General features: G+C 44.4%; 3 protein-coding genes and 1 long non-coding RNA gene across 4 annotated transcripts; 1 reads left to right on the top strand and 3 right to left on the bottom strand.

Moving 5' to 3' along the window:
* Nucleotides 1-5,603: 5,603 nt before the first annotated feature.
* fech (ferrochelatase) lies at nucleotides 5,604-30,774 on the bottom strand. Its single transcript, XM_065017189.1, has 11 exons — nucleotides 30,540-30,774; nucleotides 29,507-29,633; nucleotides 28,694-28,813; nucleotides 27,588-27,736; nucleotides 25,161-25,295; nucleotides 20,240-20,346; nucleotides 15,650-15,748; nucleotides 15,079-15,186; nucleotides 11,183-11,347; nucleotides 10,013-10,072; nucleotides 5,604-6,894 (listed from the first exon to the last, which is right to left on the bottom strand). The coding sequence occupies exons 1-11, from the start codon at nucleotides 30,577-30,579 to the stop codon at nucleotides 6,763-6,765; spliced, it is 1,242 nt and encodes a 413-aa protein (XP_064873261.1). The 5' UTR covers nucleotides 30,580-30,774; the 3' UTR covers nucleotides 5,604-6,762.
* A 358-nt stretch (nucleotides 30,775-31,132) lies between these two features.
* Nucleotides 31,133-41,369, bottom strand: nars1 (asparaginyl-tRNA synthetase 1). The gene is made up of 15 exons (XM_065017188.1): nucleotides 41,205-41,369; nucleotides 40,750-40,832; nucleotides 40,551-40,616; nucleotides 40,348-40,440; nucleotides 39,979-40,068; nucleotides 39,721-39,799; nucleotides 39,351-39,421; nucleotides 39,140-39,226; nucleotides 38,718-38,939; nucleotides 36,385-36,584; nucleotides 35,422-35,557; nucleotides 34,959-35,072; nucleotides 34,439-34,570; nucleotides 34,062-34,193; nucleotides 31,133-31,653 (listed from the first exon to the last, which is right to left on the bottom strand). The coding sequence occupies exons 1-15, from the start codon at nucleotides 41,245-41,247 to the stop codon at nucleotides 31,522-31,524; spliced, it is 1,680 nt and encodes a 559-aa protein (XP_064873260.1). The 5' UTR covers nucleotides 41,248-41,369; the 3' UTR covers nucleotides 31,133-31,521.
* Nucleotides 41,370-41,582: 213 nt separating this feature from the next.
* LOC115128834 (uncharacterized) lies at nucleotides 41,583-47,677 on the bottom strand. Its single transcript, XR_003863551.1, has 5 exons — nucleotides 47,316-47,677; nucleotides 47,037-47,072; nucleotides 46,485-46,603; nucleotides 42,059-42,178; nucleotides 41,583-41,874 (listed from the first exon to the last, which is right to left on the bottom strand). It is a non-coding gene; the product is annotated as an uncharacterized LOC115128834 (long non-coding RNA).
* Nucleotides 47,678-47,830: 153 nt separating this feature from the next.
* On the top strand, nucleotides 47,831-60,847 carry LOC115117679 (thioredoxin-like protein 1). The gene is made up of 8 exons (XM_029646170.2): nucleotides 47,831-48,054; nucleotides 49,039-49,135; nucleotides 49,391-49,564; nucleotides 55,509-55,631; nucleotides 56,209-56,278; nucleotides 56,633-56,805; nucleotides 57,729-57,833; nucleotides 60,213-60,847. The coding sequence occupies exons 1-8, from the start codon at nucleotides 47,957-47,959 to the stop codon at nucleotides 60,240-60,242; spliced, it is 870 nt and encodes a 289-aa protein (XP_029502030.1). The 5' UTR covers nucleotides 47,831-47,956; the 3' UTR covers nucleotides 60,243-60,847.
* The last annotated feature ends 4,369 nt before the right edge of the window (nucleotides 60,848-65,216 follow it).

Below are 65,216 nucleotides of genomic sequence, written 5' to 3'. Positions count from 1 at the left end.
GGGTTTCTCTCCAGGATCAGGGTTGGAGTTAAAACCTACAGGAGGGTCTCTCTCCAGGAACAGGGTTGGAGTTAAAACCTACAGGAGGGTATCTCTCCAGGAACAGGGTTGGAGTTAAAACCTACAGGAGGGTTTCTCTCCAGGAACAGGGTTGGCGTTAAAAGCGACTTACAGTCGTGTGCATAGATTTTATATATGGGTAGTCCTGCGAATCAAACCTTCTCCCTATCTCTCTCTCCCCCCTCTCTTACCGCACCTGCTTTCTAGACCTCTGAATGCTCGGCTATGAAAAGCCAACTGACATTTACTCCTGAGGTACTGACCTGTTGCACCCTCTACAACCACTGATTATTATATGACCATGTTGGTCATCTATGAACATTTTAACATCTTGAAGAACGATCTGGCCTTAAATGGCCATGTAATTCTTATAATCTCCACCCGGCACAGCCAGAAAAGGACTGGCCACCCCCCAGAGCCTGGTTCCTCTCTAGGTTTATAATCTCCACCTGGCACAGCCAGAAGAGGACTGGCCACCCCCCAGAGCCTGGTTCCTCTCTAGGTTCCTTCCTTGGTTCTTGCCTTTCTAGGGAGTATTTTCCTAGCCACCGTGCTTCTACACCTGCATTGCTTGCTGTTTGGGGTTTTAGGCTGGGTTACTGTATAAGCACTTGGTGTTCAGGATTTGGCCAGGGTTGTTCCGGTTTTGGCCACTAGATGCCCCCATTGTGCTTTTTGACCCTTTTTGTTTTCCCTTGTTCCCAGTTATTATTTGCACCTCGTGCCTCGTTTCCCTTGATTTTATTTAAACCCTTAGTTTTCCTCAGTTCTTTGCTCTGTGTTTGAATGTTGGCATCCAGTGATGCTGTGAACAGTTGTTGCTCCAGTTGGACTCTCTTGTGGTCCTCTGTTTTTGTTCTTGTTTATTTATTTTTGATGATCTTTTGAGGCTTTTTCCCTGCTGTACCAACCACCTTGTGGATTTACCTTTTTCCCTGCTGTACCAACCACCTTGTGGATTTACCTTTTTCCCTGCTGTACCAACCACCTTGTGGATTTACCTTTTTCCCTGCTGTACCAACCACCTTGTGGATTTACCTTTTTGACTTGGAGGATTACCTTTGTTCTCTTGGAATTACTTTTGACGTTGTGGATTTATATTTTTGCCTGAAGAACTTTCCTTTTTACTTTATTAAAACACTGTTTCCAGTACTGCTGTGTCTGCCTCATCTTCTGGGTTCTGCCGACTATTAGTGGCTCAGTTTGCTAAGGGACTGTTTCTCACACCGGAGACCCGGGTTCGTAACCGGGTCCCGACAGGTGTCATCTGTTGTTAATATAATATATTCTATTTAGCAGACACTTATGAGCATAGATTTTATGTAGGGGTCGTCTCTGGGAATCAAACCCACTGTCATGGTGTTGCAAAGCGATGCTCTACCAACAGAAGACTACGTAAAAATGGATTTATAAATACATTTGACTGATTGATCTGCATTGAACCGTGCTATTTTATTTGTCTCTAGGCACACTCACAACATGCACACACCCACACAGTCATACTGACTCTACACCCACAGTCAGTAGACAGTACTGACTCTACACCCACAGTCAGTAGACAGTACTGACTCTACACCCACAGTCAGTACACAGTACTGACTCCACACCCACAGTCAGTAGACAGTACTGACTCCACACCCACTTACATACGATCATCATACTGCTACTGTTTATCATATATCCTGACGTCTAGTCACCTTACCCCTATACAAACCGACTCAGAACTAGTTAAGACCAACTTGTTGCTGTCCTAGGTTATCTGTTATACCATCTGGTATTGCTAGAAGCTAGCTAGCTAAAGTAGCAAGATAATTGAGGCTATTTTTTGTTGTTGCTGTACTTGTCCACAACAAGTCCGTTCATATGGAACGGTCGATCACTGTGGTCTACTCTTTCTCATTTAAACAACTCCGTTCATATGGAACGGTCGATCACTGTGGTCTACTCTTTCTCATTTAAACAACTCCGTTCATATGGAACGGTCGATCACTGTGGTCTACTCTTTCTCATTTAAACAACTCCGTTCTTCCATCACTCCAGTATCCCTGCACATTGTTAATATGGTACTGGAACTGACCCCGTATATAGCTTACCTACTTTCTCGTTGTTCTTCTGAATTCAATTCATTGATGTTGTTCTACTTGACCTTGTTATTAAATACTGCATTGGAAAGAGCAATCAAGAAAGGCATCACGTGACAAAAACTAGAAACATTTGACAAATGCATCCAACATTTATTTTTCAAATAACATATTCAATGAATGTCTACATACGGACCGATATATCCATCACAGTAACTGAACAAAATGTTAGCCCTGCCTGCTTCCTTCACGTTGGCGCAGTCTGTACACAGAGAAGGATTCAACAGTCTCCGATCTGGCAACGTCCCTCCTCCCGCTATTTCACCGTCTAAAAAAACAACAAACTCCCAAGAGAAGGTTCGAACAATTAGAGAAGCAGTTCTCTGTTAACGATGGAACTACCTCCCAAAAACGATGAAGTCTTTATATGGACCACTCCCTTACGGTTTTCCAAGGATACACCAGCTCCTAAATCTGGACAGGTCAACAGCGATACTAGCATCTGTTGAAGACTATGGAAGTTCCTACTGAATACTGGTACAATATACATACACCGCTTGGACGCTTGTGTCTCAGCGTCAAGAGGGATGGTGAGTTCAGTGGTGACGAACCACTTCAAATTGTACAGAGGACAGCGTCATCTTTTAACTCTGGTCCAGGTGGTTGATGTGCAGCTCAGCATCAGAAAGACACAACTAACAGGGGGGGTTGAAATGTTCATCTCAGCATCAGGAAGCCGTGGACCAGAGCTAGACCCTTGTTGCATAAAAGATCAGGAAGCCCTGGACCAGAGCTAGACCCTTGTTGCATAAAAGATCAGGAAGCCCTGGACCAGAGCTAGACCCTTGTTGCATAAAAGATGAGAAAGCCCTGGACCAGAGCTAGACCCTTGTTACATAAAAGATCAGAAAGCCCTGGACCAGAGCTAGACCCTTGTTGCATAAAAGATCAGGAAGCCCTGGACCAGAGCTAGACCCTTGTTGCATAAAAGATCAGGAAGCCCTGGACCAGAGCTATACCCTTGTTGCATAAAAGATCAGGAAGCCCTGGACCAGAGCTATACCCTTGTTGCATAAAAGATCAGGAAGCCCTGGACCAGAGCTAGACCCTTGTTGCATAAAAGATCAGGAAGCCCTGGACCAGAGCTAGACCCTTGTTGCATAAAAGATCAGGAAGCCCTGGACCAGAGCTAGACCCTTGTTGCATAAAAGGTGTCTGATGTTATTACATACATTCAATCTGTCACGAAGAATCAAAAATCACATATTAATGGGTGAAACGGAGAACCATGAAATGCATGTCTGGCACATCTTCTCCCTGTTTTAACTCTTTAAATCTCCCTCTCCTACTCGGCCCGGGCCCACCAACCCGTTTTCTACAATCTCACCTTCAGTCAATTCACTCTGGCCTGGACACACTCATTCTCTCATTTCATTCCTCCTCACCTCTCAGTACCCTGCTTCTGAACACACTTCCCCCTCATCCACCTGTCCCCCCGCCAGCCAAACTGTACACCCTTCTCTCTTCATCCCCCTCCTTCAAGAAATCAATGGGGAAAAGCTCCAGCTTTTCAATTACCAGGAGGTTCCTGCTGCTGTGCCAACCCCCCCTCCCTCTCCTAATAGCCCCTCCCTCTCCTCTGATAGCCCCTCCCTCTCCTCAGATAGCCCCTCCCTCTCCTCGGATAGCCCCTCCCTCGCCACTAATAGCTCCTCCCTCTCCTCGGATAGCTCCTCCCTCTCCTCTAATAGCTCCTCCCTCTCCTCTAATAGCTCCTCCCTCTCCTCTAATAGCCCCTCCCTCGCCACTAATAGCCCCTCCCTCGCCACTAATAGCCCCAGATATAGGACTGGGTTGTTGAAGATCTGATGAAATGATGCAAAATGTTTTTAATGTTGTCCATTTTTATTAGATGCAGTGGAAGACTTGTTGTTAATGTTGTATTCCAGTAAACATTATATAACCCATTTTGAACAGCAGAGCAGGTGGTGTTTTATGAGACAGAAATAAATATACCTATTAAAAAAAAATGACAACGATGTAACATGAAGCCGCAACTCTTCACTACACACACACACACACATCATATATGAGGGCTGTGTGTTCTATGGAAAATAATTAACGACGTGAAAAAAAGTGTGTTCCCACGACGTGCTAGCAGAGTGGACTTAATGCAATTCGGCGGGAGGTTATTTGCCAGAGAACGCATATAGCCTCCCCCCCTTCGATACCATGGCTGTAATTGAACACATTTGCCGGTAGGAATTGTGTTCAACGTCCACTGAAGAAGCTAGCAAGTTGACCGGATAGCTACAGTGGTTGCTGTGGTAACCAAAACAGACAGACTTGCTAGTTTAGCGAACCAAACTATCAGTCCTAGTTTGCTATGATGAAAATTGAATTCAACACTGCCAATACTGTTCTCAATTTGACTTTCGATTTCAAAAGCATCTTAAACAAAACATGTAAGAGTGAACGAAAGTCATTGAATTCAACCGTGCTGATATACCATCCGTTATAGGGAAGTAATGCACGCTCTAGAATTCTCTTCAAACCCAATCAGAAACGACTATTCAACAATGAGATGGTATGTCCTATTAAACTATAGTATCCACACATCCAAGATTCTTCAACATGATTTACAGACGACTTCTTAAATACATTTGAAAATGGGGATTGTGTTCAGCAGGCACGTAACAGAAGAAAACGGCTGAAAACAGAGAGTCTCCAACTTGTCCAATAAGAAACGCTCATTTACTTTTTTTTTTTGGGGGGTTACGAAATGATTTAAAACGTTTAGTTACGGTGTGCCCTGATGAACACGACCCTGGTAAATGATCACATTTGAGTATATTATATATATATATTATATTATATTTTTAAAAAGCACAGAGTTGAATCAATGTTCAAAGAGCAAGTGTAAAAAGGCACGTTATGTCATGTTACTCCGACCGACGACAACGGGAGAAGCATGTTACGCTGTCTGTCTGTCTAAACACAACACAGCTCAGGTTAGATGGATGAGGCCATGGAGCCCATAGTTAGACCGGTAACAGGTTCAGAGCTGAGGGAGGTGAGAGGCCAGCCGGGGAGAGAGACAGGGATGGGGGACACTGAAGCAGGGAGGTGAGAGGTCAGCCGGGAGAGACGGGGAGGTGAGAGGTCAACCGGGGAGAGAGACAGGGATGGGGGACACTGAAGCATGGAGGTGAGAGGGCAGCCGGGAGAGACAGGGATGGGGAGGTGAGAGGCCAGCCAGGGGGAGAGACAGGGATGGGGAGGTGAGAGGCCAGCCGGGAGAGACAGGGATGGGGGAGGTGAGAGGTCAGCCGGGGAGAGACAGGGATGGGGGAGGTGAGAGGTCAGCCGGGAGAGACAGGGATGGGGGAGGTGAGAGGTCAGCCGGGGAGAGACAGGGATGGGGGGGAGGTGAGAGGTCAGACAGGGATGGGGAGGTGAGAGGTCAGCCGGGGAGAGACAGGGATGGGGGAGGTGAGAGGTCAGCCGGGGAGAGACAGGGATGGGGGAGGTGAGAGGTCAGCCGGGGAGAGACAGGGATGGGGGAGGTGAGAGGTCAGCCGGGGAGAGATAGGGACTCATGCAGGGGCAAGAGGTGCATCAGCACTTTGTGGAAGTTTAACCAGGGATTATGGTTCCCTATAAGAGATTAGAGGTCAGCGGAGAGGTGAGAGGTCAGACGAGGCTGCTGGGTGGGAAAGGTAAGAGCATCGACTCTGGATGAGCAGTGCCTCTACAAAGATGGAAGCATGGGATTCTCTAGAGGCCGAGAGGAGATAGAGGGTCTCAAAGCAGGGGACAGTCCACCAGGCTTCAGAGAGGGTCTCAAAGCAGGGGACAGTCCACCAGGCTTCAGAGAGGTTCTCAAAGCAGGGGACAGTCCACCAGGCTTCAGAGAGGGTCTCAAAGCAGGGGACAGTCCACCTGGCTTCAGAGAGGGTCTCAAAGCAGGGGACAGTCCACCAGGCTTCAGAGAGGGTCTCAAAGCAGGGGACAGTCCACCTGGCTTCAGAGAGGGTCTCAAAGCAGGGGACAGTCCACCAGGCTTCAGAGAGGGTTTCAAAGCAGGGGACAGTCCACCTGGCATCAGAGAGGTTCTCAAAGAGACATTGTGGATGACATACCAGAATGGGGTGGGGGGGACACACACGCTTCGCCACTGTCCCTGAGCATGACGTACAAACCAACTGGACAAGCACCAGGTGAGAAAGGATACAGTCCAGTTTATCTTCCTGGAAAGGGGATGGAGGGATGAATGGACATAGTTTTCCAGGAATTCAACGGATGGAATGTGAGTGGCGGGGGGACGAGGGAGGGGACGGGACAAAATAAGTGCAACTCTACTTGTCTTATAGCTTTAATGCGATGCGTACTGACAGCTTCTTTCCTAGTTTGTCTGCTTCTTCTTCTTCTGGTAGTTACTTAGAAACGTGTCCCGTAGTAACAGATGGGTAGAAGGTAGGTGACTCAGAATTCCCAGCTGTTCTAGAAATCCCGATTGGAAGTATCCAGGAATCAGGAAGAAATAAGTAGGATGTCCGTAGGGGGGGGTAGTTATCTGCAGTTTGCAACACTAGAAAACGGTTGAGGAGGAAGAGGAGGGTCATTTTTGATTAGCGAAGAAGGCCTTGGTTTCTCCGCAGGTGGGGTTGGTACACAGTGGGCAGCGCAGGGTGAGCTGACGGGAGCAGGACTCGTCTGACCTCAGGTGGGTTTGGACCAGGTCTGCCAGAGCCTGAGAGAGGAGGGTCAAGGGTCAAAGTTCAGTTCATTTGTCATATATATACACATATATATAAAAATAAATGCTTACCCATAAGCGACCTCGCCATAAACAAAATGAACACCTCCAAAAATAAATACATAGTACGCAGAGGAGCCCGAGTGAAGGTGAGGGGGTCGAGTGAGGGGGCCGAGTGAAGGTGAGAGGGTCGAGTGAAGGTGGGGTCGAGTGAAGGGGGGTCGAGTGAAGGTGGGGGTCGAGTGAAGGTGAGAGGGTCGAGTGAGGGGCCGAGTGAAGGTGAGAGGGTCGAGTGAAGGGGAGAGGGTGAAGGTGAGGGGTCGAGTGAAGGTGAGGGTCGAGTGAAGGGGGCCGAGTGAAGGTGAGGGGGCCGAGTGAGTGAAGGTGAGGGGGCCGAGTGAGGGGGCGAGTGAAGGTGAGAGGGCCGAGTGAAGGTGAGAGGGTCGAGTGGGGGCCGAGTGAAGGTGAGAGGGCAGTGAAGGTGAGAGGGTCGAGTGAGGGGGCCGAGTGAAGGTGAGAGGGTCGAGTGAAGGTGAGAGGGTCGAGTGAGGGGGCCGAGTGAAGGTGAGAGGGTCGAGTGAAGGTGAGGGGCCGAGTGAAGGTGAGAGGGTCGAGTGAAGGTGAGAGGCCGAGTGAAGGTGAGAGGGTCGAGTGAGGGGGTAGTGAGCCAGAAAGAGAGAGAGACGGCCTTTTAGGAGGGCTGAGCGCGGCCGGAGGGAGGGAGAAGAGGGATAGGCCAACCCCTTTGTTGACCAGCTGTTCCCCAGGGCTTTCTTCCCAGCTCAGCTAGCTGGGGTCTGCTCGGTCTGAGTAGCACTACCCACGGTGCCCCTCTCCCTCCCTCTCCAAACAAACCCCTCACAGATAGAAGTAAGAGGTCATGGAGGGGCTGCTGTTTCATAACATCTTTGATTCCAGCACTACTGTTTATAGTCTCGCCGTCTCTCGGAGTCAGAGCGAGAAGCCGCACGTGCCCAGTATTTGCTTGGTACTCACACTGGGGATATTGCATGATCAACATTGACGGGGTGCTTTATCCAACGCTCTACACATCCATGTAACACACATGGCTTTATCCAACGCTCTAAACATCCATGTAACACACATGGCTTTATCCAACGCTCTAAACATCCATGTAACACACATGGCTTTATCCAACGCTCTAAACATCCATGTAACACACATGGCTTTATCCAACGCTCTAAACATCCATGTAACACACATGGCTTTATCCAACGCTCTAAACATCCATGTAACACACATGGCTTTATCCAACGCTCTAAACATCCATGTAACACACATGGCTTTATCCAATGGTCAGAAAGAAAACGTATGGACATTTTGGCTGATTTACGAGACGCATAGAAAATATGATTATTATTGTAGAGGAATGTATGTAAACTTCATATGTATGTAAACTTCATTATGTTAAATATGTAAATGAGTAGCCTTTTATTGATGCTATTGTGACACCTGGTGTTTTCTTTATAGCCATGTGAGAGACACAAACCTCCATCTTTATGGAATGGTCTGGCTAGCCATGTGAGAGACACAAACCTCCATCTTTATGGAATGGTCTGCCTAGCCATGTGAGAGGCCTAGCCATGTGAGAGACACAAACCTCCATCTTTATGGAATGGTCTGCCTAGCCATGTGAGAGACACAAACCTCCATCTTTATGGAATGGTCTGGCTAGCCATGTGAGAGACACAAACCTCCATCTTTATGGAATGGTCTGGCTAGCCATGTGAGAGGCCTAGCCATGTGAGAGACACAAACCTCCATCTTTATGGAATGGTCTGCCTAGCCATGTGAGAGGCCTAGCCATGTGAGAGACACAAACCTCCATCTTTATGGAATGGTCTGCCTAGCCATGTGAGAGGCCTAGCCATGTGAGAGACACAAACCTCCATCTTTATGGAATGGTCTGCCTAGCCATGTGAGAGGCCTAGCCATGTGAGAGACACAAACCTCCATCTTTATGGAATGGTCTGCCTAGCCATGTGAGAGGCCTAGCCATGTGAGAGACACAAACCTCCATCTTTATGGAATGGTCTGCCTAGCCATGTGAGAGGCCTAGCCATGTGAGAGACACAAACCTCCATCTTTATGGAATGGTCTGCCTAGCCATGTGAGAGACACAAACCTCCATCTTTATGGAATGGTCTGGCTAGCCAATGGTCCACGCCGTCCCTAGGAAGGGTGCGTCACTTGAATGAGTCACAGACGTGATCTTCCTGTCCGGTTTTATTATTTGACCCAGCTGGTCATCTATGAACATTTGAACATCTTGGCCATGTTCCGTTATAATCTCCACCCGGCACAGCCAGAAGAGGACTGGCCCACCCCTCATAACCTGGTTCCTCTCTAGGTTTCTTCCTAGGTTTTGGCCTTTCTAGGGAGTTTTTCCTAGCCACCGTGCTTCTACACCGGCATTGCTTGCTGTTTGGGGTTTTAGGCTGGGTTTCTGTACAGCACTTTGAGATATCAGCTGATGTAAGACGGGCTATATAAATACATTTGATTTGATTGATTGGAAACCTACGGTTTCCCTGTAAGAACAGAGAATGAAGGGTTATGGGTAAAGATGACGTCATTAACTAACAGCTGGATTGAGCTGATGGAAGACACCTATAAGTAGAGAGAGAGTGTTCCATCCTTTCTTTTGGATTTCATTAGCACGTTGCCACTCATCATTATGTACTTTGGGATGTGACCATTTGTTTTGTTGCCATTCATAACACCTGGAACATGTTTAGCCTCATCTGGAATTACAATGCCATCTTTTAACCACTTGAATCTGTGGGACACACAATTTAGGCTTTACAGAAGAGAAACTAACACACGTTAGCTAACGATGCTACAAAACACTTCCAACAGTTTCTAATCTGAAGGCAGCAGCGTTTAAAATGAATAAATAATCTGAGAAGGACCAGGACTTTAAAACACCTGGAATCGTTTCCACGGAACAAGATTTACCTGTAAAACAAGGCAGGGCAAGTTCACAAAATGTAAGTTGGCGCTAAGTTTAACTAAGGACGACATATGACCCCGTACGTATAAAGTGAAGAAAACAGTTCAAATATATATATATGTCAGTTGCCTCTCGTACCTGGAAAAATATGGGGTTTCCATTCAGAGATTCAGCCCTTCTGATGTTTTCTACGCCACACTGTGAGAGAACATAGGACTTGGTTAACTCTGCACCACAACAAGCAGTAAAACAACAGTAAGATTCTCCTGTACGGTCAGTAGTATTCTGGAGACGATAGACTGGTGGACGGGACAGTGTACTTTAAAACTTCAATAGTGACTAGACTGAGGATCCACAGACAAACACAACATCAACCTACAGAAACCATGTCCTCCTTTAAGAGAGCGAGAGAGAGAAGGGGGGAGAGAGAGAGAGAGAGAGACTGGGAGAGAGAGAGAGAGACTGGGGGAGAGAGAGAGAGAGACTGGGGAGAGAGAGAGAGAGAGAGAGAGGGGGGAGAGAGAGAGAGAGAGAGACTGGGGGAGAGAGAGAGAGAGAGACTGGGGGAGAGAGAGAGAGAGAGAGACTGGGGAGAGAGAGAGAGAGAGACTGGGGGGGGAGAGACTGGGGGAGAGAGAGAGACTGGGGAGAGAGACTGGGGGAGAGAGGGAGAGAGACTGGGGAGAGAGAGAGACTGGGGGAGAGAGAGAGAGAGAGACTGGGGGAGAGAGAGAGAGAGAGAGGGGAGAGACTGGGGAGAGAGAGAGAGAGACTGGGGGAGAGAGAGAGACTGGGAGAGAGAGAGAGACTGGGGGAGAGAGAGAGAGAGACTGGGGGAGAGAGAGAGAGGAGAGAGAGAGAGAGACTGGGGGAGAGAGAGAGAGACTGGGGGGGAGAGAGAGAGAGAGACTGGGGGGGAGAGAGAGAGACTGGGGGAGAGAGAGAGAGAGACTGGGGAGAGAGAGAGAGACTGGGGGAGAGAGAGAGAGACTGGGGGGGAGAGAGAGAGAGACTGGGGGAGAGAGAGAGAGAGACTGGGGGGAGAGAGAGAGACTGGGGAGACTGGGGAGAGAGAGAGACTGGGGGGGAGAGAGAGAGAGAGAGACTGGGGGGGAGAGAGAGAGAGAGACTGGGGGGAGAGAGAGAGAGACTGGGGGGAGAGAGAGAGAGAGACTGGGGGAGAGAGAGAGAGACGGGGGGAGAGAGAGAGGGACGGGGAGAGAGAGAGAGACGGGGGAGAGAGAGAGAGAGACGGGGGGAGAGAGAGAGAGAGACGGGGGGAGAGAGAGAGCTCACACAAACACGTACCTCCTCTCCCAGCACCTGAGAGTACTCGATGTCCAGCTCATGCAGCGTTTCGATGTGGTCGCTGGTGAAGGCGATGGGGACCAGCAGCAGATTTTTCTTCCCTCGTTCACACAGACCTTTGATGACATCATCTGTCTGAGGGCCCAGCCACGGCATAGGACCGACCTAGAGGACAGAGAGACAATCATCTGTCTGAGGGCCCAGCCACGGTATAGGAACGACCTAGAGAGGACAGACACAATCATCTGTCTGAGAGGACAATGAAGTCAGATTTATTTTGAAAAGCTGCCGCACCAAGAATCTCTCTGAATTTCATATGTGGAAACGAGGTGACAAAATCTGCCCCAGATCCCATTCCTCCGCCACTCGGGCTCCGGGGCAGCGGTCTAAGGGCACTGCATCTCAGTGCTAAGTGGCGTCACTACAGACCGGCCGTGATTGGCCGGTGTAGGCCGTTCTTAACTGACTTGCCTAGTTTAAATAAAAAGGTTAAAAAAGGGTTGAAAAAAAGGTTAAATAAAAGTTGAACAAAATAAAATAAACATGTAAACATGGGAGAGTGGTGTTTTAGCCTTTGACTTCTGGTTTTGGCCCACCAGCTGGAAAAAAATAAAATAAATAGTTATCGAAAAGATATTTCACAGCGATTTAGATGGTACAATGAATCCCCCTTATACTATTCCGTGTCTGTTTTCTCACATAAACAAACATTGAGAGAAGTAAAAACAAATTTCAACAAACTAGGAAATGACAGAGCGATTTCTACATTGGCCACTTGACTCGATTTCTACTAGACAAAAACACAGCCACAAAGCTGAACCAGCTTTGAGAAACAGATTCCGCTCCTGCAGGAGAAATCAATAGGCGAATATCACAGCCAATCACAGCACTGGCAGGTTTGTAAATACTGCGAAACAGCATCATTCCACGTATTAATGCAGATATACCATGGACATTTTCTGAAATGGCAAGTGAAAAAAAATAAAATAACTTTAAGTTAATTTCACATGAGTCATAATAGACTCTACATCATTAAAAAGTGATTCAGGCTTTTCAAATTAAGACAGAGCATTAACTATGTGAATACATTAAGAGTTCTAACCAAATTGATACGACAATATTGTATTGAGAAGATCCATGGGTGTTAAACTACAGTCCCTGGTTCGAATCCAGGCTGTATCACATCCGGCCGTGATTGGGAGTACCGCAGGGCGGCGCAGCGTCGTTCGAGGTTTGGCCGGTGTAGGCCGTCATTGTAAATGAACTGACTTGCCTAGTTAAATAAAAAGGTTAAATAAAATATGCTGTGGCTGAACTAATTATTATGTGATGTGTCAGTCAAGGGTCACCACATATAGACTGGCATTACATACTGATCACCACAGGGTGTATCATATCAGATGCTTTCTGTCTACTCAGTCTCAGCCCTATGTTTCTACCTCAATAAGATCAATGACCTCAGCCCTGAGTTTCTACCTCAATAAGACCAATGACCTCAGCCCTGAGTTTCTACCTCAATAAGACCAATGAGCTCAGCCCTGAGTTTCTACCTCAATAAGACCAATGAGCTCAGCCCTGAGTTTCTACCTCAATAAGACCAATGAGCTCAGCCCTGAGTTTCTACCTCAATAAGACCAATGACCTCAGCCCTGAGTTTCTACCTCAGCCCTGTGTTTCTACCTCAATAAGACCAATGAGCTCAGCCCTGTGACCACAGTGTGCAGTGTTCATGCATATTTTGACCAATGGGTAAAATGTTAATATTGTGCAGATAATTAATCCTCTAACAAAACCAATCGTCCGAACCGCATGTCTCTACCATGAGCCGTTCAAAAGGTTATTTAACATTTACACCCTCGTAGGGTGGCCCAGTTTACACCCTCGTAGGGTGGCCCAGTTTACACCCTCGTAGGGTGGCCCAGTTTACACCCTCGTAGGGTGGCCCAGTTTACACCCTCGTAGGGTGGCCCAGGTTACACCCTCGAAGGGTGGCCCAGTTTACACCCTCGAAGGGTGGCCCAGTTTACACCCCCGTAGGGTGGCCCAGTTTACACCCCCGTAGGGTGGCCCAGTTTACACCCCCGTAGAGTGGCCTAGTTTACACCCTCGTAGAGTGGCCCAGTTTACACCCTCGTAGGGTGGCCCAGTTTACACCCTCGCAGGGTGGCCCCAGTTTACACCCTCGTAGGGTGGCCCCAGTTACACCCTCGTAGGGTGGCCCAGTTTACACCCTCGTAGGGTGGCCCAGTTTACACCCTCGTAGGGTGGCCCAGTTTACACCCTCGTAGGGTGCCCAGTTTACACCCGTAGGGTGGCCCAGTTTACACCCTCGTAGGGTGGCCCAGTTTACACCCTCGTAGGGTGGCCCAGTTTACACCCTCGTAGGGTGGCCCAGTTTACACCCTCGCAGAATGGCCCCAGTTTACACCCTCGTAGGGTGGCCCCAGTTTACACCCTCGTAGTGGCCCAGTTTACACCCTCGTAGTGGCCCAGTTTACACCCTCGTAGGGTGGCCCAGTTTACACCTCGAGAGTGGCCCAGTTTACACCCTCGAGAGTGGCCCAGTTTACACCCTCGAGAGTGGCCCAGTTTACACCCTCGAGAGTGGCCCAGTTTACACCCTCGAGAGTGGCCCAGTTTACACCCTCGAGAGTGGCCCAGTTTACACCCTCGAGAGTGGCCCAGTTTACACCCTCGAGAGTGGCCCAGTTTACACCCTCGAGAGTGGCCCAGTTTACACCCTCGAGAGTGGCCCAGTTTACACCCTCGAGAGTGGCCCAGTTTACACCCTTGTAGGGTGGCCAGAACTAAGGTGAATAATTCAAATGGAGGCCAGAGGAATAAAGCGGTCAATCTAGATTTTATTCTTGTGTCAGAGGAAACACCGTACAGCTGGCGACCGAAGTCAGCGTGCAGGCGCCCGGCCCGCCACAAGGAGTCGCTAGAGCGCAATGGGACAAGGCAATCCCGGCCGGCCAAACCCTCCCCGTAACCCGGACGCCGCCGGGCGAAACCCTCCCCGTAACCCGGACGACGCCGGGCCAAACCCTCCCCGTAACCCGGACGACGCCGGGCCAAACCCTCCCCGTAACCCGGACGACGCCGGGCCAAACCCTCCCCGTAACCCGGACGACGCCGGGCCAAACCCTCCCCGTAACCCGGACGACGCCGGGCCAAACCCTCCCCGTAACCCGGACGACGCCGGGCCAAACCCTCCCCGTAACCCGGACGACGCCGGGCCAAACCCTCCCAGTCACCCGGACGACGCTGGGCCAATTGCGCGCCGCCTCTCCCGATCACGGCCGGCTGTGACAGCCCTGGGAACGAACCCGGGGCTGTAATGATGCCTCAAGCACTGCAGAGTCTGAGGGATACTTGATTTTGAGACATTTTTTGTTTGTTTTTTTTGTAGACGATTTTCATACGAATGAAAAACTCCTGATCTCTGTGAAAATGTCAACGGAGCACTGAAACGTACACTAATCTTTTATTTTCAAAGCCTTTTACATTTAATTCAGCTTGTGGCTAATTTAGCTTCGGAAAACAACTTTGAAGACTACAACCACAAAATCTAACATTTGTCTTGGGAAAAAAAAAAGGTATTTTATAACAAAAGGAAGTGCGATTTCATCACCAAAGCGCGTTCACACTCATTCTGGGGTAGAGTGGACCGCCTTCACTGTATTGCATCAGCTCTGATGGAGAAACCCTTTCACCACAAGAACAACACAGTCCTGAAAAATACTATTTAACCAGCGGCTCTGGGCGTTGACCCTGAACTAGAAACATGGAGAGGTAACCATGAGTGTAGAAGTCATCTAAGTTGAGGCTGTAATTCTCTCTGCACCACAGATGAAAGACAACATAGCATGTGTGTGTGTGTGTGTGGTCCTTACCCTGGACTGCCAGACCAGGCGGTAAGGATTACAGTGCCCTAGTCTCTCCATGACTCTCTGCACAGTGGCCCCAACCTCCTGAGGGTACGGATCTCCCCTGTTCACCACCTGCAGAGAGACAACAATGAGACAACACTGGAAACTCGCCTGGTTACCCATCTTGACAGACAACACTCACCCCTTCTTTCTCATTAAACTTTTTTCAAAGCAAAATGTAATAAAAATCAATCAAATAAGATTTATATAGCCCTTTTCACGAAAACATAAAAGTGCTTTAGTTACCAACGTTTATTTTTGGTAAAACATGTATCATGAGTCTTCATAGAATACATATCCCTCTAAGACGTTATCAGGACGTTACTAATTGAGGATTTCATTGAATACTATACTCACAGATCCATAGTGTACAACACTGAACCGTCACACATCCCTACTAGAAAAAGTAGCCATGTTTGATTTCCACTGATAATGTCTGGCGTGTAAGTAGCTCCTCCCCCCTCCACTGTAGGTCAACACATGCCGATGTCATGACGATTAGAATGCGTGTCCTTAGCAACAGTCCTGTACTCACAGACAAGGGTAGTGAGTGAGCTGAGAACAGGATAACCACATCGTCCCTCTTCTCCGAGGGAAACTTCTGCAGCTCGTTGAGGACATGCTGGGCGAAACACTACAGAGAAAATACAGATATATTATTAGGACACATGTCATAATCAATAAAAACAAAAAGTGCAGCGTGTTCCATTTGGCTGCTGGGGGGCAAGGAGACCCCCAGCTCCGCTAAACCATTGAGAACTACAGCTGAAGTCGCAAGTTTACATACACTTTAGCCAAATACATTTAAAAACTCTGTTTTTCACACAATTCCTGACATTTAATCCTAGTAAAAATTCCCTGTCTCAGGTCAGTTAGGATCAACCACTTTATTTTAAGAATGTGAAATGTCAGAATAATAGTAGAGAGAAGGATTTATTTCAGCTTTGATTTATTTCATCACATTCCCAGTGGGTCAGAAGTTTACATAAACTCGATTAGTATTTGGTAGCGTTGCCTTTAAATTGATTAACTTGGGTCAAACGTTTCAGGTAGCCTTCCACAAGCTCCCTACAATAAGTTGGGTGACTTTTGTCCCATTCCTCCTGACAGAGCTGGTGTAACTGAGTCAGGTTTGTAGGCCTCCTTGCTTGCACATGCTTTTTCAGTTCTGCCAACAAATGGTCTATAGGATTGGAGGTCAGGACTTTGTTGTTCTTAAGTCATTTTGCCACAACTTTGGAAGTATGCTTGGGGTCATTGTCCATTTGGAAGACCCATTTGAGACCAAGCTTTAACTTAAACTGTCTTGAGATGTTGCTTCAATATATCCACATAATTTTCCTTCCTCTTGATGTTATCTATTTTGTGAAGTGCACCAGTCCCTCGTGCAGCAAAGCACCCCCACAATATTATGCTGCCACCCGTGCTTCACGGTTGGGATGGTGTTCTTTGGCTTGCAAGACTCCCCCTTTATCCTCCAAACATAACAATGATCATTATGGCAAAACAGTTCTATTTTTGTTTCATCAGACCAGAGGACATTTCTCCAAAAAGTACGATCTTTGCCCCCATGTGCAGTTGCAAACCGTAGTCTGGCTTTTTTTATGGCTGTTTTGGAGCAGTGGCTTCTTCCTTGCTGAGCGGCCATTCAGGTTATGTCGATATAGGACTCGTTTTACTGTGGATATAGATACTTTTGTACCTGTTTCCTCCAGCATCTTCACAAGGTCCTTTGCTGTTGTTCTGGGATTGATTTGCACTTTTCACACCAAAGTACTTTCATCTCTAGGAGACAGAACGGGTCTCCTTCCTGAGCGGTATGACAGCTGCGTGGTCCCATGGGGTTTATACTTGCGTACAATTGTTTGTACAAAAGAAAGTGGGATCTTCAAGCATTTGGAAATTTCTCCCAAGGATGAACCAGACTTGTGGAGGTCTACAATTTTTTTTCTGAAGTCTTGGCTGATATCATTTGATTTTCCCATGATGTCAAGCAAAGAGGCACTGAGTTTGAAGGTAGGCCTTGAAATAGATCCACAGGTATACCTCCATTTGACTCAAAAAATGCCAATTAGCCTATCAGAAGCTTCTAAAGCCATGACATAATTTTCTGGAATTTTCCAAGCTGTTTAAAGCACAGTCAACTTAATGTATGTACATTTCTGACCCACTGGAATTGTGATACTGTGAATTATAAGTGAAATAATCTGTCTGTTAACAATTGTTGGAACAATTACTTGTGTCTTGCACAAAGTACATGTCCTAACCGACTTGCCAAAACTATAGTTTGTTAACAAGAAATGTGTGGAGTGGTATGAAAAACGAGTTTTAATGACTCCAACCTAAGTGTATGTAAACTTCGACTTAGTTGTGACTCTGCTCTTGAAGAGGTGATGATATAACAACCAAATAGTTATAACATTTATTTAACAATCCAAGTCAATGATTATAGAGGAGCTGCGGGTCTCCTTGCCCCCCCCCCACCCCAAATCGAACACTCTTCACCGTGACGTTTCATTGATAGTGACCTATACCATGACTCACTGCAGAGACAACACAGATATTATTAGGCAGACATTTACACCATGACTCACCGATCAGTCTGCTCTTTGCGCGGTGGGATTGTCTGTGTCGGTTTTTATTAGTGCACACCGTACCAAAACTTTTTGCAAAAGGGAGAATCAACAACAACAAAAAGAGCTTTTTCCTCCTTGTTTTGGTGTATTTTCTTCCATTTGGTGCCCTAATGAACACACCACGTAGGACGACATGTCCTAGAGATGTTCTCTTCCATTTGGTGCCCTAATGAACACACCACGTAGGACGACCATGTCCTAGAGATGTTTCTTCCATTTGGTGCCCTAATGAACACACCACGTAGGACGACCATGTCCTAGAGATGTTTCTTCCATTTGGTGCCCTAATGAACACACCACGTAGGACGACCATGTCCTAGAGATGTTTCTTCCATTTGGTGCCCTAATGAACACACCACGTAGGACGACCATGTCCTAGAGATGTTTCTTCCATTTGGTGCCCTAATGAACACACCACGTAGGACGACCATGTCCTAGAGATGTTCTCTTCCATTTGGTGCCCTAATGAACACACCACGTAGGACGACCATGTCCGAGAGATGTTTCTTCCATTTGGTGCCCTAATGAACACACCACGTAGGACGACCATGTCCTAGAGATGTTTCTTCCATTTGGTGCCCTAATGAACACACCACGTAGGACGACCATGTCCTAGAGATGTTTCTTCCATTTGGTGCCCTAATGAACACACCACGTAGGACGACATGTCCTAGAGATGTTCTCTTCCATTTGGTGCCCTAATGAACACACCACGTAGGACGACATGTCCTAGAGATGTTTCTTCCATTTGGTGCCCTAATGAACACACCACGTAGGACGACCATGTCCTAGAGATGTTCTCTTCCATTTGGTGCCCTAATGAACACACCACGTAGGACGACCATGTCCTAGAGATGTTCTCTTCCATTTGGTGCCCTAATGAACACACCACGTAAGACGACCATGTCCTAGAGATGTTTCTTCCATTTGGTGCCCTAATGAACACACCACGTAGGACGACCATGTCCTAGAGATGTTCTCTTCCATTTGGTGCCCTAATGAACACACCACGTAGGACGACCATGTCCTAGAGATGTTTCTTCCATTTGGTGCCCTAATGAACACACCACGTAGGACGACCATGTCCTAGAGATGTTTCTTCCATTTGGTGCCCTAATGAACACACCACGTAGGACGACCATGTCCTAGAGATGTTTCTTCCATTTGGTGCCCTAATGAACACACCACGTAGGACGACCATGTCCTAGAGATGTTCTCTTCCATTTGGTGCCCTAATGAACACACCACGTAAGACGACCATGTCCTAGAGATGTTTCTTCCATTTGGTGCCCTAATGAACACACCACGTAGGACGACCATGTCCTAGAGATGTTCTCTTCCATTTGGTGCCCTAATGAACACACCACGTAGGACGACCATGTCCTAGAGATGTTTCTTCCATTTGGTGCCCTAATGAACACACCACGTAGGACGACATGTCCTAGAGAGGTTCTCTTCAACCTTGCTTGTTCATTCGTACTCAGTTTTCACTTTAAATTTCCACTGTAACAGGGGATGGAAAACGGTAAACTCCACAACGAACGACTCCACAACAAACGACTCCACAACAAACGACTCCACAACAAACGACTCCACAACAAACGACTCCACAACAAACGACTCCACAACAAACGACTCCACAACAAACGACTCCACAACGAACGACTCCACAACGAACGACTCCACAACGAACGACTCCACAACGAACGACTCCACAACTCCTAGGACTGAAGAAACAATGAACAGGGGCCTCCCGGGTGGCTCAGTGGTCTAAGGCTGTGCCACCAGAGATTCTGGGTTCGAGCCCAGGCTCTGTCGCAGCCGGGCCCTCGACCGGGAGCTCCGTGGGGCGACGCACAATTGGTCCAGCGTCTCCCAGGTTAGGGGAGGGTTTGGCAAGAAGCAGATTGGCTCGGTTGGGTCGTGTTTCGGAGGACGCATGGCTCTCGACCTTCGCCTCTCCAGAGTCCGTACGGGAGTTGTAGCGATGAGACAAGACAGTAACTACTACCAATTGGATACCACGAAATTAGGGAGAAAAAGGGGCTACATTCCCCCCGCTGGAACAGAAATGGAGTGAGTGAAAAGGAGTGCACTACGCAATAGAATAGGGCTCCTTTTCAGACACAGCCAATGACAGCCCAGATATATCCATGACATCATGTCCTGTTGTTGCCTTAAAAACACTTCTTTAACCATGACTACAGTTCAATTTAACCTAGAGTAACATCACTGACCTCTTCAAATGAGGGTCACGGGCGACTCCAGAAATAGAAAATGGGTATTCCCTCTTTGGGGTTAAACCCCCCCCGACTAAAGTCAGTTATTGTCCTTTCTTAAGCTCAACAGATTATAACAATCTGTTCATGTGAGTGGATTTGCCATCCAGGTGAAAAAAAAACATTGAGGTTATCAGAGGGAATTTTGAGACCCCCCCCCGTAACTTACGTGCTGAATCGTTTTGACTGTAGAGAGTTAGGTTGTCTCACCTCGACCAATAAGGGGTGTGTGGGCCAGCGGTCGATGACACTCCACCTCATCTTAGGCCTGTCTCCTCTGCTGGTGTAGTATCGGTAGATAGCGTTCAGACTGCTGCCTTGTTTTCAACAACAAAACAACACCATTAAAAAAACATCAACATCTCTTCAACTGTGACCATTTATTTATTATTTTTTTTACCCCTTTTTCTCCCCAATTTCGTGGTATCCAATTGGTTTTAGTAGCTACTAGCTTGTCTCATCGCTACAACTCCCGTACGGGCTCGGGAGAGACGAAGGTTGAAAGTCATGCATCCTCCGATACACAACCCAACCAAGCCGCACTGCTTCTTTAACACAGCGCTCATCCAACCCGGAAGCCAGCCGCACCAATGTGTCGGAGGAAACACCATGCACCTGGCGACCTTGGTTAGCGCGCACTGCCCCCGGCCCGCCACAGGAGTCGCTGGTGCGTGATGAGACAAGGATATCCCTACCGGCCAAGCCCTCCCTAACCCGGGCGACGCTGGGCTAATTGTGCGTCGCCCCACGGACCTCCTGGTCGCGGCCAGTTACGACAGAGCCTGGGCGTGAACCCAGAGTCTGATGGCACAGCTGGCGCTGCAGTACAGCGCCCTTAACCACTGCGCCACCCGGGAGGCCCCTGCGACCATCGTTTAACTGCGACCACGTCAGAGAGCGAGGTAAACGACGTAGAGAAACATCGGTTGAGAATTCAAATCGCGGTATACACTGCCGTTCTACAGTTAGGGGGGGGGGGTCATTTAGAAATGTCCCTGTTTTTGGAAGAAAAGCACTTTTTTTTTTGTCCATTAAAATTTACATTTACATTTAAGTCATGACATCAAATTGATCAGAAATACAGTGGAGACATTGTCAATGTTGTTATTGACTATTGTAGCTGGAAAACGGCAGATTTTGAATGGGATATCAAATCAGGGTTCTAACAATTAGCCCTTTTAAAATGACAAACTTGGATTAGTTAACACAACGTGCCATTGGAGCACAGGAGTGATGGTTGCTGATAAATGGGCCTCTATACACCTATGTATTCCATTAAGAAAATAAATAGTAATAAATCTACATTGTATTTCTGATTAATTTTGGAGGACATTTCTAAGTGACCCCCCCCCCCAAAAAAACTTTTGAACAGTAATGTGTTTACAGAGCCCATTAACAGTTTAACACAGTACTTTACAAAAGCACTAGTAAGTAGATGGGATGTAGGGTGTGGCGTATTCAGTCTCCCTGTGTCGATAAGAACAAGATTAAGTCTGCTTATCAGTAACTCCCAGGCCAAGACTAACTCTACTCGGGCGGCAGGGTAGCCTAGTGGTTAGAGCGTTGGACTAGTAACCGAAAGGTTGCAAGTTCAAACCCCCGAGCTGATAAGGTACAAATCTGTCGTTCTGCCCCTGAACAGGCAGTTAACCCACTGTTCCTAGGCCGTCATTGAAAATAAGAATTTGTTCTTAACTGACTTGCCTAGTAAAATAAAAATACTCATAATAATTGTTTTTTTTTAAAGACAAGATGTGAGTGGGTGACAGGGGCAGAACAGGGACAGGAACAGGGACCGTAGTGGACGAGGGGAGTTACAATGTGAAGCACTATGAGGACATTGGAAAACGTACATCAAACTTTTATTAGGGAACGTGGGAAAGAAAAGGGGGATACCTAAGATTTTTTACCTTGTCAGCTCGACCCCAGTTCTACCTGTTGTAGAGCAGCTGTACTGTACTGGGTCTACCTGTTGTAGAGCAGCTGTACTGTACTGGGTCTACCTGTTGTAGAGCAGCTGTACTGTACTGGGTCTACCTGTTGTAGAGCAGCTGTACTGTACTGGGTCTACCTGTTGTAGAGCAGCTGTACTGTACTGGGTCTACCTGTTGTAGAGCAGCTGTACTGTACTGGGTCTACCTGTTGTAGAGCAGCTGTACTGTACTGGGTCTACCTGTTGTAGAGCAGCTGTACTGTACTGGGTCTACCTGTTGTAGAGCAGCTGTACTGTACTGGGCCTACCTGTTGTAGAGCAGCTGTACTGTACTGGGCCTACCTGTTGTAGAGCAGCTGTACTGTACTGGGTCTACCTGTTGTAGAGCAGCTGTACTGTACTGGGTCTACCTGTTGTAGAGCAGCTGTACTGTACTGGGTCTACCTGTTGTAGAGCAGCTGTACTGTACTGGGTCTACCTGTTGTAGAGCAGCTGTACTGTACTGGGTCTACCTGTTGTAGAGCAGCTGTATTGTGGGTACTGAGTCTACCTGTTGTAGAGCAGCTGTATTGTGGGTACTGGGCCTACTTGTTGTAGAGCAGCTGTATTGTGGGTACTGGGCCTACCTGTTGTAGAGCAGCTGTATTGTGGGTACTGGGCCTACCTGTTGTAGAGCAGCTGTATTGTGGGTACTGGGTCTACCTGTTGTAGAGCAGCTGTCCTGTACTGGGTCTACCTGTTGTAGAGCAGCTGTATTGTGGGTACTGTGGCCTACCTGTGGTAAAACAGCTGTATTGTGGGTACTGGGTCTACCTGTTGTAGAGCAGCTGTATTGTGGGTACTGGGTCTACCTGTTGTAGAGCAGCTGTACTGTACTGGGCCTACCTGTTGTAGAGCAGCTGTACTGTACTGGGCCTACCTGTTGTAGAGCAGCTGTATTGTGGGTACTGGGCCTACCTGTTGTAGAGCAGCTGTATTGTGGGTACTGGGCCTACCTGTTGTAGAGCAGCTGTATTGTGGGTACTGGGTCTACCTGTTGTAGAGCAGCTGTACTGTACTGGGTCTACCTGTTGTAGAGCAGCTGTACTGTACTGGGTCTACCTGTTGTAGAGCAGCTGTACTGTACTGGGTCTACCTGTTGTAGAGCAGCTGTACTGTACTGGGTCTACCTGTTGTAGAGCAGCTGTACTGTACTGGGTCTACCTGTTGTAGAGCAGCTGTATTGTGGGTACTGGGTCTACCTGTTGTAGAGCAGCTGTATTGTGGGTACTGGGTCTACCTGTTGTAGAGCAGCTGTACTGTACTGGGTCTACCTGTTGTAGAGCAGCTGTATTGTGGGTACTGGGCCTACCTGTTGTAGAGCAGCTGTATTGTGGGTACTGGGTCTACCTGTTGTAGAGCAGCTGTATTGTGGGTACTGAGTCTACCTGTTGTAGAGCAGCTGTATTGTGGGTACTGGGCCTACCTGTGGTACAACAGCTGTATTGTGGGTACTGGGTCTAGCTGTTGTAGAACAGCTGTATTGTGGGTACTGGGTCTACCTGTTGTAGAGCAGCTGTACTGTACTGGGTCTACCTGTTGTAGAGCAGCTGTATTGTGGGTACTGGGTCTACCTGTTGTAGAGCAGCTGTATTGTGGGTACTGGGCCTACCTGTGGTACAACAGCTGTATTGTGGGTACTGGGTCTACCTGTTGTAGAGCAGCTGTACTGTACTGGGTCTACCTGTTGTAGAGCAGCTGTATTGTGGGTACTGGGTCTACCTGTTGTAGAGCAGCTGTATTGTGGGTACTGGGTCTACCTGTTGTAGAGCAGCTGTATTGTGGGTACTGGGTCTACCTGTTGTAGAGCAGCTGTACTGTACTGGGTCTACCTGTTGTAGAGCAGCTGTACTGTACTGGGTCTACCTGTTGTAGAGCAGCTGTACTGTACTGGGTCTACCTGTTGTAGAACAGCTGTATTGTGGGTACTGGGTCTACCTGTTGTAGAGCAGCTGTATTGTGGGTACTGGGCCTACCTGTTGTAGAACAGCTGTATTGTGGGTACTGGGGCCTACCTGTTGTAGAACAGCTGTATTGTGGGTACTGGGGCCTACCTGTTGTAGAGCAGCTGTATTGTGGGTACTGGGGCCTACCTGTTGTAGAGCAGCTGTCCTGTACTGGGTCTACCTGTTGTAGAACAGCTGTATTGTGGGTACTGGGGCCTACCTGTGGTAGAACAGCTGTATTGTGGGTACTGGGGCCTACCTGTTGTAGAGCAGCTGTATTGTGGGTACTGGGGCCTACCTGTTGTAGAGCAGCTGTCCTGTACTGGGTCTACCTGTTGTAGAGCAGCTGTATTGTGGGTACTGGGGCCTACCTGTGGTAGAACAGCTGTCCTGTACTGGGTCTACCTGTTGTAGAACAGCTGTATTGTGGGTACTGGGGCCTACCTGTGGTAGAACAGCTGTATTGTGGGTACTGGGCCTACCTGTGGTAGAACAGCTGTATTGTGGGTACTGGGGCCTACCTGTTGTAGAGCAGCTGTCCTGTACTGGGTCTACCTGTTGTAGAACAGCTGTATTGTGGGTACTGGGGCCTACCTGTTGTAGAACAGCTGTATTGTGGGTACTGGGGCCTACCTGTGGTAGAACAGCTGTATTGTGGGTACTGGGGCCTACCTGTGGTAGAACAGCTGTATTGTGGGTAATGGGGCCTACCTGTTGTAGAACAGCTGTATTGTGGGTAATGGGGCCTACCTGTTGTAGAACAGCTGTATTGTGGGTAATGGGGCCTACCTGTTGTAGAACAGCTGTATTGTGGGTACTGGGGCCTACCTGTGGTAGAACAGCTGTATTGTGGGTACTGGGGCCTACCTGTTGTAGAGCAGCTGTATTGTGGGTACTGGGGCCTACCTGTTGTAGAGCAGCTGTATTGTGGGTACTGGGGCCTACCTGTTGTAGAGCAGCTGTCCTGTACTGGGTCTACCTGTTGTAGAACAGCTGTATTGTGGGTACTGGGGCCTACCTGTTGTAGAACAGCTGTATTGTGGGTACTGGGGCCTACCTGTGGTAGAACAGCTGTATTGTGGGTACTGGGGCCTACCTGTTGTAGAACAGCTGTATTGTGGGTACTGGGGCCTACCTGTGGTAGAACAGCTGTATTGTGGGTACTGGGGCCTACCTGTTGTAGAACAGCTGTATTGTGGGTACTGGGGCCTACCTGTGGTAGAACAGCTGTATTGTGGGTACTGGGTGAAAGCCACTGCTCTCTCTACTCCATCCTTCTCCATCTCCTCAATAGCCTCCTCCGTCAGAGGACGCACGTAGCGGAACCCGATGTAGAACTTATGTGGGGCTGTAGACCAAACAGAAATGGGAGAACTGTAAAGCTGAGTAATAAAATGGTATTTCTCATTTCACATCTATCTAAGCATTAGTAAATGGATATGAAAAAGTATATACTTAGGGAATATAATTGAATTAGGCCATCTACAAGCTCTACAAGTTAGGCCAAACACAGAGTGGTCTTATGTAAGACGGGCCCACATTTAGCTAAAACACCCCCCGTTATCAGTAAAGTGTGGTGTAGGGGTGTGGGAACAAAACACTCCTCAACTATCTCCCCACCACACCCAGCCAGTGTCAACGGCCGTTAAAACACGACAGCGATGAAACATTCAGCCTGTTTGTTTTGGGGACCCTGGCATCTTGTGTGGCCCAGTGTTCGTGCTGCTGCCTAAAGCATATAGGCTAGGTAACCAGTGTGTGACATACTCTCCATCCACTCACACCTATCTGCAGGCACATTATGAAACAGGCCAGGTCATCATCAATTATGAAAATATATATTTGTTTAATTATACAACACATATTTTTTTTAAAGGTGCGACCAATCAGCCTGGGTATATGGCTCTGCCAAGCATTTATTTATTTCCTTCATCACTGTTCTTTTAAAATTAGGCATATTCCGTTGTATTTATTCAGCCTTAAACCACTAAAGAGCCGAGATGTTGATAGGAGTCAACCAGGAAATAGGTCATCGGTCTCTTTATGTAGAATCGTCTCTTGTCGTGATGTGTGTTTTGTCCTATATTTTCAATCCCAGACTCACATCCCGGCAGGAGGACTGTTCCTAGGCTGTCATTATAAATAAGATTTAGTTCTTAACTGATGTGCCTAGTTAAATAAAGGTTGTAATAAATAAAAATAGGTGATAGGATTGTTTGATTCAAAGCAAGACAACCAATAAACCCATACAGCAGCAACGGATACATGTTTTATATTGTTTATTAAAGACTATTGTTTAAAAAAAAGAAGGAGTCTAAGTATTGTAACAGTGCTAATGTTGTCGATCAACTGTAACATGTGAGTGTACCAGAGCCAGTTACAACCGAAGTATCTGGTCATCAATAGATTAGAGAGAGAGAGAGAAAAAGAAGAAGCTTTTAGCCATATTATCAGGCAGGTCCTTGTTCCTCCAACTGCCGTCCCACAGGGGGGGGGGGGGGGGGGGGTATTAGGCCAAGTTCTGAGCATTTAATTTTATTTTTATTTTTTAACCTTAAATTATATTTATTTTATTGTTGATATAAGAGTGTAAAACACCAGGAAATCATCTCCAAGTGATTTTAATTTTGTAACTCTGTTTAAAAAAAAAAGTATTCTCACACGTAATAAAAATGATAAACAACGTATGAAAAGATTTACGTTTTAGCCAAATGTTATCTACTTGTGCTTCTTGCGGGTCAATTTGCAGTCTGTAAATTCTATGTAAATATGTTCCGGCCCTACGACCATCCCCTCAAGGAGAGAAAATTGTCCCGCGGATGAATCTAGTTGATGATCCCTGGCCCATGACATTGGTTGGTTCCTTGTTAAAGCCTCTTACGATAGCCCACTCCAAAGAAACAAAAATGGTACATAGTCACTAAAGAAAAATGGGGGTTGTTTTAATAAATAAATAAATAAATAAATAATATATATATTTAAACAAAACTATGTATGGAGCTAAATTTGGAGAGGCAGTTTGTTTTCCTGTGAAGAGCAAAGGAAAAGACATTGACCGTCGGAGTGATGCAGAACCCTGGTAATGTCTGTCCTATGAAGTGTTATGTATGGGCTATGAAGTGTTACGGTCTGGGCTATGAAGTGTTACGGTCTGGGCTATGAAGTGTTACGGTCTGGGCTATGAAGTGTTACGGTCTGGGCTATGAAGTGTTACGGTATGGGCTATGAAGTGTTACGGTCTGGGCTATGAAGTGTTACGGTCTGGGCTATGAAGTGTTACGGTCTGGGCTATGAAGTGTTACGGTCTGGGCTATGAAGTGTTACGGTATGGGCTATGAAGTGTTACGGTCTGGGCTATGAAGTGTTACGGTCTGGGCTATGACGTGTTACGGTCTGGGCTATGAAGTGTTACGGTCTGGGCTATGAAGTGTTACGGTCTGGGCTATGAAGTGTTACGGTCTGGGCTATGAAGTGTTACGGTCTGGGCTATGAAGTGTTACGGTATGGGCTATGAAGTGTTACGGTATGGGCTATGAAGTGTTACGGTCTGGGCTATGAAGTGTTACGGTATGGGCTATGAAGGGTTACGGTCTGGGCTATGAAGGGTTACGGTCTGGGCTATGAAGTGTTACGGTCTGACCTGTTTCCGGACACATCTCATCCAGCAGTTTGACCATGCCCTCCCCCTGCATGGTGGTCCAGGCCTTGATAGGAGAGCCTCCTCCGATCCGGCTGTACTGCTCCTGGATCTTAGGGGTGCGTCGCTTCGCTATGAACGGCCCAAGTCGACTGAGGAGGAAGAGAGATTCACATTGTCCTAAATCATGTCAACTTCTGGAGTAATAAAACGTAGCTTGGTCCCAAGATCATTCGGAGAGTATTCAGACGCTATGACCCCCCCACCAAAAACAAAAATTGTTCTTACATTACAGCCTTATTTTAAAATGGATTAAATTAATTTTCCCTCTTCATCAATCTACACATAATACCAAAGCTGAAACAATTGTCTTATCTTTTCTCTGTACCCCACAGATACAATTATTTGCAAGGTCCCTCAGTAATCAAGTAATGAATTTAAGGGCACCTATTCGTAATGTTTTTATTTATTTTTTAAAACACAACAGACGCTGAATATCCCTTTGAGCATGGTAAAGTTATTAATTAGGCTTTGGATGGTGTATCAATACACCCAGTCACTGCAAAGATACAGGTGTCCTTCCTAACTCAGTTGCTGGAGAGGAAGGAAACTGTTCAGGGATTTAACCACGAGGCCAATGGTGACTTTAAAACAGAGTTTAATGTCCAGGATATGAAAAAAGCACTGATGTAAACAAATTTGTCCACATCATTTGAGAGAAATAAGCTTTTTGTGCGTATGGAACATTTCTGGTATCTTTTCTTTCAGCTCATGAAACCAAAGCTTTACATATTGCTGTTCAGTGAAATCTACTTATGGCAAAACGGCACAAACCGATCTTGGGCCTGGCAAACATAAATGTACCTTGTCCTTGTGTGTGTTGTAACGGTTTTGACTTGAGGTTATTGTTTGTAGGGGTGTCAGGTAGGTTGAAAATATTGATTTCTCCTTTTTTGTTTGGGAGGGAAGGAGTCCCATCTGGTCAGTCAAGTCGACACCAATACAAAGCACTCATGTAAAAGTCAATATGTAAATACTCTTTTCATAAACCCTTAAAACACTGGAAATAACTTCCGAGCCATCACAGTGTGAGCGCGAGAAACACTTACTTCTGAACAGGAAGCTTCATCAGATCGGTGTCGGAGAAGAGGCGTAGCAGGAAATCGTGAACATCGTCCAGTTTCTCAGGTCCTCCCATGTTCATCATTAGGATCCCCGTTTTGGGCTTTCTGCAAGGATAAGTACAGTACTACATTAATACTGTATCATTATTTACAATTGTAACTCAAGACGTTTAAGCAAGTCTCCAAGTATTTAGGTTTCTGTGTGGATATGTACAGTAGTACTGTGCTATTCAGAACTGAAACAGCCAAGCAGATATCCCTTGTCTAGACATGTATCCAGAAAGAGCTGCCATTGAAACACATGGAGCGAGGTCGTACGAGGGCTCTACCAACTACATAACCAACTGGCTTGCATCCCCCCCCCTCAAATTAGGCCTATACTACTGTACTATACTGTGGACAGTAGGTATTTATCCAGGCCCTGTATTGAAGGAAGTGATGCCACACAAAAAAAAACAATAGTTTGTTGCATGCTCAGTCTTACATTTAATGAACCTCGGCGTGGTCCTACATTTTGGCCGAAGCCTTTTTTTAGAGACCCCATCTCCTCATTGAACTTCAGTCTGCAATACTTTTTTGGGGGGGTGTGTAAGCAACACAGCTCACATTACACAGCTTCATGTATCTACATTTGTTTCACTTGGACCTCAATTTAGTCCTTTCATCAACATAGAAGTATAGGGTAGTGTCCACACGCAGTTTCTCACTCAACACATTTCAGTATGAAAGACGACATTGTAAAAGAGAACTTGAATCAAAGGGATATTTATTCCCTCTCTCTGGTCTATTGTACTGGACCTGTTCTCTACCACTTCTGGGGTCGCTGTGGAGGCTGGCTGGGCGAAGGCTGCAACGGTTGCACTACTAGACTGTCTCCTGAGAGGTGTTGAAACACACAGGCTTACGGCGTTACTGCACCTGGCAACTGAAGGGATGAGAGAGAGAGAGAGAGAGATAAGATTAAAGTCAAAATCAGACATTTAAATTGATATACTTCCTTCTAAACCGATGACTAAAACACATAAGAGAAAAATATATATTTTTATAATCATTCTGAAAGCAAAACTTCAATTATTATTTCAAGGCATTACCAACATGTATTATCTGCCAAGCTTGGGAGTGGCAACTTTAGTATTTGTTATTAAGAATAGTTTAGTAGACTAGTAGTAGTTGCCAAATATATATATATATATTTCTAATTGGCTGCAGTAGCAATCAGTGAACACTAAGCGGCGCATGATTATTATGCAAGTTGAACAAAATGTCAGTTGTGTAACTTTGAGTTGCATTAGCTAAATAAAACGTTTCATTGCCTCAAATTTAGCCTATGTAGCTATTTTTTTCTCTCCACAGTTTCATTTAACTCCTGGAAGAGCTCAATAATATGACATAGAGCAGTTTGACAAAAGGTTTAGTAAACATTAGTATGTGTGTGGTTAGTCCTTCGAACAAACCAGTTAGAAGCAATACTTGCTAGCTTAGCTTTTGATTTTGGCATATTATTGCGATAATTCAAACTGAAATATTTACGAGAATAATGTTAGAATATTGAGGCATCGGTGAAGTCCGGTCTCTCACGAAATACCTTATTCACAACCTGAAGGTTAAAAAGCCAATGCTAACTAGCTAGCGAGTGTGGTAAAAGGCTTGGTGGTGGGCAATATAAACTAGCATTTGGCTATTAGCTAACTAGCCATCCAGCAAATACATGTCAAAGACACAGTTAACTTCTGTGTTCATGTTCTTGTGCTGCTGCTAACTTGCTAACTAACCAGCTATCTGTACAGCTAGCTCGCTAACATTAGCACAAAGTAGCTACCCATCCACTTACATTGAATGAGCCGAGTCGCCCTTCCCAATACAGACATCATGTTTCAACGGAGGATTTCTACACTTCTAGGAGTGATTTGGTCCAGTCGGCGGATCCTATTTGTCTTTATAACAAATTGCGTGGTCGACCAGCTAAATTCCTTCCAGCCTCTAACACCCGAGGAGTGACACTGACAGAAAGCACACAACCAGCACTTGTCACGTGTGTTTACAAGCCATGCCTGTGCTCTGATGTAGGAAGCGGTGCACTCCCCTAGCCTGGTAGGAAGCGGTGCACTCCCCTAGCCTGGTAGTAAGCTGTGCACTCCCCTAGCCTGGTAAGAAGCTGTGCACTCCCCTAGCCTATATATATATATATATTTTTTTATACAGATATATATATATATGGAATATGTATCCAAAACTCACTGTGTATGTGTTTTTGGTGGTTTTACGTCTAGAGAAGGAAGTTACTCAAGAAAATATCTGCCAAATTCTAACCCTTGTTTTTGACTTTATGTTTAACAGGATTATTGCAACAGCAGTGAACCAGTCATTTGCCACAATACACAAGAGATGAAACAGAACGCGTGTCTCCACAGAACATTCCAGATAGATATTGTAGCGTATGCAGTATACATTTATTGGCAGACAAATAGTATTAGCTAGACAGCATGAATTTCTTGTTTGAAAACACATTTCAAATCTTACATTTGCAGGGATTTGTTAGTGTAATTAATTGTTCTTGTCTTAGATCTCGAGCCTTGTATGTTGGCCTTTTGCAAAGCAGTAAGATGGGGCTTCGTCCCAAAACGGAGCTCTATTCTCTATATAGTGCACTACCTTTGGTCCTGGTAAAAAATAAGGGCCCTATACAGGGATAGTGCTCTGGTAAAAAACAAATAGCACTATATTAGGGAATAGGTTGCCATTTGGGATGTACATCTTGGTCTCTTGAAGCGCAGTGTGATCCATCTCCAGCAGGGGGCAAGGTAGTTGGTAGTTTAGGGTCGACAGCGCTGGATGAAGCGAGGGTAGAGACACACGTCTCTGATGTGGTGTCTGTTCAGCAGCCAGGTTAGGAACCTCTCTAGGCCGAGCCCATAGCCACCGTGGGGACAGGTACCATACTTCCTCTAGAAGACACAATGTTGACATTATTAAGGCAACACACCATCAAAAATGTCTAACAGATTCTCTGTTCATAAAACAGTTAGTTCCGGGAAACACTAGGGTGTCTAACCTATGACCCCAGCAGCCATTCTAAAAGCCCCCTTGTGTTTTATTGCTTAAATTAATAAGATCTACAGGTCTGATTTTCTCTTCCTGCCTGAGTACCTACCTGGTCAGTGTACCAGTAGTAAGGGGTAGGTGTACCTACCTGGTCAGTGTACCAGTAGTAAGGGGTAGGTGTACCTACCTGGTCAGTGTACCAGTAGTAAGGGGTAGGAGTACCTACCTGGTCAGTGTACCAGTAGTAAGGGGTAGGAGTACCAGTAGTAAGGGGTAGGAGTACCTACCTGGTCAGTGTACCAGTAGTAAGGGGTAGGTGTACCAGTAGTAAGGGGTAGGTGTACCTACCTGGTCAGTGTACCAGTAGTAAGGGGTAGGTGTACCAGTAGTAAGGGGTAGGTGTACCTACCTGGTCAGTGTACCAGTAGTAAGGGGTAGGTGTACCAGTAGTAAGGGGTAGGTGTACCTACCTGGTCAGTGTACCAGTAGTAAGGGGTAGGTGTACCAGTAGTAAGGGGTAGGTGTACCTACCTGGTCAGTGTACCAGTAGTAAGGGGTAGGTGTACCAGTAGTAAGGGGTAGATGTACCTACCTGGTCAGTGTACCAGTAGTAAGGGGTAGATGTACCTACCTGGTCAGTGTACCAGTAGTAAGGGGTAGGTGTACCTACCTGGTCAGTGTACCAGTAGTAAGGGGTAGGTGTACCAGTAGTAAGGGGTAGGTGTGCCTACCTGGTCAGTGTACCAGTAGTAAGGGGTAGGTGTGCCTACCTGGTCAGTGTACCAGTAGTAAGGGGTAGATGTACCTACCTGGTCAGTGTACCAGTAGTAAGGGGTAGATGTACCAGTAGTAAGGGGTAGATGTACATACCTGGTCAGTGTACCAGTAGTAAGGGGTAGATGTACCAGTAGTAAGGGGTAGATGTACATACCTGGTCAGTGTACCAGTAGTAAGGGGTAGATGTGCCTACCTGGTCAGTGTACCAGTAGTAAGGGGTAGGTGTACATACCTGGTCAGTGTACCAGTAGATGTGCCTACCTGGTCAGTGTACCAGTAGTAAGGGGTAGATGTGCCTACCTGGTCAGTGTACCAGTAGTAAGGGGTAGATGTGCCTACCTGGTCAGTGTACCAGTAGTAAGGGGTAGATGTGCCTACCTGGTCAGTGTACCAGTAGTAAGGGGTAGATGTACCTACCTAGTCAGTGTACCAGTAGTAAGGGGTAGATGTGCCTACCTGGTCAGTGTACCAGTAGTAAGGGGTAGGTGTACCAGTAGTAAGGGGTAGGTGTACATACCTGGTCAGTGTACCAGTAGTAAGGGGTAGGTGTACCAGTAGTAAGGGGTAGATGTGCCTACCTGGTCAGTGTACCAGTAGTAAGGGGTAGATGTACCTACCTGGTCAGTGTACCAGTAGTAAGGGGTAGATGTGCCTACCTGGTCAGTGTACCAGTAGTAAGGGGTAGATGTGCCTACCTGGTCAGTGTACCAGTAGTAAGGGGTAGGTGTACCAGTAGTAAGGGGTAGGTGTACATACCTGGTCAGTGTACCAGTAGTAAGGGGTAGATGTGCCTACCTGGTCAGTGTACCAGTAGTAAGGGGTAGGTGTACATACCTGGTCAGTGTACCAGTAGTAAGGGGTTGGGTTGATGTGCCTACCTGGTCAGTGTACCAGTAGTAAGGGGTAGATGTGCCTACCTGGTCAGTGTACCAGTAGTAAGGGGTAGATGTGCCTACCTGGTCAGTGTACCAGTAGTAAGGGGTAGATGTGCCTACCTGGTCAGTGTACCAGTAGTAAGGGGTAGATGTGCCTACCTGGTCAGTGTACCAGTAGTAAGGGGTAGATGTACCTACCTGGTCAGTGTACCAGTAGTAAGGGGTAGATGTGCCTACCTGGTCAGTGTACCAGTAGTAAGGGGTAGGTGTACCAGTAGTAAGGGGTAGGTGTACATACCTGGTAGGTGTACCAGTAGTAAGGGGTAGATGTACATACCTGGTCAGTGTACCAGTAGTAAGGGGTAGATGTACCTACCTGGTCAGTGTACCAGTAGTAAGGGGTAGATGTACATACCTGGTCAGTGTACCAGTAGTAAGGGGTTGGGTTGATGTACCTACCTGGTCAGTGTACCAGTAGTAAGGGGTAGATGTACCTACCTGGTCAGTGTACCAGTAGTAAGGGGTAGGTGTACCAGTAGTAAGGGGTAGGTGTACCTACCTGGTCAGTGTACCAGTAGTAAGGGGTAGGTGTACCAGTAGTAAGGGGTAGATGTACATACCTGGTCAGTGTACCAGTAGTAAGGGGTAGGTGTACATACCTGGTCAGTGTACCAGTAGTAAGGGGTTGGGTCAATGCCCTCCCTCTTGTATCCCTCCAGCAGTTCCTCAGCATCCCAGATCCTCATAGACCCTCCAACTATCTCTCCAACGTTAGGCATCAGCACATCCACCTGGGGAGAGGAACAGCAGGGACAACAATGAGGATGTCTTTCAGGGCCCATATTCAAAAAGCCTCTCAGAGAAGGAGTCCTGATCTAGAATCAGCTCCCCCCTGTCCATATTCTTATTCATTATTATCTAATAGGACAAAACTGATCTTGGATCAGAACCCAGAGACATGTTTGAATCAGGCTCTGGATAAGGTTCATGATGGCTTCTCTGAGATGTGGTTTTTCTCTGCTGGTCAGGGACTCACCGACTCAGTGAGGCGTCGGTCCTCAGGACAGCGCTGCATGTAGAAGGACTTGATCTCAGCCGGGAAGCGGCACAGCAGGATGGTCTCACCGATGGCATCAGTCATCAGCCTCTCTGGGGCCTCTGGGATGTCCTGAAACCAAGGAGGGAGAGGGTTTTATAACATCACAATAATAACAGGAGCTGGACGAAGAGAAGATCCACTGAACAATACACTGGTGGAGTAGCTAAACACTGAGCGGACATTCCGTTGCTCTCTTCACGTCAGTTTCCTGGACACAGACTAAGTTATGGACTCAAAAGCTGGTTCGACAGATTCTCCATTGAAAGTAATATGTAGTCCAGGACTTGGCTAAATCTGTCCTGGATACCAGCCCTAAAATGTCTTCAAAACAACCACAGATCGACACGGTCCAAATATCATTTCTGAGGGAGATAGTAATTAGGAGTGATTATAATTGACTGTGGTACTTGTCGACCATAAACCATTTATGAAATGTAATTTATTCAGTCAAATGTACCTCTCCAAACTCATAGTATGTCCCATCATCCTTTTTGATGTCATGCTCCTTCAGCCAGATGATGGCCTCGGAGTAGTTCATCCTCTTGAAGGGCCTCTTGGGGGGCTTGAAGTCCTGGGGAGGATGGAAAGGAAAAAGACAGGCCACATTAGCACTGTGCTATCCTCGTGTTTAGCCTTTCACCACCATACCAGGATTCTAAAAGATCAAGGACACTTGAATCTCAAAAAGGAAACATTATTTCAAGACAAAAGTTTAAGAATATATCCATCTCAGTGAACAAGACTACGAGAAAGAGACAGAGACCGCTAGAGACAGACAGACAGCTAGAGACAGACAGCTAGAGACAGACAGCTAGAGACAGACAGACAGCTAGAGACAGACAGACAGCTAGAGACAGAGAGAGAAAAAGGGGGGGAGAGAGAGAGAGAACTAATAGCTGCCAATAAAACATCAGACGTACAGGGTTGACTTGGTAGAGTAGAGAAGCAGCAGGAGACTTCAGGACTCTGTCCACCACATCACACACCAGATCCTCCAGCCTGCTCAGTAGGTCCTCATAGGTCATGAAGGGGCACTCTGCCTCTATGTGAGTGTACCTACAGAGGGAGGGCACATAGTGTAACTACATAACCCATGTTAACCGCTAAGGGATCGGTGTGTCCCTCACGAGACGGTTGAGCTAACGTAGGCTAATGTGATTAGCATGAGGTTGTCAGTAACAACAAACAAAAAAATCCCAGGACATAGACATGTCTGATATGGGCAGAAAGCTTAAATTCTTGTTAATCTAACTGCACTGTCCAATTAACAGTAGCTATTACAGTGAAAGAAGACCATGCTATTGTTTGAGGAGAGTGAGCAATTATGAACTTGAAAATGTATTAATAAACCAATTAGGCACAGTTGGGCAGTCTTGATACAACATTTTGAACAGATATGCAATGGTTCATTGGATCAGTAAAAAACTTTGCACATACACTGCTGCCATCTAGTGGCCAAAATCTAAATTGCACCCAGGCTGGAATAATACATTATGGCCTTTCTCGTGCATTTTAAAGATGGTACAATTTTTTTTCTTAGCATTAACTTTTATCAGATCTAATGTGTTATATTCTCCTACATTAATTTAACATTTCCACAAACTTCAAAGTGTTTCCTCTCAAATGGTATCAATAATATGCATATCCTTGCTTCAGGTCCTGAGCTACAGGCAGTTCGATTTTGGGCATGTCATTTTAGGTGAAAATTGAAAAGGGTTTTATCCTTAATAAAACACTAGAAAGTGTCTGTTGAAGAATAAGTCATCAGTGATACTAACCTGTATAAATATAAGGTCAATACCCAATAGAGGGTTTCCTAAGGTCATGTTTTGCTATCAGAACGACTCCAATGTGAAACAGCAAAGGAAAACAACAGTACTCACTCAGACAGGTGCCTGCGAGTGCGGGACTGCTCTGCGCGGTAGGACTGAGCGATACAGAAGGTGTCTCCCAGAGCAGGGATGCAGGTCTCCAGGTAGAGCTGAGAGGACTGGGTCAGGAACGCCTCCTCCCCAAAGTAGTTCAGGTTGAACAGGGTGGAACCTCCCTCCACCTGGGTCTGCACCAGAGTGGGTGGGGTGATCTTTGGGGGAACAAATACAAAAATCACAGATTTAGACAAGAAGAAGTGTCGACATACAAGGCTGAAAATATACAATTCAAGATTGAAAGCTTTTATCACTAACCACGTTTCCATCCACTTTGTGAATCAAGTCACATCACATTAAATAAAACACAACAGTTGTGATGGAAGAAGTTTCAGTACAATTTTATAACTCCAATAGATAGATAATTTGTTAGTTCGACATGGTGGGATCTTTTTGTGTCTGTAAAATTAATTTGGTGAGAAATTGAAGTGGAAACGTCTTTATGCTGAAATAATGATATTAAAACAACATAAACTTGAGTCACGCCATGATATGGTGTGTGGTCCTCCCACTACGACTCGGGGAAACCATGCAATTTATTAGGCTACAGAATAAATCATTTAGAAACGTCACAGGGTGGTGAAAGTGCAGTGATCTTGATGCTCCTTTCCAATAAATATCGAGGGTCTTATTCTGGTGGCATGATGATTGATGCTTGACTGCCGTTTTGACAAATAAAACCATTCTCTCTCTTATCCATAATGTCATCATGTAGACAGCTGTATCTGCCAGCTGTTGTCTAGAGCTCCCCTGTCAAGACCAGACTAGGCCTGTGACCAGACCAGACTAGGCCTGTGACCAGACCAGACTAGGCCTGTGACCAGACCAGACTAGGCCTGTGACCAGACCAGACTAGGCCTGTGACCAGACCAGACTAGGCCTGTGACAAGACCAGACTAGGCCTGTGACAAGACCAGACTAGGCCTGTGACAAGACCAGAGTAGGCCTGTGACAAGACCAGAGTAGGCCTGTGACAAGACCAGACTTGGCCTGTGACAAGACCAGACTAGGCCTGTGACAAGACCAGACTAGGCCTGTGACAAGACCAGACTAGGCCTGTGACAAGACCAGACTAGGCCTGTGACAAGACCAGACTAGGCCTGTGACAAGACCAGACTAGGCCTGTGACAAGACCAGACTAGGCCTGTGACAAGACCAGACTAGGCCTGTGACAAGACCAGACTAGGCCTGTGACAAGACCATCGGTAGAGATGGAAACTTGATTCTTATTCAGTACATGAAAAAGTCCATTGTCCAAAAACACACTGAATTATATCTGCAACAAGTCTGGTGGAAACACACCACTGGTGGGAAATTAGCATATTTTATGTTAATTACAGAACATTAGCATGAATATCTGTGGCCAATTGGATGGAAACCTAGCTAATGATGTCATCAACAAATACAACAAGCAAAGACGGAGGTGATGAGGGTTTTCGATACGATGGTACTCCAATATATTGGCATCCTTGTCCTTTACAATGGAGTCCAATGGAGCAGAAAGGTCTTTCTATTCAAAACCGGTTGAATGGCTATTTTTACCCTGTAGGCACCTGCAACTTACCACAGATTTACATTTACATTACATTTACATTTAAGTCATTGAGATAAATGACACATTAAAACGAGAATCATTGCCTCCAAACAAATTACATTTTAAATGTTGAATACTTAATCCAGGACATTTTTTTTCCTTGAAGAGAAAAATCTTAATTTAATGTTTTTCTTGGTCCGGGGCAGTTAAATCTTGTAACTACCCATCCCGGATCCGGGAGAATTGTCATCAACTGACACTAAGTAGCATAACGCAACTGACAAAAAATAATAATACTAGAAAATATTCATTCAATTTATTTTGGTGGTTTTATGCTTCAAAGAGCTCAATCAGAGGACGTTTGGACAGTGAACCCACTCTTACCTACTGACTTTATTGTCCCCATGGGGACATTTGGTTGCAGTGTCATGTACATATTTAAAGTGGCGTTTATAAATACAAAAACAAAATTGACAATACAACTTTCATAACAGTTACATACCAATAAATAAATAAATAAAAAGACTAGCTTGCTGGCCTTACGGAGTCAATAGGAACATTAGCCCGAGCTATTCAGGAGGGATGTCACATCTGGCACAGATGATTGTCTAGTTGTGTTTTTCATGCTGAGGGGTCAAGAGTATTTTGTGAGCCTTATGGAGGGTCCTGACCTTAAAGAGCTCATCCAGGACTGTCTGTTTGACTCCAAGTACCTTGCCTGCTGTGGTAATAATCCCTCTCAACATATTGTTACCTCGTAGTATCCGCGGGCGAAGAAGTGATCCCTGAAGCACTGTGTGACAGTGGAGCGGACCCGGAGGATCTTGGACACGTTCTCCCCGCGGATCATCATGTGTCTGTTGTTGAGCTGAACGTCCACATCAGACTCCTCATTCAGCAGGTTGTCAGCTCCGCCAGCCGGCGCCAGACCCACCAGCTCCCAGAAGTCACAGTGCAGCTCATGACCACCAGGGGCCTGGAGAAGGAGGAAGAGAGGACATCCTAGTCAGTCATATCTCTAATAATAAAATAACAAACCATCTAGTTACAGTTAAAAGGGACAGTTTTCCCCGAACCAGATTGGGCCTAGTCCTGGTCTAAAAAAAAAAGAAGGTTTGAGTGAAAATATGACAGTTTAATCTGGGTAATTAAAGTAAGTAAGTGAAGAATCTGTACCTGCTTTCCCTCAGGTACTTTCTCCACTGTCCCATACAGAGCCACTGTGCTTTCAGTGGACAGCACCAGGGCATTGTAGCACTGACACTATAATAGAGACAAAAACAAAACTAGTTTTACAAATAAGAACAAATAAAAGAAAGCATATTATTCCATTTTGTAATAAAAATAAATTAACATTTAAGACAAAATATATATATATATTTTTTACCAATTTATTGTTGAGAACACACTGCAGGAAACCAGTTCCATCTCTCAGCACAATGAACAGCAGGTTCTTTCCTAGCAAGAGAAAGACAATGTGTTCAGTCAACTTACCGGGTAAAATAGAAAATAAAGAGAAAAATAAATCCACTATGAGCCATGAAGCCCCTCTCCTCTCATCCAGCTGCCCCCCCCCCCTCCCCCAGGTAGTTTTTGGGGGGAATTTTCATTGTTGGACATAAACGGCTGGACAAAACACCCTGTATTACAATCCTGAGACTATACTGTTAAAAAACAACCTGCATGTTATCAGCTAGTTACAGTGCTGTGGCATGCTGACATTAGACACACATTAACCAACGTTCTACAATCCTCACCTTGTTTTCTCATTCGGTGCACCCAACCAAACACCTTCACCCTCTCCCCTCGGAGAGGCTCCAGCTGATAGATTTTGACCTGTTGGGAAAAGGTTGATTACATTTACACATTTCTATATTTCAACACAATGGAAGATAAACATGTGATTCTTATTTCCAAACATGTATTTGTATTGTTTAAATCCCTTTTAAACAATACAAAACATAGTAAGATGAGTTAGACAGGATACTGACTAAAGAGAATATAGTGGATCTGACCGTTTTGGGCTTTGGAAGGCTGGAGTCATTCTCAATGGTGATTTTCTTAGCGTCTTCTAGGTTCTTCTCTCGTCTCTCAGAATCCTCTGCCTTTAAATCAAAGTTGAAAATAACTTACATGAATAGCAGCTCACATGGGCTACTGCTGCCTGTGAATATTTTAACCGATAGCCACAACTGTTTATGGCCAAATACAATACTGTGAGAATAATTGTAATAGTGGCATCCCAAAATGCATCCTATTCCCTACATAGAGCACTACTTTTGACCAGAAGTATAGGAAATAGGATTCCTAGATAGGGAATAGAGTTCCATATGGGATAAACTTGCCCCAGACTATTTCCCCACACTGACGCCTCTCCCACGTACCTCCTTTTTGTCTTTGGAGTCGCTCTTCATCTGCTCTCTAGCAAATAACTTGATCACATTTTTCATCTGCGTCTTGGAGATCACTGCCCAACGCTGGAGTAATAGGGGAGATGAAATCAGAACGGGGAGACGAAATCAGAACAGGGAAACCAAATGAAAGTGAAACCAAACAACTTTTTTTTCAAATGCTTCTAACTATGTACCTCTCCTTCCTTCTGAGAGTCCACATAGATGGTTGGGAATGGCTCCTTTCCAGCAAATGTCAAAGCCTTTGAAATCAAATAGTTGTTGTTATAGCAATGCACTGAACTGTGTTTGATTCAAAGATACGTAGACATCAGTTATGTTGGATGGAGTCATAATTAAACACACAACATGGTACACGACACTGATTCCTCTTACCCTCAATGAGGTCTTGAAAGGCTTCCTCTCTGTTCCGTCACCATCCTGGTCATTTCCTTCTTTGTCAGACACATACAACTCACCTGGAAGAAGTGGAAACACTCAACACTTGATTCTGAATGTATGTTAGTTCAGCGAACTAATGCACGACAGTGATTACGCTAGCTAGGCAAGATGCTCGTTGGCTAGATAACAGGAGCGTGACACAGACATTTTACCACATGTTTGGGTACAGGGAAAAACTAAACTAAAGCAGAGCTTACACCGATGCGTAGTAATTTAGCTAGCTTGTTTTAGCTAACTAGACAGTCAAGATAAGCTTGAGCTATGCAATGATTTATATACATCACTTGTGCTATGAAAGCTAGCTAACAACACCGGTCTGATGCAACACATCGCATGCTTTCAACATTGCTACAAGGGCTGTAAATTAGCTAGACATGTTATCAACTTACCCACTGAGAGTTCGCCTGTGGTTTTCGTTACCTCCTCTGCCATACCCACGTACGAATTGTATCAAATGTGTATATTTTAACGGATTTACTAGCGAGCTAATAATAATACGAAAATGAATCGGCCCTCGTTGGGGTTTGTGCGCATGCGTACGGTGAATACAATTTCCGGATAGTTCGTGAATGGTGACTGGTTGCAGTAAATTTAACGTGGATTCGTTCCACTATGAAATGACGAAAGTACAATTATGTTGTGGTTTGTGGATGGAGAGATGTGGCTAGATATGATTCATGCTTATTTCATACTTAATTCAACCCATTGCATCATGTAAAGAGCTCGCAAGTTAAGCATTTCACTGTACTGTTTAACACATACTGTTTAACACCCTGTGCATGTGACAATTACAAAAGATAAACGTTGCTTCCATTTTTAATCAATACAACATTAAATAACAATTGAAATATTATATAACCAATCTTCCAATGGAAAATGCCTCCGTGGCTGTGAATAATAAATTAATCTCATAATTCATCCGAACTCGATGAATACAACAACACTGGATCGCGTTGAGAAGTTCACATTTTAAGTATGGGTCTCGTTCATTTCCAAGTCTTCAGTCGTGTGATCAGTGGGCTGTGGCTCAACTTTACCCCTGTGCAGTTTCTCATACAACTGTATCACAAAAAGAAGAGTAGAGAAGATGCATCAGATCAAGTATGTATTTCATATCAGAGTTTTTTTGTAAAACCACCAGAAATAAACTCAGAATTTCAGTCAAATACGTGTTCCCCTTATCGAGCCAACTGTTATCGTGAATAAAACATCAAAACTGCATACATTAAGAATAAGCACTTACAGTGACCCAAATGGGTAAATGTAGTATTCCATACACTACAACAAGGCAAAATAAGAATGTTTCGATGTAGATGGTGTTTTCAAAGAGCGTGGAATATGTCAGGGGCATTTCATCTTTGTGCTGAAATGTTGAAAAAAGTAAAACCAACGTTTTAATGCATTAGCAAGTGCTTACATAGTTTTCATAAAGGGTATCAGTTCAAAAGGCAGTCACACATCTGAGCCATCTTTTTTTTGCAGGTGCATGGAAACAGTTGAAAAAGATTAGAAAAAACCCTGCATACTGCTCTGTCCTAGTATCACTGCTCTGTCCTAGTATCACTGTTCTGCCCTAGTATCACTGTTCTGCCCTAGTATCACTGTTCTGTCCTAGTATCACTGCTCTGTCCTAGTATCACTGCTCTGTCCTAGTATCACTGTTCTGCCCTAGTATCACTGTTCTGCCCTAGTATCACTGTTCTGTCCTAGTATCACTGCTCTGTCCTAGTATCACTGCTCTGGTTAGTATCACTGTTCTGTCCTAGTATCACTGCTCTGCCCTAGTATCACTGCTCTGTCCTAGTATCACTGCTCTGTCCTAGTATCACTGTTCTGTCTAGTATCACTGCTCTGTCTAGTATCACTGCTCTGGTTAGTATCACTGTTCTGTCCTAGTATCACTGCTCTGGTTAGTATCACTGCTCTGTCCTAGTATCACTGCTAGTATCACTGCTCTGCCCTAGTATCACTGCTCTGTCCTAGTATCACTGCTCTGTCCTAGTATCACTGCTCTGGTTAGTATCACTGCTCTGTCCTAGTATCACTGTTCTGGTTAGTATCACTGCTATGTCCTAGTATCACTGCTCTGTCTAGTATCACTGCTCTGTCCTAGTATCACTGCTCTGGTTAGTATCACTGTTCTGTCCTAGTATCACTGCTCTGCCCTAGTATCACTGCTCTGTCCTAGTATCACTGCTCTGTCCTAGTATCACTGTTCTGTCTAGTATCACTGTTCTGTCTAGTATCACTGCTCTGGTTAGTATCACTGTTCTGTCCTAGTATCACTGCTCTGGTTAGTATCACTGCTCTGGTTAGTATCACTGTTCTGTCCTGGTATCACTGCTCTGTCCTAGTATCACTGCTCTGTCCTAGTATCACTGCTCTGTCTAGTATCACTGTTCTGTCCTAGTATCACTGTTCTGTCCTAGTATCACTGCTCTGGTTAGTATCACTGCTCTGTCCTAGTATCACTGCTCTGGTTAGTATCACTGCTCTGTCCTAGTATCACTGCTCTGCCCTAGTATCACTGTTCTGTCCTAGTATCACTGCTCTGGTTAGTATCACTGCTCTGTCCTAGTATCACTGCTCTGCCCTAGTATCACTGCTCTGTCCTAGTATCACTGCTCTGGTTAGTATCACTGCTCTGTCCTAGTATCACTGCTCTGTCCTAGTATCACTGTTCTGTCCTAGTATCACTGCTCTGGTTAGTATCACTGCTCTGTCCTAGTATCACTGCTCTGTCCTAGTATCACTGCTCTGTCCTAGTATCACTGCTAGTATCACTGCTAGTATCACTGCTCTGCCCTAGTATCACTGCTATGTCCTAGTATCACTGCTCTGTCCTAGTATCACTGCTCTGTCCTAGTATCACTGCTCTGGTTAGTATCACTGCTCTGTCTAGTATCACTGCTCTGTCTAGTATCACTGTTCTGGTTAGTATCACTGCTCTGTCCTAGTATCACTGCTCTGGTTAGTATCACTGCTCTGTCTAGTATCACTGCTCTGTCCTAGTATCACTGCTCTGGTTAGTATCACTGCTCTGTCCTAGTATCACTGCTCTGTCTAGTATCACTGCTCTGTCCTAGTATCACTGCTAGTATCACTGCTCTGGCTAGTATCACTGCTAGTATCACTGCTAGTACCACTGCTAGTATCGCTGCTCTGGCTAGTATCACTGCTAGTACCACTGCTAGTATCGCTGCTCTGGCTAGGATCATTGCTCTGGCTAGTATCACTGCTCTGGCTAGTATCACTGCTCTGGCTAGTATCACTGCTCTGGTTAGTATCGCTGCTCTGGCTAGTATCACTGCTCTGGCTAGTATCACTGCTCTGGTTAGTATCACTGCTCTGGTTAGTATCACTGCTAGTATCGCTGCTCTGGCTAGTATCACTGCTCTGGCTAGTATCACTGCTCTGGTTAGTATCACTGCTCTGGTTAGTACCACTGCTCTGGTTAGTACCACTGCTCTGGTTAGTACCACTGCTCTGGTTAGTATCACTGCTAGTATCGCTGCTCTGGCTAGTATCACTGCTCTGGTTAGTATCACTGCTCTGGTTAGTACCACTGCTCTGGTTAGTACCACTGCTCTGGCTAGTACCACTGCTCTGGTTAGTATCACTGCTAGTATCACTGCTCTAGTTATTATTGCTGCTCTGGCTTGTATCACTGCTAGTATCACTGCTCTGGCTAGTATCACTGCTAGTATCACTGCTCTAGTTATTATCGCTGCTCTGGCTAGTATCACTGCTAGTATCACTGCTCTGGTTAGTATCACTGCTCTGGTTAGTACCACTGCTCTGGTTAATATCACTGCTAGTATCACTGCTCTGGTTTGTACCACTGCTCTGGTTAGTATCACTGCTCTGGTTAGTATCACTGCTCTGGTTAGTATCACTGCTCTGGTTAGTACCACTGCTCTGGCTAGTATCACTGCTCTGGTTAGTACCACTGCTCTGGTTAGTACCACTGGTTAGTACCACTGTTCTGGTTAGTACCACTGCTCTGGTTAGTACCACTGGTTAGTACCACTGCTCTGGTTAGTACCACTGCTCTGGCTAGTATCACTGCTCTGGTTAGTATCACTGCTCTGGTTAGTACCACTGCTCTGGTTAGTACAACTGCTCTGGTTAGTACAACTGCTCTGGTTAGTACAACTGCTCTGGTTAGTACCACTGCCCTTTATTATGTATCGACCTCAAGGCCTTAGTCAGAGCTTTTGTGAGCTTTGAAAAAATTATTAGCACCGTTATGCATACATAGCTCCACCCACATTCGTTCAATGTATCGAATGGGGGTTGGAGTCGAGGGAAAATAAGTAAGTGTTACCAAATATAACAATGTTCATTTCATAATTATTCAAATAAAGTGTGTACATAAAACGTATTAAATACGTCTGTAAAACCACAATGAGGACATCGACCCATCAAGCAAGTTTTTATAAATCATTGGGAACAGCGCAAGAAAAAAACGTCAAAGTAATCTGAAATGGTGGCATTAATTCATGTTGACATTTACAACATAACATACATAGGCGTTTCAGCATTAAGACCTTTAGGAAATAATGTCTGGAGGGTGAAAATCCCAAAACATTCCCTTTAACTCAGAGTGTTATTAATACCACCTCCCCCTGTCTGATATCGTAACTTTCTTTATGCCACAAAATCTAAAGGTAGAAATGTAATTTAATTTGGAATCGTTTCCTGTACGTGGGAGAAATATTCACACTTCATCATATTGTTGCACTGTGCGCGACCTCTGCATTTATAGCTACCATTCGGAAGAGGGCATGAAAGAGCCTGGCTCGTTTTCTTATGTGGCTGGCAGTTGGCATGGACCAATTTATTGCGTAAATTGCGACCACTTATACGTACAATAAAATGTGGATTCTTAAATTCAGCTGGCATAGCTGGGTCCGATGATAAAACATACCAGGGTTTCTTGACAGCATCTCCCACTTTACGCGAGTTCAAAGTGTATGGGGTCGTGAACAAAATCAAATCAACAATACAGCGTGTTCTTTAGCTTTAGTGGGTATTTTTTTGTATCAGTTCATCTCGTGTTTTCCCTAATGCCAAATGAAGAGCTTCATTCACACATTGTGGAGAGTAGCCTCTTCTTAGAAACCTATTGCTCATCTCCGCTTCTTTGTCTAGATACTCCTCTGTGGAGTGGCATATACCGCTCAGTCTGAAAAACGGACTTCTTGGAAGTCCTCTTTTTAATGGCTCAGGATGGAAGCTGTCCCCCTGGAATAGAGTATTTCTGTTCGTTTCTATACACGTTATACAGACGTGTTTAATAATTTTTTGTTCACACTTTATAAGAATATTTATGAAATGCACATGGTTATATTTCTTTACAAGTAATAAAGAGCAGTGATAGTAGCAAGAGCAGTGTGCAGGTTTCTTTTTTTTCTTCTTCTCATAAATGTATCAGTAAAATCTAGTGAACCTGGCTAAGTACGCCGCTAATCAGAGTGAGGAAAGACTACAAATGAAGTGTGTATTGGGCCTAATTTGAAAAAGGGGGGAAAAACTAAGTGTTTTCTAAGTGATGAAGCATTTTAAAATGGTGATGCCCCATACTCAATGACAATATATGAAATCCCCACCAGAATCATGTTTTATATAGCTTAATTCATAACAAAGATGCCCTACAAATAACTTACATCACTGGCTTGCTTTCCTTTTACATTAGTTGCAGGATCCTTTTTAAGGAAACAAGGGAATTTCAAAAACTCCTGTCTTTCTCCTTGCCACCTCTTCTTCAATTCTTGGACCCTTGAGTCTGTGAAACCAAAACCATGATGGATATTTGGTATGACACTGAACAACTTTTGAACAATGCAGGATGGTGACTGAAGGCATGCTCTTTAAAATTCTCCCTGTTGTTCATTGGTCATTCATTTCAATGTATGTGAAATATATACCCCGAACATGAGACACTATTTAACCCTATCATGACCTCGAGAAGTCTCAAGGTCAGACCAAATTAGTAAGGGCCTTTGATGGTCAAAATACATAGCTATCAGTGGAGGCTGGTGGGAGGTGCTATAGGAGGACAGGCTCATTAATGGTTGGAATGGAATGGTATCAAATAGATCAAACATATGGAAACCAATTGCTTGACTCCGTTCCATTGATTCATTCCAGCTATTCCTATTGTTCCTCCCACCAGCCTCCACTAATAGCTAACTAGCCAGAGTCAAAAGTCAACTTACCACCTGAGTCTTTGGAGTCGGTTGTTTTCAGAGGATCTGTTAGAATAGAATTAGAATGCTTTGATATGGAAAGCTAATGTTAGCTTTGTCTTTGCAAAGACCCAAACATAGAAACAAAGATTCACCTCAACTAACACTATTTCACACGTCAAATAAACTTGTTGACCAATCAGGAACCGAATATGACTGCGCTTCATCATTTTTTAAATGTAGTTAAAGACATCATTACAGTTTTTTTTTTTATGACAGAAAGTTAGCTAGTTGGCTATGTCTACTTACCCATTGCTCTGAAATTCACGAAAACATTTGTTAAAAATACAAGTGAAATTAGTATTTTAGACACCTTCATCTTGGACAGTTATCAAAAGCCACTGTAGAGATGTGTTGTTGCAGCTTAGCTTTTAAGCTAACTAGGTTAACTGGCTATGCTATGCGAAGAAATACAGTTGCTCAGCTGGCTGTGTTGCCTGAGAGACTAGGAAATAACAAAAAATATCAAAAAAATAACAAAAATAATATCAAATAAATAACAAAAATTAAAATGAAAAATCCATTAATCCGTTCATTTTTGAATGACAAGTCTCGTGTGGGACATTCTATCTGAATGTTTTCTCTAAATGTTGTGTCGATATTCAATGTGTTTCTGGGTCAGATGGAATGTAAAATATGTCATCGTTAAACTACCCTTTAAGGTTTTTAAACCAGACCTTGGATCAGTACTTATTTGAGCTGTGGAGTCAAGTTGACCACACCCTGCTTGGTTTTCATTGGTTACTGGCCAACTTTCGTCAAGGAACTCAGGAAAGTGTTTTGATTCGAGAGAGGAGTTGAGTTTTGGACAGTGTCTATACAGTGTGACACTGTTTTCTATATAATCGGACGTAAATAAAATACTACATTTACAGTTGTATTCTGTAAAAATGGTCGGGGTAAAAGTAATCGGGAATGATTCAGAATTTCAACCTGAGTTAACAGCCGCCGGTTCGAGACTTGCGGTAGTGAAGTTCACAATGGCAGGGTAAGGTTCAAAATATATTCCCAGGCCTTGGCTAGCATGCTAGACCGGATCTAAACTGAAGTGGGTGATCCAATTTCATTGGCAAATGTATAATTACCTAGTAGGTCAACTGGTTTCGGGTTTGGGTTTTCGTAGTGTATCGGGAATACTTTCAAATAATCTACTCAAAAGCGTGAGAAAATAACTCAGGACAACACCACGCTGTTAGCTACGCCAACGTTGGCTAACTAGCTAACGGTGGTTAGCTTTAGCCAGCTATGACTTAGCAATATCAGACAGGCTAAGATAGCATGTTAAGCTAACTCCACAGAGTAGCTGCGGTACTTGGCAACCCAGTAGTCTGACAATTACTTTGCAATAGAGTGAAATGTTTTCTGTATAATTTGTGGTACAACAATGCCAGTTATCTGTTGGTTTTGATTGGCATCTACAATGAATTTCCCAGTGAAAGGGGGGGACACATCTTTTAACTAGCGGGGTGTATTCATTCCGCCAAAACAGTTGCAAACTGAAACGATAGTTTATATTGGACAAATTCAGGGGTGTATTCATTCACGCACATTCTGTGAAAAAAAATCCTCTGTTCCAAAACGTGCAACAGACACCGTTTACTCCAAACGGAAAACGCAAAAAACAAGAGTTCCTATTGGACAAAATCATGTAGGCCCCTCCACGTATTGTTCTGTTTGTTTCCGGTAAACAGAACAAAACGTAATGAATACACCCCAGGTAGGCACGTTTAGTTTGTTTCCGTTTAAGAAACGTTTTGCAACAAAAAAAAGCCTGAAGGAATACACCCCGGGGTGAAGAACACGTACCTAACTACTATTTTAGCTTTAGTTAATCCACGTGTATGGCTTACAACTTTTTAGTTCTAGTTTTGTTCATAAACAGCCCGTTTTGATGATCGCTAACGTCAAAAATAACAACAACAACAGTAGTCGCGACAATACCAGCTTCCTAATAAACTCCTTCTCCCCCCAGGTGTCGACCCTGTGTCAGAATATCCCCCGCTTTCAACATGTTGAGTAACAAGTACCCACACGTGGTTTTCCTTGAAGTCGATGTACACGTCTGTCAGGTGAGGTTCTTTTTGCATAAAGAGTTTTAATAATACATCCTACTGTATCATAATCAAAACACCAGGTACTCCATTATGTTGTTGTTGTTGTTGTTGTTGTTGTTATAGGAGACGCTGTACAAAAAAAAATTATAGCCTCAAACATGTCAACCTCCTCATGTCATTCATTGAGCAATACAGATGAAGACATCTAGTGTGTGTGGGGTTAGGCATGTGACTTCAATATCAATCTCCCCTTTTTTTTCTCTCTCTCAGGCAACGGCTGCCGCCAACAACATCTCTGCCACGCCAACGTTTTTGTTTTTCCGTAACAAAGTGCGCGTCGACCTGTATCAGGGTGCAGATGCCTCAGGACTAGAGGAGAAGATCAAGCAGCATGTAGAAAACGACCCTGGAAGCAACGAGGACTCGGACATTCCCAAGGGATATGTGAGTATATGATGAATTGGTATCACTCAGACATTTTTTGTCTATTTTAAACTTCTGTGAATGACTGAAGCAAGGGGTCAAAGTCTGCTAAATGACTTAAATGTAAATGTAAATGAGTCACTGCAACACATTTCCGTCTTATGCATTCTGGAGAGATTTGTTTTTGAGTTCAGAGTAGCAATTCACATCTCCAGGTTGTCTTGACTGGTTTGGAGATGGCATAGCCTTATACATATATTTCCAAATTAATAAATATATTAAAATCAAATCAAACTTTATTAGTCACATGCGCCGAATACAACAAGTGTAGAACCTTACTGTGAAATGCTTTACTTATACAAGCCCTTAACAGTGTAGTTCAAGAAGAGTTACGAAAATATATACCAAATAAACTAAAGTAAAAAAAAATTATGGCAAAGTATATTGAACAAAAATATAAATGCAACATGCAACAATTTCACGGAGTTCCAGTTCATATAAGGAACTCTGGGAGGGCATAGACCCACCCACTTGGGAGCCAGGCCCGCCCTCTGGGTAGCCTGGACCAGCCAATCAGAATGAGTTTTTCCCCAGAAAAGGGCTTTATTACAGACATAAATACTCCTCAGTTTCATCAGCTGTCCAGGTGGCTGGTCTCAGACGATCAGGTGAAGAAGCTGGATGTGGAGGTCCCGGGCCGGCATGGTTACACATGGTCTGCGGTTGTGAGACTGGTTGGACGTACTGTTCTCTAAAACAACGTTGGAGGTTTAACGTAGAGAAATTAACATTCAGTTATCTGGCAACAGCTCATTCATATAGTCAGCATGCCAATTGCACTCTCCCTCAACTTGAGACATCTGTGGCATTGTGTGACAAAACTGCACATTTAGTGGCCTTCTTCCCAGCACAAGGTGCACCTGTGTAATAATCATGCTGTTTTAATCAGCTTCTTGATATCCCACACCTATCAGGTGGATGGATTACTTGCAAGTGTTGCTATTTTTGTAATGTTATTAAAACAAAATCAGACAACCTCGTAGTAGAATAGTTCATTTATTTACCTAGTTGGCTTGTTGTTGTGTTCAATGCAAGGTAAATTATATACTCTTAAATATTCCTCTCCACGCACATTCAAGTTGTGAGACCCATAGCGTGGGAGACATGTGTTCTCACCAGCAGTCAATGTACAACAATTGTTAATGCAATTACGGGAAAAACTTTTTTGAAATCAGTTTTGGTTTGTTAAAAAAATATATATTTCTACAACGTTTATTTCTCTACTCCTTCAATTCTGGGATCATCTTACAAACACAATGACAACCAGAGTTTCAAGAATGGCTTAGAGGCAACATTGCTGGCCATTTGTGCACTACTAAAGGCTCTTTTTGTTTTTGTGAACGTCAGGAACCCGAATCACGTCTTTGAAAGAGCCGTTTCATTTGGCTCCCTGACCCGCATTCTGTTACTACTGCTTTATGTGCTCCAGACAGAGATGATCTGTAGATATATTACAAAAAACATTCTCTGAAGATGGTAATTCCTGTGAAGGAACAATATAGTATTTCTTTCTGTGCGTTTTAAAATTGAAAAAAAAAAATTGCAGGCCAACTAATCATTTGGTTAGATAAAAATGTGTTTGAACTTGTGTTTCGTGATCTGACGTCTTAGGTTAACGTTTTAGGCTTTAAATATGTTTTAGGCTTTAAAGCTGAAATATGTGTACCCTTTTATTGGGGGCCGACCAAATTCACATAGAAATGTGTGTTTTATAGATCTGTCATTCTCATTGAAAGCAAGTCTAAGAAGCTCGTCGGTTGCGTTCTGTGAGCTTCTGTGGCCTACTACTTCGTGGCTGAGCTGTTGCTCCTATTTTTTAAATTTAATTTTTAAATTTATTTCACCTTTATTTAACCAGGTAGGCCAGTTGAGAACAAGTTCTCATTTACAACTGCGACCTCTGGTCAAGATAAAGCAAAGCAGTTCGACACAAAAAACAACACAGAGTTACACGTAGGATAAACAAATGTACAGTCAATAACACTTACAGTTGACTGGGGGGGGGGCAGCTCTAGCAGGGCAGAAATTTGACGAACTGGCTTTAGAACGGGAAGCATAGAAATAGTGCATATAGAACAGATCTACCGCTTCTTAGACTTGCTTTCAATGAGAGTGACAGATCTATAACTCACGTTTCTATGTGAATTTGGTCAGGATCCCACAACAAAACGACACATATGGCAGCTTTAATAACAGCCAGGATGCTGTGTCCAATAGGGTGAATGCAGATGGACAAACCCCAATGCTTCAGCCTATGAACATTTTATGGCCACTATGCTTCATCAGTTGGGCTACAGGTAATAATGCTAATTGCTAATAGCACATCTAATCATATAAGACCATAGGCTATGTGATCCAATATTTTAAGAAAATTATTGTAACATTATTTTTATTTTTTTAATCCAGTATGTTTTTGGGCTCATTTACTGGAGGTGGAAAATATATTTTCTATACTTTTTTAGAGTAGAATGTGCTTTTTAAAAAGTCACCAGAACTGAGCTTTTCAGTCCAAAGAAATTTTCCCATCGAGGACCAGGGGCAGATTTTTTACCTTGTCAGCTTGGGGATTTCATCCAGCAACCTTTCGGTTACTAGTCCAACGCTCCTACCCGCCAGGTTACACAGGTGAAAGCTATGATCCCTTATTGATGTCACCTGTTAAATCCACTTCAAGCAATGTAGATTTATTTATTTTTACCTTTTATTTAACTAGGCAAGTCAGTTAAGAACAAATTATATTTTCAATGGCGGCCTTCGGTTACTATTCCAACGCTCTAACCACTAGGCTACACTGCCGCCTCCCCAGATGAAGGGGAATTGGTCCAGTGCTGCAAGGAAAGACCTAGTTAAGCTGCAGCTGGTCCAGAACAGAGGCACGTTTTACTCTTAATTGTAATCAGAGGGCTGATATAAATACTATGCATGCCAGTCTCTCTTGGCTAAGAGTTGATGAGAGACTGACTGCATCACTTCTTCTTTTTATAAGAAACATTAGTGTTGAAAATCCCAAAATGTTTGCATAGTCAACTTACACACACAGCTCTGACACACACACTTATCCCACCGGACAAGCCACCAGGGGTCTTTTCACAGTCCCCAAATCCAGAAAAATTCAAGAAAACGTACAGTATTATATAGAGCCCTTATTGTATGTAACTTCCTTCCATCTCATATTGCTCAAATAAACAGCAAACTTGGTTTCAAAAAACAGATAAAAGAACACTTCTCCCCCATGTGACCTAGATAGTTTGTGTGTAAACATTGATATGTAGGCTACGTGTGCCTTTAAAAGTCGTTCTGTCCTTGATCTGTTCTTGTCTATTGATGGTCTGTATAATGTCATTCTGTATTATGTTTCATGTTTTGTGTGGAACCCAGGAAGACTAACTGCTGCTACTGCAACAACTAATGGGGATCCTAATAAAATACCAACAGCCAATGGGGATCCTAATAAAATACCAACAGCCAATGGGGATCCTAATAAAATACCAACAGCCAATGGGGATCCTAATAAAATACCAACAGCCAATGGGGATCCTAATAAAATACCAACAGCCAATGGGGATCCTAATAAAATACCAACAGCCAATGGGGATCCTAATAAAATACCAACAGCCAATGGGGATCCTAATAAAATACCAACAGCCAATGGGGATCCTAATAAAATACCAACAGCCAATGGGGATCCTAATAAAATACCAACAGCCAATGGGGATCCTAATAAAATACCAACAGCCAATGGGGATCCTAATAAAATACCAACAGCCAATGGGGATCCTAATAAAATACCAAATTGAGACATGGATTGTGTATGTGTGCCATTCAGAGGGTGAATGGACAAGATAAAATATTTAAGTGCCCTTTAAACCGGTTATGGTAGTAGGCTCCCAGGAGCACCGGTTTGTGTCAAGAACTGCAACGCTGCTGGGTTTTCTCACACTCAACAGTTTCCTGTGTGTATCAAGAATGGTCCACCACCCAAAGGACATCCAGCCAACTCGACACAACTGTGGGAAGCATTGGAGTCAAAATGGGCCAGACTTAAGGCTGTTCTGAGGGCAAAGGGAGGGGAAGGGGGGGTTGAACTCAATATCAGGAAGGTGTTCCTAATGCTTAGTATACTCAGTGTATAAGGGGGGCAATTCCACGGTAAAATAATGATGCCGAGACTCCAAATGTTCATATAATAAGTTACAATTTATTCACTTAGCAGACGCTCTTATCGATAGCGACTCACAGTAGAAATGAGGTTTCAGTGTCTGAACATCGACAGACTATTTCACCCAGTCGGCTTGGTGATTAGTTTTGGCATCAGTCTGTTTCCAGTGGAATTGTCCCATAACAGAGCGGGTTCCTTTCCCCGTTCTTCCCGAGACGGGACGCCAAACGCAGAAGCTTCTGGACCGTACCACCGCGCACTGCAGAAGTTCCGTGAATACGACTGACCAAGCCAAGCCAATTCTGGGTCCAGTATGGCAGTACTTTGGGACAGGCCTCGGGACAGGCCTCGGGACAGGCCTCGGGACAGGCCTCTGGACAGGCCTCGGGACAGGCCTCGGGACAGGCCTCTGACTAGCTCTGACTTTGCTGATAGTTACTTTATTGAGGAAACATGTCGTTTCTATTAGGGCTGGGATTATACCAGTATCGCTGTACAAAACAGATTTCACTTCTTTAGGAGAATACCGTGTTGGAAACAAACGTCACTATGTTGTCAGAGAGAGTCATATATATTTATTTATTTAACCAAGCTATAGCACAATATTTTACATACGGCAGGTTTTTTAAAGGACTAAAGAGTTTGGTCTGTTTTGTGTTTTAAATTTTTTGCCAGTAAAAAAAAAAGACATTGAAATTCTGGTATCGTCCCGACTCTAATCACTCTGATTTAGCTAGGTGGGACAACCACATGTCTATCTTTTTTAAGATGAATTCTCTTTAAAAAACCGTCAGTCGCTCTGGATAAGAACATCTGCTAAAGGACTCAAATCTAAACATTTCAGAAGAGACAGAAGCAGAGCTAACTGTCCACTACAAAAAGATACTCCGTTTCTCTAAAGCAAAGTCAACATTTCAGAAGAGACAGAAGCAGAGCTTTCTCTACAAAAGAAGCAAAGCAAAGTCAACATTTCAGAAGAGACAGAAGCAGAGCTAACTGTCCACTACAAAAGATACTCCGTTTCTCTAAAGCAAAGTCAACATTTCAGAAGAGACAAAAAGAACTCCGTTTCTCAGAGCATTTAACAGAAGCGTAACCACTACAAAAAGATACTCCGTTTCTCTAAAGCAAAGTCAACATTTCAGAAGAGACAGAAGCAGAGCTAACTGTCCACTACAAAAAGATACTCCGTTTCTCTAAAGCAAAGTCAACATTTCAGAAGAGACAGAAGCAGAGCTAACCGTCCACTACAAAAAGATACTCCGTTTCTCTAAAGCAAAGTCAACATTTCAGGCGGTGCTGCTGTGAAGCTGCTCTTGTGTTTGTAATGTGGCCTTAACATGGCCTTGTAATCTGGACTTAACACAGGCTTGTAAATGTGGACTTAACACGGCCTTGTAATGTGGACTTAACACGGCCTTGTAATGTGGACTTAACATGGCCTTGTAATGTGGACTTAACATGGCCTTGTAATGTGGACTTAACACGGCCTTGTAATGTGGACTTAACACGGCCTTGTAATGTGGACTTAACATGGCCTTGTAATGTGGACTTAACATGGCCTTGTAATGTGGACTTAACATGGCCTTGTAATGTGGCCTTGTAATGGCCTTGTAATGTGGCCTTGTAATGTGGCCTTGTAATGTGGACTTAACATGGCCTTGTAATGTGGACTTAACACGGCCTTGTAATGTGGACTTAACACAGGCTTGCCTTGTCTGAATAATTTTGATTCTGTGTGTTCAGATGGACCTGATGCCGTTTGTGAACAAAGCTGGCTGCGAGTGCCTAAACGAGAGCGACGAGAGCGGCTTTGACAACTGCTTAGTCAAGGACACCACCTACCTGGAGTCCGACTGCGATGAGCAGGTGAGTCTGAGGATAGATGGCCGTCAGCGTCTCCTTCGTTAGTTCAGTGCCGTCTGAATGTGCTGAAATTGTTCACCTCAGTGTGGCTACTTTCTAGTAGACTTTACATGTGAGAACTGGCATCTGTTGTCCTTTTTCTATATTTACAAGGATACAAATATCACTCACCTGGTGAAAAACAATGTCTTGTCTGTTGGGTTACTTTTTCATATGTATGCTTCTCCTGGCTGGTGTTACCATCTGTTACCTCAGGCCAACCTGCAGGCTAAACAGTCTTCCTGACTGGGGTTACCTCAGACCAACCTGCAGGCTAAACAGTCTTCCTGACTGGGGTTACCTCAGGCCAACCTGCAGGCTAAACCGTCTTCCTGACTGGGGTTACCTCAGACCAACCTGCAGGCTAAACCGTCTTCCTGACTGGGGTTACCTCAGACCAACCTGCAGGCTAAACCGTCTTCCTGGCTGGTGTTACCATCTGTTACCTCAGGCCAACCTGCAGGCTAAACAGTCCTAGTAGATTTAGGTGTCAGTGTGTAGTTTACACTCCTCGGTTAACCCATATTTTCGCCCCCTTCAGCTCCTCGTTACGATGGCCTTTAACCAACCTGTCAAGCTGTACTCCATGAAGCTGCAGACCTCTGACTTCGGTGAGTCCTTACTCTCCCCGGGTGTTTCATAAATGTTTCTCCGTTTCCCTAGTTTATTTATTTTTTATTTAACCAGGTAGGCTAGTTGAGAACAAGTTCTCATTTGCAACTGCGACCTCTGGCCAAGATAAAGCATAGCAGTGTGACACAAACAACAACACAGAGTTACACATGGAGTTAAACACCCGTGCTAGTCTAATGTTATTCAGGAAAAGCCTTTGAAATATCATCCTTTGCCCATTGAGTAGATGTTGGCGTTTTATTGGACCGATCACAGTCATGTGTCGTGTTGAGTTTCCCCAACTTGGGTTGCCTTGTTGTCGTCTCATCCGTGCCGAACGTCCCTCCCAACAGCCCAGGCACCAAAGTGTGTGAAGATCTTCATTAACCTTCCTCGCTCCATGGACTTTGACGATGCTGAGCGGAGCGAGGCCACCCAGACCCTGGACCTGGCCGAGGAGGACTTCAAGGACGACGGGTTGATTCCGCTGAGATATGTCAAGTTCCAGAACGTTCAGAGCGTCACGGTAAGGAGCAACTGTTTTGGGAGGTGTTACTTTGTGATGTACTTTTTAAACGATGGGAAAAGGTCGATGCGCTGCTCGTTCACAAAGAGAACTGACTACTTCGATATCATTTATTGTTATGTTGTCTCCAGTGTAACTAATATATACACTGCTCAAAAAAAATAAAGGGAACACTAAAATAACACATCCTAGATCTTTTATTGTTTTGAGCAGTGTATATACCACTTTCTTGGACAGGGCTCACTTGAAAAAGAGATGTTCTCTTCTTAAATAACAGATGAATAAAAATGTTTTATTATATATTTATATATATATATTTATATATTTATATATATATATGAATATATATATATATATATATGAATATATATATATATATTCATATATATATATATATATATATATTCATATATTCATATTCATATATATATATATATTCATATTCATATATTATATATATTCATATTCATATATTCATATTCATATATTCATATATATTCATATTCATATATTCATATATATTCATATATTCATATATTCATATTCATATATTCATATATATATATTCATATTCATATATATATAGTTTATATAGCCTTATATAGCCCTTCAGGAAACTCCTTTTAACTCTGTTTTTGATGGAGGAGAGGGAGAAAGCCACATTTAACTATTGAGATGTTGCCCAGGTGTAATTAGTTATGTAAATATAGGACAATGCTGCCATCTAGTGGCAAAACGTGGTACTCTCCTGTTCAACTGCAGTTTATTACACTCTAGCTGTGATATAAAGAATCTCTCTTATTGCATGTAGTGAGTTTAAATACTTCTTGATACACCTGCGTGAATTGAAATCCTTTAGTTTCTACTGGTTGTGTCCCCCTTGTAATGATATAATCTGTGGTTCTTCCGTTTTGTTCTAACAGATGTTTGTGAAGAACAATCAAGGGGATGAAGAGACGACTAAAATCAATTACCTTACTTTTATTGGGACCCCTGTACAAGCAACAAACATGAATGACTTCAAACGGGTAAGATCTGGCATTTCTACCAACAGTATCAGAGTATTGTGTCTATAAGGTAGTAGTTTCTACCATCAGAGTATTGTGTCTATAAGGTAGTAGTTTCTACCATCAGAGTATCAGAGTATTGTGTCTATAAGGTAGTAGTTTCTACCATCAGAGTATTGTGTCTATAAGGTAGTAGTTTCTACCAACAGTATGTGTGTCTATAAGGTAGTAGTTTCTACCATCAGAGTATCAGATTGTGTATCAGTAGTTTCTACCAACAGTATTGTGTCTATAAGGTAGTAGTTTCTACCATCAGAGTATCAGAGTATTGTGTCTATAAGGTAGTAGTTTCTACCAATCAGTATTGTGTCAGTAGTTTCTACCAACAGTATTGTGTCTATAAGGTAGTAGTTTCTACCAACAGAGTATCAGAGTATTGTGTCTATAAGGTAGTAGTTTCTACCAACAGTATCAGAGTATTGTGTCTATAAGGTAGTAGTTTCTACCAACAGTATCAGAGTATTGTGTCTATAAGGTAGTAGTTTCTACCATCAGAGTATCAGAGTATTGTGTCTATAAGGTAGTAGTTTCTACCATCAGTATCAGAGTATTGTGTCTATAAGGTAGTAGTTTCTACCAACAGTATCAGAGTATTGTGTCTATAAGGTAGTAGTTTCTACCATCAGAGTATCAGAGTATTGTGTCTATAAGGTAGTAGTTTCTACCATCAACAGATTATCAGGTAGTAGTTTCTACCAACAGTTAGATGGAACCTGTAGTTTCTACCAACAGATTATCAGAGTATTCCACGTTAGATGGAACCTGTCTACTGCAGTATGTTCACAACGTCCTTGTCGAGATTGTATGAGATCTACAATGATATATATAAAATACAAATACTGTGACTATAACCACGTAGTTTTTCTGAGAGTAAAGTCATTCTGTAGAAATAAAAAATAAAATAAAAATCACGATGGCTGTGATGAAAACGGGTCGTTTCGGTACAATTTGATAAATGCTGACAGATCATTTGTTCATTCGACGTGGTGGATGTTTTTGTTTCTGTAAAAATGAATTATGCGAGAAATGGTGGTGAAATACCTTTTTTTAAATGTGAAAATATTAATATAATAACCATCATATCGAAGTAAACTTTGAGTCACGCCATGAAATGGCGTGTGATCCTCCCACTAGGACTCGGGGAAACCATGCAGTTTATTAGGCTACAGAATAAATCATTTAGAAACGTCACAGGGTGGTGAAAGTGCAGTGATCTTGATGCTCCTTTCCAATAAATATCGAGGGTCTAATTCTGGTGACATGACGATCGATGCTTGACTGCCGTTTTGACAAATAAAACCATTCTCTCTCTTATCCATAATGTCATCATGTAGACTAGCCTTCCTCCACTGTATCTGCCTGCTGTTGTCTAGAGCTCCCCTGTCAAGACCAGACTAGGCCTGTGACCAAACCAGAGTAGGCCTGTGACCAGACCAGAGTAGGCCTGTGACCAGACCAGAGTAGGCCTGTGACCAGACCAGAGTAGGCCTGTGACCAGACCAGAGTAGGCCTGTGACCAGACCAGAGTAGGCCTGTGACCAGACCAGAGTAGGCCTGTGACCAGACCAGAGTAGGCCTGTGACCAGACCAGAGTAGGCCTGTGACCAGACCAGAGTAGGCCTGTGACCAGACCAGAGTAGGCCCGTGACCAGACCAGAGTAGGCCCGCATCAAGACCAGAGTAGGCCCGCGTCAAGACCAGAGTAGGCCCGCGTCAAGACCAGAGTAGGCCCGCGTCAAGACCAGAGTAGGCCCGCGTCAAGACCAGAGTAGGCCCGCGTCAAGACCAGAGTAGGCCTGTGACCAGACCAGAGTAGGCCTGTGACAAGACCAGAGTAGGCCTGTGACAAGACCAGTGTAGGCCTGCGACAAGACCAGAGTAGGTCTGCGACAAAACCAGAGTAGGCCCGCGACAAGACCAGAGTAGGCCCGCGACCAGACCAGAGTAGGCCCGCGTCAAGACCAGAGTAGGCCCGCGACCAGACCAGAGTAGACCCGCGACCAGACCAGAGTAGGCCCGCGACCAGACCAGAGTAGGCCCGCGACCAGACCAGAGTAGGCCCGCGACCAGACCAGAGTAGGCGCATTTGCTATTTAACGTTACAGTTTTATTTGCTTATTCATTGTTATTCGGTACGTGTGAACTTCAGCGAGAAGTTCATTTTGTCGGCACTACCTCATCACACTGCTTTTATTCTGCAACACGTCTGTTTGTTGGAAACACACTTTTAAAAAATATATATTTATATGAAAATCTCTAGAACAATTAGATGGAAACGTAGTTTTAATTGTTTGCATTTTTCTTTTTTTCTCCACACGGTTTGTGTTTTCATTTGACTAGGTTGTGGGCAAGAAAGGAGAGAGTCACTGAGACGGAGAGGAGAGGAGAAGAATGGCCATATTGCTGTGGTGATCGCTGTCTGTCTGCCAAGGCTGCTGGATGGGTCCGGCTCAGAGTCAGCTCTACTGTAATACAGCACTGACCAACAACCATGTGTTCCAAATGGCAACATATTCCCTTTCATAGTGCACTGCTTTTGGACCCTTTTTATAGTACAATACTTGTTTTGGACCTGGTATCCCATCCTGAAGTTAGGGCTTTGATTCGGGATCCAAAGACATGTCTGAGATCTAAAGTAGTGCACTATATAGGGAATAGGGTGCCAGCCCTGGTCTAAAGTAGTGCACTATATAGGGAATAGGGTGCCAGCCCTGGTCTAAAGTAGTGCACTATATAGGGAATAGGGTGCCAGCCCTGGTCTAAAGTAGTGCACTATATAGGGAATAGGGTGCCAGCCCTGGTCTAAAGTAGTGCACTATATAGGGAATAGGGTGCCGTTTTGGATGTGAAGTCTATGAGCTGTAGTCCATGTCCGCCAGTGAAATCACCAAGATGAGGCATCTCAAACAATTCATTCAAGCATTTTTATTGTAATTCAGACAAACACTGTAAATAAAAACACAAACAAAAAGGCATATATTGGTATTTGATGTCTCTTGAATAAAAAAAATAAAAAAAAAGTAAGGTTGCTCCACACCACCTCCCAAAGACAAGGAAAAGAGATCTCCGACACCCAAGGAAAAGAGATCTCCGACACCCAGAGACAAGGAAAAGAGATCTCCGACACCCAAGGAAAAGAGTTCTCCGACACCCAAGGAAAAGAGATCTCCGACACCCAAGGAAAAGAGATCTCCGACACCCAGAGACAAGGAAAAGAGATCTCCGACACACAAAGACAAGGAAAAGAGATCTCCGACACCCAGAGGCAAGGAAAAGAGATCTCCGACACCCAATGGCAAGGAAAAGAGATCTCCGACACCCAAGGAAAAGAGATCTCCGACACACAAAGACAAGGAAAAGAGATCTCCGACACCCAATGAAAAGAGATCTCCGACACCCAAAGACAAGGAAAAGAGATCTCTGACACCCAAAGGAAAGGAAAAGAGATCTCCGACACCCAAGGAAAAGAGATCTCCGACACCCAAAGACAAGGAAAAGAGATCTCCGACACCCAAGGAAAAGAGATCTCCGACACCCAAGGAAAAGAGATCTCTGACACCCAATGTTCCCTCAAATTTTCAGCACTGACCAAATTTCAGGTCTGCTGAGTCAAACTTCGAACGTTGTGAAAATTCTGTACATCTTCCAGGGCACGTCTACTGTGAACACAGAAACCACCTGCTTTAAGTTAGTTTTACTGTGAACACAGAAACCACCTGCTTTAAGTTACAGTTTTACTGTGAACACAGAGGCTGTACCTGCTTTAAGTTAGTTTTATTGTGAACACAGAAACCACCTGCTTTAAGTTACAGTTTTACTGTGAACACAGAAACCACCTGCTTTAAGTTACAGTTTTACTGTGAACACAGAAACCACCTGCTTTAAGTTACAGTTTTAACAGTGGCCAAGTAGGCTACTGTGACTATTTGATCGTAATGTAGTAGGCCTATCAGAGTGGCCTACCATCAAAAACAATGGAGAAAAGGCATCCCATAATATTTTAACATGGAAATAGCTGTTCTATCTTTTGGCCTACAGTAGCAGCCATTGTGTGGTGTTCAGTGTAGGCCTACATTCCATCAGACTTCTGAAGAAAAAAACATGCAGGGCTTCACATTAAACCTGTTTATCCACTTGTCCTTCAGACAAGGATGTAACTGAAAATGTTGTGTTATTTGACGCAAGAAACCACTTTCACAAAATAAAATGCATTATTCCCATACCGTTATTACAGAGAATGAGCCAAATTATTCTACCCTCTGCCTATTGGCTACTTAGATTTGAATAAGCTGTCTCAAAATGCAACACTGCCACTTTAAGACAAAAAATAAAGCTCTTGGCTTTTCAAAGATGTCTAGAAACGTTTTGTGCTCTTGTGAATCAAATCAAACTTTATTTGTCACATGCGCCGAATACAAGAAGTGTCGATCTTACAGTGAAATGTTTTACTTACAAGCCCTTAACCAACAGTGCAGTTCAAGAAGAGTTTAAGAAAACATTTACCAAATTAACTAAAAATAATAATTATAATAAAAAGTAAAACAATAACATAACAATGTGGAGGCTATATACAGGAAGTACCGGTACAGAGTCAATGTGGAGGTTATATACAGGGTGTTACGGTACAGAGTCAATGTGGAGGCTATATACAGGGGGTACCGGTACAGAGTCAATGTGGAGGCTATATACAGGAAGTACCGGTACAGAGTCAATGTGGAGGCTATATACAGGGGGTACTGGTACAGAGTCAATGTGGAGACTATATACAGGGTGTTACGGTACAGAGTCAATGTGGAGGCTATATACAGGAAGTACCGGTACAGAGTCAATGTGGAGGCTATATACAGGGGTACCGGTACAGAGTCAATGTGGAGGCTATATACAGGGTGTTACGGTACAGAGTCAATGTGGAGGCTATATACAGGGTGTTACGGTACAGAGTCAATGTGGAGGCTATATACAGGGTGTTACGGTACAGAGTCAATGTGGAGGCTATATACAGGGGTACCGGTACAGAGTCAATGTGGAGGCTATATACAGGGTGTTACGGTACAGAGTCAATGTGGAGGCTATATACAGGGTGTTACGGTACAGAGTCAATGTGGAGGCTATATACAGGGTGTTACGGTACAGAGTCAATGTGGAGGTTATATACAGGGGGTACCGATACAGAGTCAATGTGGAGGCTATATACAGGAAGTACCGGTACAGAGTCAATGTGGAGGCTATATACAGGGTGTTACGGTACAGAGTCAATGTGGAGGTTATATACAGGGGGTACCGATACAGAGTCAATGTGGAGGCTATATACAGGGTGTTACGGTACAGAGTCAATGTGGAGGCTATATACAAGGGGTACCGGTACAGAGTCAATGTGGAGGCTATATACAGGGGGTACCGGTACAGAGTCAATGTGGAGGTTATATACAGGGTGTTACGGTACAGAGTCAATGTGGAGGCTATATACAGGGGGTACCGGTACAGAGTCAATGTGGAGGCTATATACAGGGTGTTACGGTACAGAGTCAATGTGGAGGTTATATACAGGGTGTTACGGTACAGAGTCAATGTGGAGGCTATATACAGGGTGTTACGGTACAGAGTCAATGTGGAGGCTATATACAGGGTGTTACGGTACAGAGTCAATGTGGAGGCTATATACAGGGGGTACCGGTACAGAGTCAATGTGGAGGCTATATACAGGGTATTACGGTACAGAGTCAATGTGGAGGCTATATACAGGGTGTTACGGTACAGAGTCAATGTGGAGACTATATACAGGGGGTTACGGTACAGAGTCAATGTGGAGGCTATATACAGGGGGTACCGGTACAGAGTCAATGTGGAGGCTATATACAGGGTATTACGGTACAGAGTCAATGTGGAGGCTATATACAGGGTGTTACGGTACAGAGTCAATGTGGAGGCTATATACAGGAAGTACCGGTACAGAGTCAATGTGGAGGCTATATACAGGGTGTTACGGTACAGAGTCAATGTGGAGGCTATATACAGGAAGTACCGGTACAGAGTCAATGTGGAGGCTATATACAGGAAGTACCGGTACAGAGTCAATGTGGAGGCTATATACAGGGTGTTACGGTACAGAGTCAATGTGGAGGCTATATACAGGGTGTTACGGTACAGAGTCAATGTGGAGGCTATATACAGGGGGTACCGGTACAGAGTCAATGTGGAGGCTATATACAGGGTATTACGGTACAGAGTCAATGTGGAGGCTATATACAGGGTGTTACGGTACAGAGTCAATGTGGAGACTATATACAGGGGGTTACGGTACAGAGTCAATGTGGAGGCTATATACAGGGTGTTACGGTACAGAGTCAATGTGGAGGCTATATACAGGGTGTTACGGTACAGAGTCAATGTGGAGGTTATATACAGGGGGTACCGATACAGAGTCAATGTGGAGGCTATATACAGGAAGTACCGGTACAGAGTCAATGTGGAGGCTATATACAGGGTGTTACGGTACAGAGTCAATGTGGAGGTTATATACAGGGGGTACCGATACAGAGTCAATGTGGAGGCTATATACAGGGTGTTACGGTACAGAGTCAATGTGGAGGCTATATACAAGGGGTACCGGTACAGAGTCAATGTGGAGGCTATATACAGGGGGTACCGGTACAGAGTCAATGTGGAGGTTATATACAGGGTGTTACGGTACAGAGTCAATGTGGAGGCTATATACAGGGGGTACCGGTACAGAGTCAATGTGGAGGCTATATACAGGGTGTTACGGTACAGAGTCAATGTGGAGGTTATATACAGGGTGTTACGGTACAGAGTCAATGTGGAGGCTATATACAGGGTATTACGGTACAGAGTCAATGTGGAGGCTATATACAGGGTGTTACGGTACAGAGTCAATGTGGAGGCTATATACAGGGGGGTACCGGTACAGAGTCAATGTGGAGGCTATATACAGGGTATATACAGAGTCAATGTGGAGGCTATATACAGGGTGTTACGGTACAGAGTCAATGTGGAGACTATATACAGGGGGTTACGGTACAGAGTCAATGTGGAGGCTATATACAGGGGGTACCGGTACAGAGTCAATGTGGAGGCTATATACAGGGTATTACGGTACAGAGTCAATGTGGAGGCTATATACAGGGTGTTACGGTACAGAGTCAATGTGGAGGCTATATACAGGAAGTACCGGTACAGAGTCAATGTGGAGGCTATATACAGGGTGTTACGGTACAGAGTCAATGTGGAGGCTATATACAGGAAGTACCGGTACAGAGTCAATGTGGAGGCTATATACAGGAAGTACCGGTACAGAGTCAATGTGGAGGCTATATACAGGGTGTT

The sequence above is a fragment of the Oncorhynchus nerka genome, linkage group LG4, assembly GCF_034236695.1.
Source record: "Oncorhynchus nerka isolate Pitt River linkage group LG4, Oner_Uvic_2.0, whole genome shotgun sequence".
Taxonomy (NCBI): Eukaryota; Metazoa; Chordata; class Actinopteri; order Salmoniformes; family Salmonidae; genus Oncorhynchus; species Oncorhynchus nerka.
This window is presented reverse-complemented; position numbering and strand designations above follow the sequence as displayed.

Coding starts and splice junctions, on each gene's coding strand:
- fech (XM_065017189.1), bottom strand. CDS start 30,579: ATGATGTCTGTATTGGGAAGGGCGACTCGGCTCATTCAAT. Junction 20,347..25,160: donor ATACAGCTGTTCTACCACAG/GTAGGCCCCAGT, acceptor GTTGAAAACAAG/GCAGCAGTCTGAACGCTATC. Junction 11,348..15,078: donor GCCTGGTCTGGCAGTCCAGG/GTAAGGACCACA, acceptor TCTGTCCTCTAG/GTCGGTCCTATGCCGTGGCT.
- nars1 (XM_065017188.1), bottom strand. CDS start 41,247: ATGGCAGAGGAGGTAACGAAAACCACAGGCGAACTCTCAGTGG. Junction 40,441..40,550: donor ACTCTCAGAAGGAAGGAGAG/GTACATAGTTAG, acceptor CTATTACTCCAG/CGTTGGGCAGTGATCTCCAA. Junction 40,069..40,347: donor ACTCCAAAGACAAAAAGGAG/GTACGTGGGAGA, acceptor TTTGATTTAAAG/GCAGAGGATTCTGAGAGACG.
- LOC115117679 (XM_029646170.2), top strand. CDS start 47,957: ATGGTCGGGGTAAAAGTAATCGGGAATGATTCAGAATTTCAACCTGAG. Junction 56,279..56,632: donor GCTGCAGACCTCTGACTTCG/GTGAGTCCTTAC, acceptor CCCTCCCAACAG/CCCAGGCACCAAAGTGTGTG. Junction 56,806..57,728: donor AGAACGTTCAGAGCGTCACG/GTAAGGAGCAAC, acceptor TTGTTCTAACAG/ATGTTTGTGAAGAACAATCA.